This window comes from Gasterosteus aculeatus, chromosome X (assembly GCF_964276395.1).
Source record: "Gasterosteus aculeatus chromosome X, fGasAcu3.hap1.1, whole genome shotgun sequence".
In the NCBI taxonomy this organism is placed as follows: domain Eukaryota; kingdom Metazoa; phylum Chordata; class Actinopteri; order Perciformes; family Gasterosteidae; genus Gasterosteus; species Gasterosteus aculeatus.
Window position 1 is genome coordinate 8,487,410 of NC_135698.1, and position 72,089 is coordinate 8,559,498.

Sequence of the window (72,089 nt, forward strand, 5' to 3'; positions counted from 1 at the left end):
CTGTGGTGAGCACCCTTTTTTTAGAAATTCACACTAAAAAATGGACTGCTCCGTCACTAACACGGTCCAGAGGACAAACGAGACTTGCACCGGGTGGAAATGGCGATGAATGTCTTTACCTGATCAGGTGGCGTCATTGAATTCCAAGCAAACCGGTTGGTTCCAGCACAAAGTGCTCATGTGTGTCTCTCTCGGCGAGGTATCCGAAGGCACACTGAGGTATCCTATTGTTCATACATTAGCTAATGTCATTATCTTTTCTGTGAAGACGAGGGCTAATCTCATGTTATAGGATTTGCAGCCACCAAGACTGATCTCATTGGGCAAACGTTTGGCACGGTGACAAAAGAGCAGGAGGAACATCCAAGTTCTGATAGTAGTATTGACGTGCAGCCACCTGACCCCATGCGAGTGGTTGGAATAGAACAAATGCAGGAGTGGACATTTTTGAAATGCAAAAATGTCCACTCCTGCATTTTGTTCTATACTTGACGCTTGAGTTGGACTTGTGAATAACATTTGACACGCAAGTGGTTGTTTTTTTGTCATTAGACAAATGTAAACGCTTCATTTTAAAGGGGAACCCTTGCAGAAGGAGAAAAAAAATGCCTTTTGTAAAAATAACTGGCAAGTTGGTCCGGACTCTCGACTTGGCAGATTCCCACAGTGAATTAGCAGAAGTTAAATGGTTTAATTAGGATCCACACAAAATGCTCTCCAACCCTTAAACACTATTAAACTAGAGTTTGGCAAAGAATTATCACTGCTGAAGTTCATATTGATGACTTATCTTTGCCGGAGTTAATTAACTGCCGTGACCGCGAGTACTCGACTGCAGCCGGGCCCTCGAGCGGTGTAATAGATCACATATGATCAATTCATTCAAAACGCTGTGCTTTGATTGCCTTGATCTAGTCTATTGTATTAATACATTCACTCAACTCTACGGAAAAAAACGTTTTTTCACGATTTGTAATTCGCGCTTGGTCACGTTGGCTGTAAGCAGGCGATAAACCCAAACAAAGTAGAACAGGCAGCATCTCTGTAACGTACTATTCGTCACCTGCTAGTTCGATACGCATAATCAGAGTCAATTTTAAGAATCTGTTACAGTCTAATGGTTTGATTTTAACCCTTCTCGACACTGTGGGAAAAAGAAAAGTCACTATAGTTGGGAAAAGTTCCTTAAACCAGACTTGAGATGCGTATCTTTCTTGGAAATCCTTTGACGGGCCCAGCTATTATGTTTATCTCTCCCCTGAGCTTCTTTTGAATTCATTAGTCCCATAATGCCCGTTTGGCATATTTGTTAACGTGTCCGCTCTCACAGCTGTCCATGTTGAGTAGCCGTTTCATCTTTGACAGCTACCTGCCATAATGACCCTGTAATAAAGTGTCATTATCTTTCCACCCAGTCTAGTGTACCGTGCACAAAGCCATGGGAGGACTCCAGGCCCCATCTAATTCATTTCTTTTGGGTATAAATGTCAAAGTCCTTTTGTTAGGATTACAGACATTCCCGCATTAGGGCCGGACCGTATGGAACGCTGGGAGTGGAATAGAGCGTTTGATTTCAGATAATGTAGAACAAGACAAATGCCACTAGACTGGATGGGTATCTTGTCTAAACTTGGCTGCAGACTTGATTCTGAGGCTGTGTCAGGGAGGCGGTGTGGATTACACAGTCCGTTATTACAATTTGTCAGGTTTTTTGTCACTGACGACTGGAACTTATCTCTTCAACCTTTTATATTCCACCTCATTGTGCTATCCAGGGCTATCTGTGGTTCTAATCTGCCTCGTCACTTGTGGGTTCTGTTGAAAGTTTTGAATGGATTTAGATTCCATTAAAAACTTTAATCACAAACAATTGTCTTCGTTTTTGAGTACATGAATGGATGTTACTTTGAGTCTTTGGTTCACGCCTCATAAAACCAATTCATGATTTAAAACACAAGATCGGTATTTTAGAAAGTGGCCGCTTGTTGTCGCTTGGCCCGGGACGTTGTGATTCACTGAAAACACATTGCATTCCCTTGAAAAGTACAGTGTGTAGATTGTGATGATCATTGCTCTGCCGAACATGTTTAATAACGTGTTCAGTAATTGGCATATTGATTGCTAATGTCATCATGCTTTAGTAGCAAAGCAGTCATGTGGCAGCTTCAACAATTCAAGGGCCCCTTTGTCCATTCATCAGCACCCCTGATTGGGCCCATGTCATGGTTAGCTGCAGGCCCAGCAGATAAAGATCAGTGGATGATTGGGCACACACATTCTTAACATGGCTGACCCGTGACATCTCGGGGGCAGGCGGGGAGCCTGTCATTATGCGTACAATGCACGCTTTCTCCCATCTTATCTTTGAGATGACATTGAGAGTTTTTGCATTAACTCATTAACGAAAAGCCTCGTCGTTAACGGCGTCACGGAGGCACGGTGCGGCGGCGGTGCCACTGCAACGCCACTGCGAGCAGGAATGCGACCGCGGCTCTGTGTGCACGGCGGCACGCTGACAGCATGAGAGCGTGGCGGCGCCTCGTCGCTTCTCTTGTTGTTGTATACATTGTATAGTGTCTGATTAGTATTGATAACCGTAAATTTGTCCATTAGTTACTACTAATAGACCCTTAATCCTAAGTAGCACAAAGATTTATTTGAAGGTATCTGAGTCCACACATCTCCCCAAAATGTGTTGTATTTTGTGCAATTTAGGTTCAGACTGTTAAAGCTTATTATGCTTCAAAATCCTCACATGCCAGTAAGAGGTCTTGACAACTTGATATCAATTTTAAGGCCGTGTCACTCCATGCATGCCCTAACTATAAATTCCTAACTGATGTGTGTGCTCACAATCACGTGCACACGGATGGGAGTGCTTATGTGCAGCTCATGTGTTAATGCTGTCATTTCCACAGATCAGTCACAGCAGCCTTTTCTCTGTTGTTTATGGTTATGTCACCACAATTACAAGAGAGAGGGGGTTAGAAATAAAGTGTCTGTGAAAGATTGATAGTTTTGGTCTTCAGTTCAATTGTAAATTAGAATAGCAAGTCCCTCTGGGATACAAGGGCTCTATTTATGATTAAGAAAGAGCCTCCATAATAGAGTGGTGGTCGAAAAGTTTGCTCCCTCTCACAAACAGGCAATTAGCTTGATGAAATGGCTGGGGCTTTTTTTTGCAGCCTGGTTATGTGAACCCATATTATTATAGGCTGCAGTATAGTTTATGGTTATATTTTCACCTTGAGCTGCAAACAATATTCTGTTTGATTAAACTGGATATTTTTTCACGTGTTAATGCACAGACACCACCTTTTTATCTGTATAGTTGAATTTGGGCAAAGCCAGCTCAGAAGTAAACAAAGGTATTGATATCATGTGATCAAGGTGTCACATCATTGCAAGGGGCACTTAAAAATGGGCATATAAAGGATGTTTTTTCTATATTCATTTATTCAATCTGCTGTAATTAATGATAATGTGTGTAAATACTGACTGTATGGATCTGTTTAAATGGTCGGTTCAGACAAATATTATAACATGGTTATGCTCCTAATCCCCCCTGTTCAAAGTTTTTTTGGTCACACCCTCTATTAAGAGTCTAAGATTCTAAGAAAATCTGGATAAGAAATGGAGCCAAAAGTTTGGTTAACACGAGCAGTCTAATGACCTGAACATCCATCAATCTCCCTGTGAAATAAGACATGGAAATATTATTACCTTGACCATTATAGTTAATAGCTTTATGGATGAAAAATGATCAGACTGCAGATTATTGAAGCTATAGAATATCTTTGGTTGTACTGGAATGACCGAGCTAGTCAGTATGTGCCTGTGTGTGTGTGTGTGTGTGTGTGTGTGTGTGTGTGTGTGTGTGTGTGTGTGTGTGTGTGTGTGTGTGTGTGTGTGTGTGTGTGTGTCTCTCTCTCTACTGTACATGCAGTATGCATAGTACGGTGTGGAGTTGTCTCAGGGGTTCTTACGTCTGGCAAGTGGGTACAAAAATCACACAGGCACATAACATCTGCCAGCCACATTGTGGTAAGCAATGCACTAACGCACAGTATCTCTTCACGTTCTTCCTTAAAGATGTCATATAGAGGATTCAGCACAGCATCTGCTTGCTGTAGTCAACTGTGTGGTTTACCTGAGCAGAGACTTTGAGCTTCTCTATGCTTTGTTGACATTTAGTACAGGTTTGTGCATGTGAGCATGCCACTCTGCACTGCAGGGATGGCAGGACGGTTTAGCACCGCTACTTCTCGTTTTTACCCTAATTTGGACTGCTAGCGCTGGGATTCTGTTGAGAGCTGCTTAAAGGGAAATGCGGTGGATTGCGCCTTGTTGAGGAGGCAAATCACCCCAAAGAATAAATCCCTATCAAAACACAAGAAAGTCATAAGAATTAGAACGTGATTTTAAACTAAGAGAGGACTGAGATGTGGATCGCAATCCTCTACCACATCAGTACCAGTGCACTGCGGCCCCGAGCCTTCATGGGCACCGACTGAAAGCTTGTGTTGTTATTTTTCCCTTCTGAGAGTTTTCATTTTCAAGGCAGAAGAGGCTTCTCAACTTCAGACAACACAACCATGTGTGGCCACCCTCTTTTTCATGATTTTTGCCAAAGGCCACATAGTCCTTTGCCAGCTGTTGTCAAGGAATGACACCAGTTTATAACACGTGTGTTTTTAGTACAAAGACGGTGGTGATTATCCAATAGACTTGTTTCTTGCTGGGTTATACGCCCAGCTAATAAGTTCCTTGTTGGTCTTTGTTTGCTTTAATGCCTCCCAGTTTATTTATACCAGATGCTACGGCTGTACAGATAGCGCTTCACAGCCCCGATGGCTGTTTACAACTCTATGACGCCCGTCGATTGACTCACAGATGTAATTCTTTCAATGTGACTCAACCGAGTGCATTCAGCCACAAGTATTTTATGTGGGTTCACATTTCTAATTGCCGTCAATGTCCTGTCTTCTAACACGTTTTACTATTTGTTTTAATTTGTGCATAAGTATAGACTATTGTGCAGGGTCATAATGCAGAGTATTGTGATTATTCCACTTGTTTATGAAGATGGTTACACAGTATAAGAATTGTGTGTTTAGGAAAAAGTGTTGCTGCACTTATGGGACACGTCACTTGAAAATAAATACATGAAACACATAAAGGTTGTGTGTACTTGTACACCTTACTGATCCCAGTAGTCAATTACAGGACTCATGAACTGGAACATTACAAACAAATACTGTTTAGTCCTTACGTTGTATTTGAGAGCACATTAAGTCATGTCTTTCTCTAACCTCTGAGCACTATCACATGTCGGCAAATCCCCTCTGAGTTTATTGCCAGTGAAACAAGTCCAAGATTTGGATCTGATGACATCATCCTGCGAGTATTGACTCTTGTTGTGAGCTCCAGAACCTGCTCGTGTGTGTGTCCCTGAGATGAGAAGGTAACCGGAGTCCCGTGTATATGTGATTCCTGTTTTCTTTTTGATTGACTGTCTCCTTGAGGTCATCTTCGCACCAAGATGTCTTCTGTTTTTCATTCTTACCGAGTCCCACTCGTATTGTATTCCCTCCATTGGCTCAAATGACCATTTCTTTTGGATTTGCGTGAATATTTGCTATTATACATCATGAATGATCCATTCGCCTGTGCTAAAACATTACCTGTGGAAGGGGAGACGTAGTTCGAATTGTCCATATTCACAGACTGCTTTTGTTCATAATCATACAGCTGCAACACTTTCACAGAAAAATTAATTATCATGTTAAAGATGTCAGCATGATCGGTTTCTCAGCGCGGAGTCTTCATGCAGGGAACGGGTAAGTGGGACTAAGATATATTCTGTTGCTGTGGTCGTTTCAGCTAGTTTTATATTTCAGTAAACTTGGGTGCAATACTATTTGTGTCTAGAATCTAGAATGGAAGAAACTATCATGGTAAAACTGGAATGATTCATTCCTGAAATTGAAGTGCTCAACAATAGTATAATAATAATATGAGGTCTTGAAACATTATTGGTCATTGAAAATTCCCATTTTAATTAAACACAAAATATAATTAGATTTTAAGTTTATCCAACATTGTGCAAGTGTTTTCTCCTAATTGTGCGTTTGTTTAAATAGAAGTTTGATGTAGTTGGTAAATCTAACGATATTATCACTGTAAAAAAAAGTGTGGATGATATTTGAACCAATGAATGGTTACGGCTTATATTTAAGAAAATAAACCAAAGAATTCAACATTAAATGACTGCAACAGAGAGCCGAGGCTGAAATAAGCCGCCCCTGCTTCCGTTTGTGTAATTCTTACAGATCCCACACTGCTCCCACATTACACCTTGAGTTACAGTAATTCAATACACCGTCTGCTGCCTTTGGGGCCACATGTGAACCGTGTCTGGCTCCGGACTGAATGCTGCCACAGCTTTCTCTCTCTTGTGTCTTCAAAACTTTCTCACTGTCTGAGTACATGGAGGGAGAAGAAGGTGTGCGGCGAGTGGACTGCCCACTCTCCCTCTTTAAGAGAGAAAAGGGCGGGTAGGTCACCCTCAAAGAGACATGTCTCTCAAGGGCCCGGGTCCGACTGCCGTCTCGTATGCTGCCAGTCGCCGTGCAGCTCCACTGGGACAGATGGAGTTTAAAGCTGCTTTGCCAAAGGGTACTTCAGCGGTAGTTCCTGAGGGTCAGAGAGCCCTTATCACACAATTCCTCCGCCCAGACTTTCCCAGCGAGTCCTTGGAGTTAAACCATTGACCTTCTGGTCATTGCCGCTGCAGTGGCGCTGCCTCAAGTAATCATCACGTGTGCTCCATCAACGCAGCCTAAACAACGCATCATTTATCATTTCTCATCTCTCCGCTCTACTGTTTTGATCACTTCAACAGCCGCGATTTAAACAACTAGCATTTACAAATACATTAAGAGCATGCTGGCAGTCAGCCTAGAGAGTGATCATTGAGACAAATTGATCCCTATCTGTTTAAATTGGCACTATAATCTATCATTGGCAAATCAAACAGTGAGCTATCTGGGATCTATTGCCTTTTTAGATAGTGTCCCCTGGGGCACACAGACGGAGTGAGAGTGATCCTCGCCACTGAATGAACTCTATACGTCTCATCTAAGACACATATGTCTGCTAAGACTGAAGCATTAACAGGTGAATACACACATTTCTTATCTCACTGTACACACTGTGCCTCTGTACATGTGCATGCATACAATTAAATAATACACACACACGCCATATTTACAAAAAGAGGGTTTTAATTGTGATAATGGAATGCAATTTTCTGTAATTACGTACTCTGAAAACAGACACAAATATAATTTAAAGGACAAGTCATACAAAAGTCAGGATTCAACCACAAAGAAGGAAAGTCAAATCGAAAGAATCAATGTGCTTTAAGATTACAGCAGCGTGAAGGGAACAAAATCATTTTATGCCCACATAATTGTCAAATATGTTGTGTTAATTTAAGTGTTAGAATATTGTGATATGAGAAGATTCCCCTTATGTTTTATTCATTCTTTTAGTTCTACAGAAACAGTTTGAAACATTAATGATGTCAGGTAACATGGTTATGAAGCCAAACGTACACGCACACATTTTAGTTATTGGACCAGTTTTTTTCTTTGCCTTCAAACAGCAGCGCAATGAGATGCTGCAGAGAGAGAGAAAGTAGAAAGCCTTTGGCACCGATTGATCATTTGCAATGCAGCAGATTAAACTACTGAAATATGGGACAAAAACAACATCGATCGACTAATCTTTATCAATCAGAAAAAAAAACAATTTGTGACGGTTAAAGAGTCTTGAATATGGAAAATTCTTCTCTAGAAAACAACTAAAACATTTCCCTTTTATTGAAATAGTCTTGTCTGCTATCATTCTTTTTTCCCCCCTAATAGTTCATGTTAATTGAGTCACCAAAAAAGCTTTCTCCTCATACGTTTCTTTTTTAAGTGGGGAGAATGTAGTTTCTCTGCCGATTCCACATTAATATAATTCAATCAGCCTCTTGAAGCTGATTAGCCTGGTTAACATTTGCTACCGCGCGGGCTCGGAGGGGTTAATCAGGCTGGGAACTTAGGAGACCTCCGGGTCAATATCCCCCTATCTCCATGAAGAACTTGGTGAAGCCGGAGAGGAGATTAAATTACTTTTACGGTCATGACGTTTCACACCAATGCCAGAAGGATTTCTTGCAGCGAACCCTCACTATTTTTTTGCTGTTTGCAAATCCTCTATTTCAAATCGTTTGTTTAACGCTCGGGTGAATACGCAGGTCGCTGCCACTTTTTACCCCCCTATTTTCACCTGTGCGCGCGCGCGCGCGTTGCCGTGCGAAAAGAAATTACCAGTAGCAGTAGTACACGTGTCGCTTTCAACCTGATACACGCGCGAAAGCATTTTAAATCTCAACTATTATCTACTCACTATCGATTCATTTAACTGCACTTATCCCAATCAGCACATCTCACACTTCTGTGTTCCAGAGCGTGTGCTTTGTTTTTCTAGCAATAATAAAGTGATTTAGTCCTTTCTCCCGGCCGGAGCATGGGGAATCGTTAAAGATCCACCTATGTGTGTGTGTGTGATCAGTAAATATTTAGTGCAGACGACATCCTCTGTCTGGTCTCAATCGATACCGGTCCCGTTGGGCAGCCTATTGTTGTGTTCATGCAAGCTCGCTGAGCATGTCGTGCTTTTATCCTCGGCTCGAAGGGAGAACAACCACTAATCACACGGAGGAAACTTTTAAAACCGGCAAATCAAAACTGCAGCACAATAGGTTTGGATGTCGTTTAGTAGCAAATCAATTGTGCTGGATGGGGAAATGTTTGAGATGGAAAAATGTCCTCAATTTTTCAACGCAGTGCAGATTTACGAGAGGTTAATTGAGGCTATTATCATTTTATTAAAAAGGCGTTCTTGTTATCTGCATAATGTTATTGCTTTCAAATGCAGCTGTAAAAATAGCCGATATTATTGTTTATTTGGTCGCGTGTGTCTTTATTAAATGTCATGCAGTGATTTTTATTTCTTTATTTCTTTATTAAAGCCAATTAGTCCTAATAGTAAGGATAGTAAAGATAATATCACAATATAGTCAGTGCTGTTTTACAGTCTCCATTTAAGCATATGATTTTTAATTTTTTTTTTTGCAATGAATTCAAATTCGGGCAGTTTTTAATTACAGCTCTAATCACAGGTCTTATTGCATCTTTACTTCCAATCTGCAATATAATTAGTAATATGCAGAATCTCCCAATGCCTGCTCCCCACACTTAAAGACAGGTGTCTGATCTGCCCCCCCTCTCTCCCCCCCCCCCCCCCCCCCCCCCCCCCCCCTCCCCTCCCTCTCTCTTCAGAGCCCACACAAAGCAGCGGCGCACAGGCGCGTTTTGGGCACATCACTGTAGGAGAGAAAAGGCGCACAGGATCTCTCTGCTTTGCTGCTAAAGCCTACGTATCATTTCCAGAGGCAGTCAAATGATCCGCTGCTCGGAAGACACCGCAATTTATATTCCGAATTCATCGATCAACACATGACGTGAATCAGTTGTGTGTGTTCCGGCTATCCAAAGTTTTTGCATGATCAGACATTTGCCAAATTCTCCAATAAACAGCGTGTTTTTTTTGTGTTTGATCCCGTCTATTGGAGAGGAAGCTTTGCCAGTTTCATTCTCAGCACTGTGTCGAAAAAGAGAAGACAAAATATATTCTGAAAGCGAGAGAAGATGCATCCCGCTACGGACCAAGCAACGTATGCATTTGGTAGGTCTGTTACTATAAGGATACAGCCTCCTGCCTCTCTGTCACTATCAAATAACGTGATTAATGGATATTTGCAAAGTTTTGGGGTTTAATGTGATCCTCTTAGAAATGAACACTTGGATGATAACCGAAAACGACCGTTCTCAATGCGCATAGAAACACCGAAGCCCATATTTGCGCTAATATATTCATGCTCTTTCTGCAGCAGTATGTCTCTTTATTTCTATGGATACTCCTGCCCGCTTTGTAGAATGACAATTTTAACACAGAGCACAGAAATAGTCCTTTCATTTTCCGATTCATCCTAATAAAGTGTGCAAAATGTATACTTACCATTGGAAGAGCGCTGGATCCGCGGTGAACGAATACCCTTTTCGGAGTGTTTTTATTTACAGGCTCTTCAATTTCTCACGAGTCCTATAAATAAAATCGACAAAATAGTCATTCAGACGACCTAGAATCGCCTCGTTTGCTTTCAGAATAAAGAAACAATTGGTCTAAAATACCGCCGCCGAAACTGCCTTAAGTGGCAAAAAGTAAATCCAACTTTGCCACTTCTCGAAGCTTTGCCGTCCAGGTTATGTAAAAGAGAATTTAAGCAAACAGTCATCAGTTTAACATGGTGCTCGTTAGTTTGGTTCGATGCGGCAAAAGAGACTGAAGCGGTTTCAGTGTCGGATGGCTTCTCTAAGTTGAATCTCATTTGAAGCAAAGCCTTCATACGCTAGGGGGCACCCATATACTGTAAAACATCCTAGGACAATGCGCGCTGCTGCTGCTGCTGCTGCTGCTCTCTCCGTGGACACGGACACGGTTCAGTCTGGAAGTTCATCTGCGTGTCTCCGTGAGGTTTTACCTGCAGTTCAACTAGAAAAGCCGCAGGCTGTTAAGTAAACCGTTTATTTTCTGAAGTTTAAAAAGCCTTCAAAACATTATTAACCGTGTGGCCAGAAACTCTGAGAAGCCACTGACCTTGTGGCATCCCTCAATGTGTTTGTCATCATCCCAAACTGTAGTTTTGAGGCGACATCAGACAGGCGATGTAAAGCATCTAAATGACCACACCAGCCTTTATAGTGTTGTTTACCAGGAAGTGGCTTAACTTTCATCCTGCCCTTAATGCGAAGGCCATGGCCTTTGACCTCAGGGGACACTTTAAAACGTAGTCCCTATTTAGCGCTGAAGTCATTTCACGTTTTGAACACATAAAGGAAAAAAGCTCTGACTTTTCAGACCCAGATATGGCCTTTGTGACCTGGTGTGTTAGGGATGTTTGCGGCGGTGGATTAGCTGGCTGCAGCGGGCGACCAGATGATGTCAGTAGCCTATCATAACATTTTTACAAGAGGTGTGGATGCTGATGAATGCTACGCGGCGTGAATAAAAGTGCTAATAGGTATATTACCCTGTACAAATATAGGGACTTACACATTCAGTTGACATGGCATTTTTTGTGTGTGACCATTTTAAGAATGTGGCTTTGATTTAGGCTACGCGTGCATTGACCAAGTGAGTCTCTCTTCTAAATTATAGTTTATAGTATATATAGAAGTAGATAATGTTCAAAATCTTTATTTAGAGTATCAAACAGTCGGAGTGCCTAGTTTTATCTATTTTTCTTCTGATGTGTTTTTTTTCTCTGTCTGTGTCTCCGTCTTTGTGTCCACTTGCTTAAAGGATAAAGATTATGGCAAAATAGAGAGACAGTTGTACAGTGGCTAATGAGCACAGATCATGTTCCTAAAGCTGCACTTGTGTGTTAAGGGACAAAATATTTGGATATTTCATCTTGCGGAAACGAATAGACTAACGATGCGAGACACTGAATTTAGATTTTGTGTTTTTCGTAATGCACTTGCCAAGGCTTTACCGGTAATGTCAGTATATTCTACAATGTGGGCTATTTGAGTGACTGGAAAGGATTCCTCTTCCCGAAACTCGTCTCCTTTTAGGACCAAGCGGCCCTCTCGACCTCCATGCTCGCTCTGGCAAGGTACCAAGTAGCACAAGTGCCGACTAGCCAATGGGGTTCAGGGGGAGGTCCCTGAGCTCTGACCAGTCAAACACACTCTCCTTCCTTATATGGCAGCCGATCTCCATGGTAACGTGTGCTAAGTTGCAGCAGTCGTGTCAAAGTTCACTATATAGAGAGCTCAGTGAGCTGATCAGAGAGAAAGCATTCTGCCAGCCCGGCTCCTACCAATAGCAAATCACTTCCTAACCTCCGCCTTTTTAACATATTTGATCACGTTCATTCTTTACTGCTTTTTCCTCTTATTTTTCAATGCACGGAGGAGGTTTGTAGGCTGCGATCTTTGTTTTTTTGTGTGCTTTTTGTTCTTTAGCGCTTTCGCATATTTTGGGGAGAGTTGCCTTCATATTCCCGGCTCTCTTAAAACATTGGCTTCTGCTGCACGCTTGCTGGCGCTACCTCACAGGAAGAAAAAGGAAGAAGACGCGATTTTTTTTTTTTTTTTTTTTTTACCCAGTTGGTGATTTTCTTCAAGACTTACTGCGCTGGAACTTGATCGTAGCTGCTCCAGCGTGCTCCGCCAATTTGCTTTTGCGCTGCTGCAGGCACGGTCGCTCCAACCCTGCTCCATCGTCCACTGAACAGTCCATGCTACCTCGGCTGATTATTTTAATATCTAGCCTACATTTCCCATTGATGGGTGTGCTGGATGGCTGACTGTAAGCGCCCCTGGACTTGGCCTTCAAGCGCAAGGCAGCGACTCAGCTCGCCATCGCATCAGTTTTGAAAACGCAATTCGCATCGTCGTCTCTCAACAGCAATAAATCGACAGTTTTCGGAAAGGTTCCGAGTGGATTCAACGTAGGCTAGATTTGACATTTCGGTTGTGTCCGCCTGTTAGTCCCAGTTTTTTTTTTTTTACCGCGTTTCATTGAGACATTCACCGCGACACCAAAACGGCAGACAAAAAGTTTCTTTACGTTGACTGATAGATATGGCAATGGTAGTGTGGAGAGGCTCCCAGGACGATGTGGCTGACACCCAAGGCGCCCTTTCCTCGCAGACCCAAGGAGGACTATCTCTTCCCACCCCTCAACCGGGCCAGTTGAATCTGACATCCTCTCAGGTGGCCCCCCCGACCCCTCAGACTCCGGTCCAGGGACCCCCGAACAACACGCAGTCCACGCCGACGAACCAGACGACGCAGCAGTCCGAGAAGCAGCCGCAGCACATCGAGTGCGTGGTCTGCGGGGACAAATCCAGCGGCAAACACTACGGCCAGTTCACTTGCGAGGGGTGCAAGAGCTTCTTCAAGCGGAGCGTACGGCGGAACCTCACGTACACATGCCGCGCCAACAGGAATTGTCCGATCGACCAGCACCACCGTAATCAGTGCCAGTACTGCCGCCTCAAAAAATGCCTCAAAGTCGGCATGAGACGGGAAGGTATTGGGACTTTTTGTTTTCTTTATACATTTTATGCGTGCGTGCGCGCGTGTGTGTGTGCTTTTGCAGGCTTCTAGTGCGTGAACCCGTGTTGTGTCGCCGCCGTGTAAGCGTGTTCTCTCTCCCGCGATCGGCTCCCTCCCCCGGCTCTTGCGGCGGGCGGCAGCCCGCAATGGAGCCGCGCCGCGCCGCGGTGGAGAGACGGGGCTCGTCGCCTCTTCCTCTCCGCCGCTGTGGTTAAAGTGTCCGGCTCAAGCGACTGCATAGTTCTCTCCGTCTCTCTATAAAAGAACCGACCCCTTGTCGAATATATTCAGATAACAGCCACGGGAACATAGATCCGTCCGCACTGAACGATACAACGTAGCCTCCTGCGCTGTTATGGCGAGGGATCGAATTAAGGGATCGCGTGATCGGGCTACGTCTCCTGATCCATCCCGGATGCCTCGTTCGCTCTCTCTAGAAGCGGGATACCAGCGTGAATTGTGCCCACATGGTCTCGAGAATTGATTTGAATATTAGTCGAAAATAGGCCTGTGTGTATGATAAAACGAGATGAATTGCTAAGTAGGTTAAGGGTTAAACATGCAAGGTCTCCCTTGCCCTCTTTGTGTTCCTTCGCGGCCAGCTCATGTTGCTGTTGCCGAAAAGCATCAAAATAAAGCCAGACATATGGGCGACGTATGTTAAATTGTTTGAGGCGCATCGACATTGTTTCATTACATGATGTACCTCTCAGCCTATGCAATTTTTTATATATAATATGTGTGTGTGTGTGTGTTCTGCTGTTATCCAGTAAACATGATGTGTGTCATTTATTTATCTCAAGAGGGGAGCGCGCTTGATTCCGTTTTTTTCTGCACAGTTTAAAATGCATAATATTTGACTGCGTGTCTCTATCCCCACTAGGATATTGTGTGATGATTTGTAGAATTCAGGCTTCAATATCTGTAGTTTCTCTTTTTACTGCAGCCGTGCAAAGGGGACGGGTGCCACCCACACAGCCACACCATGGTCAGTTCGCCTTGACAAATGGAGACCCACTGCACTGCCATTCCTACTTATCCGGATATATCTCTCTCCTGTTGAGAGCGGAGCCCTACCCGACGTCCCGGTACGGCAGCCAGTGCATGCAGCCCAACAACATAATGGGCATCGAGAACATTTGTGAACTAGCGGCCAGGATGCTCTTCAGCGCCGTGGAGTGGGCCAGGAATATTCCCTTCTTCCCAGACCTTCAGATCACCGACCAGGTGGCTCTGCTGAGGTTGACGTGGAGTGAGTTATTTGTGCTCAACGCCGCGCAGTGCTCCATGCCCCTGCACGTGGCTCCCCTCCTGGCGGCGGCTGGCCTTCACGCCTCCCCCATGTCCGCGGACAGAGTGGTGGCCTTCATGGACCACATTAGGATCTTCCAAGAACAAGTGGAAAAGCTCAAAGCTTTGCACGTTGACTCTGCTGAATATAGCTGCTTAAAGGCAATTGTGCTCTTCACCACAGGTAAGACAATGGACGTGCACACTCCCAAGTTGTGCGTGTGTGTGTGTGTGTTTCTTTGAAAATGCTCACTGACACCAGGTAAATTAACGCTGACATAAATGTATCTCGTCTTAGATGAACAACCCGCTTAAATGTCCCAATATAAATTACATTTATGGTCAAGAGCTTTTAGAAAAGATTTTAGCCATGAAATTATAAAAGATGCTTGGATTAATTAACTGATCACACAAACACAGACATACACACCCGGGGCTAAATTGACAATACTAAGTATGGGCATTAAAAAAAAAAATACAACCAAACAACAGGAGATTGACTGAAACCTCAGAATATAACCTCGAGGTAAACACAACAATAATAACCTTAAGCATTATAACATCTAATTATTAACACACTTTTTTCAAGAATCCAATAGTTCGCAGATGAATTGCTGCACTTTGGGCTTCTTTCCCCCCACCACGTATCTATGTGTGTATACCCCACGTCTTGTTTGTGGGGAATGACAGATATAAATGATGTCAGACTCAGAGGGGGAGGGGAATTGAAAAAGAAAGACAAGCCTAATGTCCCATTTGCACACAGTAAAAGCAGAGCGCACGTTTCAACGCTCTCGTGTCATTCAAGGGACAGACATGTCCGAGGAAAAAAAACGCACCACGACCCCAATGCCCACATCGTAATTGCCCATATGTCAGAATCTAACCGTATTATGGGATGTCGAGCAGTGACAGGAGGGGCGGCTTTCGTTTTTATTTGCAGAAATATTCTCCTCGCCTCGTACGATTCAAGGCGTCTCTGGACCTGCTCCAAAACTAGGTCATGACCCAAACTTCCTCGCTATTTTGTTACATCAGCTCCACCATTTAAGGGTGTAAAAAAAAAAAAAAAAAAAGAAATCCGCGTGTAAGAGATTTACAAGGTTTGCACCGTATATGTGAATGCATGTCTTTGAGATGAAATCGTACCTGCACGCCATCAGCCTCTGTATTTCATTTGGCTCTAGCAGACAACTATTGTTCTCGAGATGGTGCGTTAGCCTATTCAGAGGAGGGAGAAGAAAAATCCCATTTCAGGTCATAGAATAGTATCATGAACGCCTTTAATGGTGTAATCTGCCTCTTCCACACCTGAGTACCGCAGGTTGAGCGTGGGCTGTGCGTTGTAGCTTGAAAGACGCGCCTTTGCTACCTTGGTGGTTTGCTTGTTGTCGTGCATCAACTTTAAGAACTTAACCAATGCGCGCGCAAGCCGCTCTGGCACACAATCAGCTGCTGCCTACATTGCAGCAGCAAAGACAGTGATTATGCCTCTCTGGCGGTGTAGTGTGACGGCGACTCCGTAGGCTATGGGCCCTTTTTTTTCCAAGCTAAATCTCTGCTCACTAAAAGGTCAGTAGGTCTCCCCCCGCACCCCCCTCTCCCTCTCCCTCCCCCTCCCCTCTCCCTCGCTATGCCTCTGACTGTGCAAGACAGGCCCATCCGAAACACAAGTCTTTTGCTATGAATATGCTTAATTATTTAGTTCACCTTTAATTGACTTCACATAGCGGCGATAAAAAAGAAGAGGAACGCTAGATTAGGAGGGGCTGAACACCCCTCGGAATTTCCCCGCCTCTGGTCGGGTATGGAAAAAAGTTCTGGTCTTATTTTATCTTTAAAATGATTTGCAATTAAAATGTGGCATAGTTGTTTAATAGAGTTCCCGTCAAATTAAAAAGCTCTTTTTTTATTTGTGGTCTAGTCCTTGTTCGCCTCGCGCCATATTACAAAATAATTATCATACACTGAAAAATACGTGCACTATAGTTATTCATAAAAACAAGTCTCGAGACTAGTAAACTCCACTTCAACACATAATAGGATAATAATAATTTCCTAAAATAATTGCTTTTCTCCCCGAAATGTGACTGATTATCAATTTCCGCCATATCACCACGGTGGGGTAAAAAACTCCTAGTGAGAGAAACACTTTAGGTTACACTTTATTAATGTTTATTTGCTTTGCCCCCCCCCTCTCTCTGCCCCGCCCCCCCCCCTCCAGATGCTTGCGGCCTCTCAGATGTGGCCCATGTGGAAAGTTTGCAGGAGAAGTCCCAGTGCGCCCTGGAGGAATATGTCCGGAGCCAGTACCCCAACCAGCCAACACGGTTTGGGAAGTTGTTACTCCGCTTGCCTTCCCTCCGCACAGTCTCCTCCTCGGTCATAGAACAATTATTTTTCGTCCGATTGGTAGGTAAAACCCCAATTGAAACTCTCATCAGGGATATGTTGCTTTCGGGGAGCAGTTTTAACTGGCCTTACATGTCAATTCAGTAAACCAAGAAGGAGCCGAACAAACAAAAGGTGGGGTTTGGGGAGGTTGGGGGGGATTGGGGTGGGGGGGACTGCGAGACTACAATGATTATAGCTGCTTTTGTGGAAGGAATAAAAAAAAAAAACCCGGCTGTTTAACGGGGCTGGCTTTCATGAAGAAAGACTTTGACGTAAATGACTGTGAATTCCCCCCCTACTCCAAAAAAAAATTGAGACATCCACTGAACTTTCAAAATGGCAGATACAAGCTCCCAGTGTTCATGCAGAACAACCTGCTTCGATTCATTTTTTTTTTAATGAAAGAAGAAAATGATTAAAAAAAAGGAAAAGGGATTCTGTTGATTCTTATGAGGAAAAAAAAGTATTAAGTGCATTTAAAATGAGAATTTGGGTTAAAAAAAAACTAACAGGCGAAAGGGAAAATATGAAACGTGAATTTTGTTTTCTCAAATGACTTGTCCTGTGTCCATGTATAGCTGTGTTTTGTACTTTCTTTGTTCCTCCTTTCTGGTTGCAAACCAGCATATGTGATTTATGTAGTACAGGTGGTGTTATTTTCTAAGACAATGATTTATTTTGAAAAGGTGTAAAAAAAAAAATTAAAAAGAAAAAAAAGTTCTAGAAAGAATTAAAACCACAGCAATAGGAGTTTAGGCTTATAATCTCGGTTTAATGCTGCAAGCGCACTTATATTCTTAGGATGACCAATACCATCTGGGAAAAGGGAGTTTTTTGGGAGTTCATGTTTGACTTTATGAACATGCAGTAACTATTTTGCTCTTTTATTAATATGAAGTCACAGATCAACTTTGTTTTCCAAATTATTTGCTGAAAAAGTCTTCCCCCACTTCATCCAACTTTGGATATTTTGCATTAGTTCACCAATTGGACACAATACAAACCAATCCTACAAGTTGCCTATCATGCTGTTTTAAAGGTATTAGAGAAAAGTTGCTTTAAATGCATTATATGTGCATTTAAGGGCAATTGCAGTGACTCAAACTGCACTTAAAGCAAAAGTAACTTGTTAAAAGAAATTGAACAGGTCAAAGGGTCATACAAGTTTGAAGCCTAGCCAGAGTAGTGTTTAATAGCAGTATTATTAAAGCGTCCCTGAAATGTCACCCTTTATTCACTTCAAGCATTAAGTGCCTGACAAGCATGATGTGATTCCTCATCAAAACGCTGTTCAAGTAAGCCGACAACATTTTGCGGTAACACAATTGGAATTGAAACTTCAGTGGTGTATTTCCCTTGAAAAACACCGAGAGAGGCAGTATTCTTGTAAATATAGGTCAATCCATTTCAACGAGTTTTTCCTTTATACAAAGTATATGTGATTAAGAAAAATCTGTGGTTGCCATTTTCTTTTCTCAGTAATACAACGTCTTCAAAATTGAGTGGCAGACTTAGCTAGTAGCACTGAAAGTTATGTTTTTAATGTATATACATATTACTACAAATGTTTTCTTTTTCATGTATATTTAGACTGTGAATGCATGGCCACAGGTCGCTAACCTATTTTACCTTTGATATATAAATGTAAATGTTTTCTCTCTCTTTTTTGACTGTATAGATATAATCTGTGCATTCAGTACACTAGCCCTTGTATTTAAAGCAACAAAAAAGAAAAGAAACGAAGTTCATTGTTAGACTACAGACTTAAAACAGGGTGAGCAGGTTTGGGAAAAGGAGTCGATATTTTAACTTTAGTGTTATTGCTCCTTTGGTCTTTGACAGGTGCCGTGGTGTGCTTGAGCGTGTGTGCGCGCGCGCGCCCGCGCGTGTGTGAGAACGTGTGCGTGTGTGTATTCGGAAGCTAGCATTTTTGTCTTTGTTTTGAGGCTTTTCTTCAACACACACAGGAACATCATGTTGTGGTTGAATTAAAAGGGATCAATGATTGAACACTGATCTTCGGCTGTTCATAGCCACAAATGGACCAGAGAATGATACATGATTGTAATTATGAACAGTTTAAACTGACCCACGTTTTTATATAAATATATAAAAATATATGACTGCAGGGTATTGATAACGTATAGATACTTTTTTATGATTTTGATTATTATTATTAATTGCAAGTGATATATGTGAGTGTGTGTGAAAGTTTATAGTTGAACACAATTCTTGTTTGTTTGTGTTAGCTTATTGTAAACAAGCATTCTGCTGTAAATTTGTTCTTGGTATTAAATTATAATTTATGAATTTGAAAACACACGTTTTTCATGTTTTTTTACTTCCCCAAACGCACGCGTGAAAATGTCATTGTATGTGCGTGTGGTGTGTGTGGTCGGTTGGGGGGGTCGGGTGAGGAGGGGGGGGGAGTCAATTTGCTGTGGCAGGATGTGACCCTTTTGCCCCATGAAAGTGATTAATGAATTTCAAAATAATTAATCAATCAGCCAACATTCCCGCTCAACGACTTCACGTTTTGCTTCAAGGTTAAGATTATTTTCTGTAAAAATGCCGATCAGTAATTGACTAGACTGAGGACGATAATGGAGTGAAGGTGGACGTCAGTATAACTTCACAAATAGGATTCAACAGTTGTAATAAGGCGCCCTGCCTCCACTGATGATGACATTTCATAGCGCCTTTACGCGGGACGCGGCGCTCGGAGAAAACACCCAAACTTCACCGCCATTTACGCAGGAACCTTTAACTTTCGGACGCGATTATCTGCATTAATTCACAATGCATATAGATCTTATCAACCAACTACAATAAGTGGTATTCAAAAAGTTTAAATTCTATCTTGAAAAATTAAAATAGCGTTATATTGACAATGGTCTTTGCAACCTACTTAAAAAAAAAAGTCAACTGCACCCCTGAGCGTTGATGGCCGTTACGCACAGTTTACGTTTATAAAAGATGGAATATCCAAGAATTGAACGTGATGAGTTTAAATGTAAATAATTATGTTTAGATGGCAAACACCTTTGGCCTATCATTAATTCTTAGTAGTATTGGCTCGGTTGAGAGTTCTGGGCCTGTAATAGAATTAGCCTCATTGTACAGGCTTAATCAGAATGGGACGGTTCCTGCTGCTGTGTGAGCGTTTGTTTCCGTGTGTGAGTGCGTGGTCCTGTTGCTGTTGATGATGATTATTATGATGTGATGCTGATGGGTCTCTAATCCTCGGCTTCTTGCTGAAAGCCTCATTTATCCACACCGTGCTGCTCTCACTGCTCGTCCAACCAAACCGCTTCTGAGGTGTTTCACACTTTGGGGCCAAAGTGAGCCCCCACACAGTTAAAGCTATAGGGCTCCCACTTAGGATTCCATTGGAACACATGTTTACAGTAAAAAATAACAAATAATAAACACGCACATCACCATCCTTCTATATGTAATAATAAGTGGAGCTTCAGAATGGGGTTTGGATGGATCCGCACACCGACCGTGCTGATTTTAGTTGACAGCGCGTGATGTAAATGCGCGACTCTATAATTTGTACCTCTGCTCCTATATTAGCTTTTTACTAAAAAAGACTAATGAGGTGTAACACGTTGCGACGTCACCTTTATTTGGCGTGACGTGAGAACTTTTTGACATACGGGCTGGTAGCCGAAGTGTTTGGACTGATGCTGGGAACTTATTCAGCGCTCTCGGGCGGTTAGTGGCGCTATTTGTTTAATAAGATAAGAATATGGTTTGCGGTCTCGCTCGTCGCTCTGTCTCTTTCACTCATTCACTCACAGAAACACACACACATGCACACACACTCGCGCGCGTGCATGGCTGCACAGTCGTGCGACGAATATGCGCATTGTTTGCACGTTGGCACTATCGCTATATGACAAATTAGCCCGATACAGCACGCGCGTTATTGTGTTTGACGCACAGCAGCTTATTTACACTGCATACTAGTTCATTTTAGCGCGCTGGTTTAAACGTAAAGCAAAATATTATTTATATTGTTTTTAATAATACACATTTTCCAACTGCGTTTACAATTGTGATACAATTTCAATCAACCGAAAAAAAGGATTTTCTTTCATTTTCATTTTTTCTTTATTACCAAGGTTGTTGAATTTTTTTCTGACCATTCTTCCACTTTCCCCTTTTCCTTTCCAATAAATTGCCTTTTATTTCTACTTGGTGCACAACGCTTCCAGCATTCTGCCGATAAATGTAAGAAAATTGTGCCATCTACCCGCTAACCCTGGAACTGTAGCTCCGGTACCTCGGAGACCTCGGCTCACTTTAACACAAAAGGAAAAGCGACCGGCGCTTTTACACACAAGCGCCTCGTCGCACAGGCTCACCAAGCAGCTGCCGTCTGCTATTAGGCTGTAACTTTACAAGTAATGTGTGTTTTAAGCACCTGTCAGCCACCGTGTTTCCCCACCGCGTCTGTCTGTGGGAGCGGAGCCGGAAAAGGGCCACAGCTCCGCTCTTGTGGGAAGTCGTGGTTTTTTAACGTGATCGGAGGCAGCGGGGGGGTTAAAGTAAAAGTCCACAATTTATTTGGGAGGCTTGCAATAAAGTAAAAATAACAAAAAAATTGCCTAAACCTAAATTCATGCTCGTGTAATGGGGCCAAAGGCTATAATTTATAACGCTGACCAAAAAAAAAACACATGATCATGTTGTTGACAACATTCGGTGCCTTTTTGGTCCGTTGTGGGGAATATTAAGGCACTAAAATCGAATTCTCTTATATGAAAACCAGAGATCAGTATACAGCCACTTTAAAACGAGGATGTTAAAGCACCGAACGTGCCCCATTTAACAGAACATTTGCTCTTCGAGTAGTTTTCATTATAGCGAGAAAAGAGAAATTGAGAAAAATGCAGAAAGGGGCACCAATCAACACCAACAAGGCAAAGTTCAGTTGAAAAAAAAAAATGAAAGAAAAAGAAAGAAAAAACACCGAGAGACTTTGAGAAGTGGGCAGTGCTTTGTGATGATATAAAAAGGGGAGATAAAGACGACTGCAGATGATGTAGTGCGATAGTGGGAATATGCCCCATGTTGAATCCCCCCCCCCCCCCGCCCCCCATTTTTTGAGAAGGCTATTTCGGCTTTTCTTTTAACCCAAACGCGCTCCCGGGGAGCCCATCGCAACACCAGTAGAGCAGCCGGCATTTCCTCTGATAACTTGAATATCGAATGCCAAAGGATCCCAAACGTAAGTTACCGTTCGGCCACTGAAGACACACGAAGTTAAAACGTGTATTTATAGTGAGTTCTCCGGAGTAACGGGCCCGATATTCTCAGGGCTTTAAAGCGTGCAGTTTGATTAGTCTTAATAAACACGATCACACATCCAGATGGGAGGGGGGGCGGAGGGGGTGGGGGGGGGGGGGGGGGGGGGGGGGGGGGACAGCAGAGGCGAACGGTGAGCCGGGAGGAGGATTAGAAGAGACCTCAAACACTCCTGGATAGCAGACTCCAGCCCCTCAGCCTCCCCAACGCGTTGTTTCGCCAGGGCTCCTTCATAGGTATTGGTCGATAAATGGGTCTACATCTGGTATCGATTTGTTACTTGGGGTACACAGATGCTTTATTAAGACCCCCATTAGGCGCACCGCGGTGCTGGTCGGTCTTCCGGGGATCTTAATTATTGATACAGGCTCGTCACTCTCAAGTTTTCAGAACGACCCTGAATGTGACCACAATTTAGCATTTATACACATAGTTGAGTTAGAGATGACGTTCCAGGGGCCTTACAGTGTGTGTGTGTGTGTGTGTGTGTGTGTGTGTGTGTGTGTGTGTGTGTGTGTGTGTGTGTCACTAAGAAATGGCTGATTGAGACATCCTAATTGACGTCAACCGAGCAGGTCTGTTTACTCCTCATCCCCATATATGCACATGAACGTGCACGCTGCATGTCTGCCTGCGCGTGCGCAGCTCGAGCCCCTCGATGATGACGCTTGATGATGATGATGTTTTGCACATTGGACATTAGCTTATATGTAAAATGCCGCATGCATTGCACTAATAAGTAACTGTTAATTACATGTCGGCATTACTTTGCGCATGTATGTCACGCTTCATGCGGTCACTCCACGCACGGCTCTGCCCGCACGCGCCGCCGAAGGAGACGTCGTCTATTTTCCTTCCTGTAAATTCTCTGCCGCTCTGTGTGTGAGCGCGTGCTTGCGCGTTAGCGTGTACGCGGGTGTGTGTTTCTCCCGACACTTCACACACCCGTTGTGCAAAGCCCCCCCAAACGGTGGAATTCATTTGGCGTATTTCTGTTGGATGCTGGTGGGACGGGCTGAAGTTAATAAAACGAAACAAAACACGCACACCCGACGCGTTATCTCTCGTTCAGTCTTAATTATCACCATCATCACTGTTATCATCCTCATCTTCATCACCATCATGTTCATTTCCAACCCTAAACACGTTGTTCCCACATCCCACAGGTGAGGAAAATACGAATAAAATGAATTCTAACTGTTCCTGTGAAATAAATTAATAGAAAACTAACATGGAGTTTTATCGGGACTGCTTGTTTTCTTGTGTTCTTCGTCTCCTTAGCGCACAACATCGGTCATTTAAATGGCGCGCCGGCGTGTCGGGAGAACACCGAGCGAGCATCTCCAATGAAAACACGTATCTGCATACAGTCAAAGCTTGAGCATTATTATTATGTTGTTTATTTGACCTGCTGATGAAGTTTCATTTTATATTTGCTTTGGTCTGTTGCGGATTTTAATATATGTTGCAGGGTATAAAAGCAATAATAAAGTTTATTTTTCTCCTCAGATTCAACCCATTTAGTTTACAAGGGATCTGCAGATCCGGCAATGATTGATTTTGTTACTCCTTTCTGTTTACCCCTGAAATCTACAAATTGTAAGCCTCTTTTTTTTCTGTAGAAACATCCTCCAAAATATAGTGAACTGTTTATGTTTCTCTCCGTGAGCCCCCCCCCCCCCCCCCCCCATATCTCATCTCAAGAACAACCCGCAGAGATGCGCGCTGCGGCCCCTGGACGTCCGCGCGATACACGCTTTTGTCACGAGGACCCACGTGTGACATTCTCAGTGGCTTGATGGGATTTAGTTTCCTACACAGCAGCCGAGAAGCTCCAGGATCAACCAAATGTATACATCCTGTAAATGCGCAACACGCAAACCAACAAGGACCCGCACGAGAAATTAATTTACTTCTCTGATTTCCAGAGGACCCCGTTTAACTCCCTCGGTGACCCGCGAGCGTCCCGGGACCTCAGATTGGGAACTCGTCCATGCCCTGTTGCCCATGTGATCATTTGGTTGAATCAGATTACAGTGAGATGACTGTAGTTCTCAAGTTGCTGAGGACCCCCCCCCCCCCCCCACTCCCTTCCTCTCACTGACCCCCGCAGGTCCCTAGACCCGCTCCGGGACCCCCCCCCCCCCCCTACCCCCCTCCGCACTAATGAACAGCGATAACACATATAGCTGGTGGCCGTCAAAAGACAGCAGCATGCAGGCTGTTGTCATAGCTGACTACGCACACAGAAATCGGTCAACCTTATGAGAGGACACATCTTCACGGAGGGTCTCGGTGGAAAAGGGGGGGGGGGGGCAGAAATATCTGACCGCAGCAGCGAGATGGCGCTATTCTGCACGTTTAACCTCCGCTGTGCTCCGTTGCCCCGAATGACTATTACGAGTTAGTTATCTCTAACGGGGGTTTTCGTTGTTGTTGTTGTTTTTTCTGTGAAATTGGTCAATGAAAAATGTTGAAACATAATAGAAATGTGCAATGGCAGCTGGGGGTTGGACTAAATGTACTCATAGTCTTAAGTGTCTTAATACATCTGAAGAAGATCTCTTTAATATATTTACTTGTCATAAATAATTGACAAATGTGTTCTGGTAGGAAAAATAACAGCTGAAACGCAACTGTGAGAACGTTTATTTATTTTTTTTATCGAATATGTGTAAGGACATTATTTATATCGTAACCGAAGAGTAAGGGAGCGTTTCTATCTGACCTTTTCCTCCACTGAGACATGCCGGGGTTTTTTCACAGCCTCTTTTACGCGTTAAAACAAAAATCATATTCTGGACTTGCCAGTTTATTATATTCGCTTAAGACCTCTTTAGGAGGACATATTGTTTCTGTTTTCATCGGTGAACCCGCTGTCTCTGTTGGGAAGGATAACACCACCGGCTTGTTAACGACGGATATTCGCTCATAAAACAAAATGTAATATCACAAAGTTGTCATTATAAATTCTGATATCAATTCCCAAACTGCAATAATAATAGTAATGTTATATTACTAATATTTTTTAGGCACTTCTGATGTATTTTTTATTTCGTTTTTAATTCACTCTTGGTCATCCGAAGTCTTCAAAATCAGTAAAGACGATAATGATAATATTTGATAATATTTTATTTTTTGACCAGGATTTATAAAATTACGGATGCTAAAATAAATATCCCTCAAGAGATTTCTTCAAACAGTTTTCATAAAACATATTTGATAATAACCTTTTCAGGTCTAGTTACTATAGCAACTGTAATATATACCCACACATTTTACGACCGTTTTTGGGGTATGTCTAACAATATAAAGTTAAATCAAATTGAATATCATCACGTATTAATCGTCTCAATTTCCTTTAAATTGTTTCTTTTTTTTAAAAATAGAACTTGTGACAGCCACGTCCTGATGCTCACAAGTTACAGACTCCGTGATCAAGCTCCCCGGAGCCTCTGAACCTCAACAATGTAAACAAGTTGGAAATAATCTTCTTTACTTTTTTTTACTGGAATGAAAATGCAATCTCCCAAACTGAGATTAAGCAGACGAGTTCTTTCTCTCTCTTCTTCTTCCCCCCCCCCCCCCCCCCCCCCGTTCCTTGTCATCGGTGGGGCTGGACTTTGGTGGACAATAATGCAGCAATTGTTGATGCTTTGTGACCCATAAAATTTGAGGGTGGCTATTCTGGCTTTGGTATGTAATTATGCAAAACACTTTGCATAAAGACTTGCCATCCGATCTAATGATAGAGTCTGCAGTCTCGTTTCCAGAGAGGGAGGCACCAGCAAAGCCTGCAACACCGAGTGATGGAGGAAAAAACTACCATGATAAAACCAGACAAACTGCACATAAGAACACGTCCTATTGTCCAGGTAATTCTGTTGTGGTGTGCATGTATAATCTAACATGACAGGGAGGTGTCCTTAAATGGAACTGCTACTTACATTATGTATTTGTTTAGCTGATATTCTGTTTTCATGTTATCACATATGTAAATTTTGATATTTCCCACCCGAACCGTTTCTTTTTCCCTACAAGGTGTTTCTGAGGATAAAAATCGTTTTGGTTTTGACTCTGGGCAGAAAAAAACTAAACAAGAAGAAGAAATGCAAACACGAGGAGGAAGTCAAATCCATTTTGCCTCATGTGTCTGCGGTGAGGAGCAGATAAGCCAGAGGACAGGTTAATCGGTGGTACGGAAGAAGCACATTTAATGGAGCACACTATTGTGTCCATGGCTCATAAGCATCCTGTATCTATGTTTACTCTTTGTCTACTTAAGCAAAAAAGTCAGATTTCTACGCAATTAATAAAAGCAGTATACATACGTGTTGTTTGTTAAAAGTCTACAAACTGCATGCCTTTCAGGTGTGCACTGTGCGGCACATTCTGTGTGTATATGCACATAATAAACACTTGTGCTGCCTGACAGAGGTGTGAATCTGAGAGCTTTTCTAAGCTTTTCTACCAAATGAAGTGCCAGCAGAGAGAGAAATAAAGAGATCTGCAGCTGTCAGGGGTCAGTCAGGCAGAGATTGCTTCTAGAGATCTTTTGAAAAAATCACACGTTTGAAGGCTTAGTGCTTTGCTGTCTTCGCATTTCAAGCTCAGATCAGTGGAATCAGAAAAAAAAAAAGAGGGGAGAACATGGGTTGGAGGATTGTGATGTTGGGATGGACACGGGACGAGTCATTTCACCTGATCCTTCAGAGGAAGGAGGAGAGCCCAAGTTTTTGTTCTTACATTAAAACATGTATCACATAAGCAACAGTCTCCAATTCATCTCTCCCTCCCTCTGTGTGTGTGTGTGTGTGTGTGTTGTGTTGTACAAAACCTACTACACTCCTCTAATTTCCTGTGTGTGCGTCGACAGAAAGAAGGAGTGAAGGAAAACAATTCTGAAGTGTTTCATGACTCTCCAAAGGATTCAGTTTGTTGTTGTTGTTAAACAACCTTTATAGTTACAATTTTAAGCCTTTCTTCAACACCGAACACTCGGGTGCTGTTTAGGCACAAGGAGACATAAATAGGGATTTAAATGAGGACTGTTATACCCTTATTATTAATAATCTTCCAAATGCAACTCCCCCCTTTAGCTGTCACTCTGCTGTGGTTTTGTGCCAAAACGAAAACGGAACGTCTTGCTGTATTTTGTGGTGATCACTCACGGTTCTTATTTCAATCGTCTGTTATACTTGTATGATTCCATAGATTAAGACGTTGCTTTTTTACACTCCAGTTTACAGTGTTGAAGTCAAGCAGGGAAGGAAAGTACATGAGTGGTAAGTTATTACAAGGAAGAGGTCCGCTGTCTGATGATGACTAAACTGTAACCAAAGAAAGGAAAGACAATTAAAAATCCACATTTTCATTCAAGGAAGGAATTACATAAAGGAAGACATGGAAAGGTTATGGTTTTTAACTAACTATATTCACACTAACCCACTGGTACCTTCCTCTCTTTCCCTTTCACACAGACACACACAGAACAACTCAAGCTGTTTCAGCCAATCACAGCTTAGGTCAAAAAACAAGCGTTGGAAGTTTCTTTTCATTTGGGATTTTTTATAAAAACTGTTGTAAAACATACATTTCATGTGGTTAAATAAGATTAGATGTTTTTTCCCACATAATCTTCGCCATTATCATCCTGGAAAGTTCCACTGGTTCTTTTAAAAAACTTTTAAATCTAGAAAATAAATAAATGAGTATGATTCTCATCAGGTTGTCTGACTTCTTCTAGATTTGAATGAATAACAACCTTTTCTTAAACACAACACCCTCTTTAATGTCAGGAGAGACAACAGTTTGCACTTTGATCCCTGACTCGTCTGACAGTGGCCCCTCAGTGGGGTCTAACGTTATTTGACAGCCAAGGTTTCAGTGTATTTAGAGGCTGTTGAAGAATTTTTAAACGGAGTAATAAATTAAATCTGTTGAAGTTGAAATAAGAGCGAAGCAAACTAAAGAGAAACGGTTACGCTCAAACAGATAAGGCTCAAAGGTTAAATAAGCATATTATGACAGATTTTTTGAATGATCATTTTGACTTTGTGTCTGTCAGATAATAATAAAAAAAATCTTTTCTTCAAGGAGCTTTTACCTTGAAATCCTCTTGTTTTCAATCACAAGTGAGTTCTGGAGAAACATATCGTGTTAATGTGAACTGTAACTTCTGAGGAAATATCGTAACAGCTTCTCTTTTTTCATACATGTCATGTGATTTCTTTCACCTGCTTCTTAGCGTGGAGCCAAAATATGCAAATCCCATCAGATTCATAACACTCAGTGCCTTTCAGTCGTTCATGTGCTTCTGCTGTGGTGTATTATTATTTTCAAGGGTTCTCAGCAGGACATAAAAGGATCATAAGTTATTCTTCCACCTGACAAAAATATTTCATCCTCCCTCCGTTTCAAAGATGGACTCAAGTAAAAGTGATAATGACGTGATTTATTACCGTCTGAATGGATGACGGCGAGCTGATTGCTCACGACCGGGATTCATGCAATGCTGCATATGAAACTAAATATAAATTGACAGAGAATTTTTTCGATGAAGTCAAAAAATCTTTCATGTGACAGCATAACGCGCTCATTAAATCATCCGCAGAACAGGTGATACAAACATTTTCATTCAAACGACCACAAAGAAAGAAAAACACGGGACTTAAAGTGGTAAACGAGAGCTGAATGCTGTCGGAGAGAAAAGACCCTCGGTGAACTCTGAGGCTTTTGTTTTTCCTGTTTGTAGCATTATTTAAAGTTTTCCGACTCACTTTGTCCTTCTAGTCATTTGCATTTCTAGTTCATAATGTAGATTTGGTGTGGGTGTTCAGCCTCTTCCTGTCATGGATTAGCGATGTGCTCTTTTCCTTGTAAAGGATTTTAATTTTCTCATACGCTGGCCTGCGTTGGTTCGCTCCAACAGAAAGACGTCTGATGGTCCCGGTGTCAAAGAGCTCTGATCTGGGCCGTGACAGCTTAGTCGAATCGGCCTGTTCAACATGCCGGTTTGACTGTCACTTTCAATTTTCACATGACCCCTTGGTCCTAGAATGGGGGATAAGTGGCAGAAAGTACGACTGAAAGCTCAAATTATTGGTCTGACAGCTTCACTCATCTGAAAGTAATGCAAAATGCAGTTCATATTTATACTCTGACCCTTTGCTCAAACAGGGAATATACTGTATCTGCATGTTATGTTTTGAGACAAAGGCCATATTGGAGGGGGGGGGGGGGGGGGGTCTGCATTATAATTCGTCAAAATGCACATTCGTTTCCTTCTAATTATTCAGCAGATGTTACTCAAAGATAAAGTGCGCAACTCCCTTTTACAGTTGCTTTGCAATAAATATGTTAACTAAATGCCGTTTAGATAGAACAACATATGGATTGTTTTTGGTGCAGAATGTAAAACTGTTTTTGCTTCAAAGAAAACACAGTTTGTGTTGCAGTTCGTGCACAGCTGGTCATATCGTCAATGTCCTCCCCGGGATGTTTTATCTGAGCCGTATTTATGCACATGTAGGCCATAAAAGATCAGCGGCTGGTGGACGTGGTCATTATCAGACATAGTGCTAGACAGAGGGAGGGGTTCATTGTTCACTCTGCGCTGCCGGCCCACTGACTGAATAAGGTGTGTTCATTGTTCATTCTCTCGCTGTAGAAGCCACAGTCTCCAGTTTATCCGCCAGGGTTGTTACAGTAGCTCTGAAACATGATGCGTCGACCATCACATTTTGTCATTTGCTTAAAAAAAAACCTGAAATATTTGCAATTACCTTCCACAAGGAAAACATCCACATAGCAGTTTAACCAAAGGACTGTAAATGAATGACGGTGTTTGGTTTTAAGAAAAAAGAACTACTCCGATGGCGTTAAATATGTCAAACAACTCCCAAAAGGGTAATCAACTTGGACATGATGGACGCGGTTTATTTTATTCCTTTATTCGGCAACGCTGTTGCTACAATATGAGCCAATTGTCATAATTCAGTGACATCTGTGTGTGCGTCTGTCATAACTCCAGCAGCAAACATGCAGAGTTGGTTGACGGAGCACGAAAGGTTGTTGCTGTGGTTCCATTTCCCTGTATAATCCACACTTCTTGTCCCCTGCCTGCCCTCCTAATCCCTTGGCATGTGTTGGTGACATCACATGGCTGCTGGCTCCAAGTTCTCGTCCCCCTGCAACTGTCATTAACTCTGTGAACAAATGAATAATGACTGGGAGACTCGCCGGCTCCCACCACTGACCCTGGGTATTATTAGAGTGACCTCTCTTTGGCTTGACCAAAAAACCTTTCTGATATCATTGCTGGGAGTACACTAGGAATGATGGCCTGTCTGCCTGCCGGGGGGGGGGGGGGGGTGGGGGGGGGGGGGGGGGCATTACACATGGGAAGTGGGGGTGATGCCGTCCCGACCGCCGGTGTAAACCTACACTTTGCTCCCACTGCTGTTTCATGAATACTTAATTAGAGAACAGAGCCTGGAAAACACGACGCACAAGTTGCCTGACCCCTCTCTTTACCAACAATGCACAATATTTGGATTTAGCAGGGGCGACATGGTCAGATGACATGTCTCACTGTAAGGGAGAGCCATTTGGGAATCTTGTCGCAGTCAGCTGTGTGATATCATCTGTGTAGAGAGAGAGAGGAGAGAGGATCAGTCAGGTGTGGCTGTGGAAGGAAGCATCTCCATATGTCACAGGGAAGCTTCTCACAAGAACATGCTGGAAATCACATGCTGATAGTGATCATCGCCTGCAGACACATGAGTGTGATTTATTGTGAGCTGCAGTGGGGGGAAGCAACTAAGTACATTTACTCAGCTACTTCAGCACAATTTTGACGTACTGGTATTTCATTTCATTTACTCTAAACATGAGTGTTAAAAGGACTTGCAAATGTACATTTTAAACAACATGGGGTTGTGCTTTACCACCTAAACATGCTAAATCAACGTATCAGTAATTGTGATCCAATGTTATAATTTGATGAATAAACTAATATACAAGTCCATTTATCACAATAAGTCATTTGGTTTTTGGTTTAAGTTTATGTACAATTTGCAGATAAGACTGTGTCGTGTGCGTGTCTGTATGAATCTATTCTTTTATCTAAACACCGGTGGGAACTGTAGGAAGAATAATTTGATTCTGCATAAACAAAGTTTACAAAACCTAGTTTTATAGCTGAAACTAAGTCAATTTAAGAACTTTGTGGAACGGCAATACTTCTACTTTTCAGAGGGATTTACTTGAATTCTACGACTATGCAGCTGTAGTAGACTTCACAGACTTTTCTCTTTTATAAAAATTATCTCATTAGATTGAATGCAGCATTACAAATAAAAACAATATTTAATAATGTGAGTAAAATAATTAAGTTCTATAATTATTACAAGGGGCCTTTTCTGAAATGTGAACAGCATTTCTACTTCAACCAAAGTATGATCTGAATACTTTTTACACCGCTGCTAACTTTGCATGGGAAAATGATTTCGCAACTGGTGAAGAGGAGCCTCGTGCTCTTTTGAAAAGTAAATTACAAAGATCAACGGCCAATAGGAAACGAGCTTTGTAATTTCAAAGCATAATGTAAACATCTGGCCATAGTTTGAATCCATCTTTTGGGGGATCTTCAAATTATGCAATGAGGTCAACAGATTATCGAGCAGAATAAAAACTCAGATCAGATCGTTCATCTGTCGGTCAGTAATGGCGATCTCGTGAAAGCTTTAGCTGTTGGTGGACGGAATACATAGCCGAGATGAAGGAAAGGTAGAGACGGGCTGATGTAATCAGTGCTGCCACATCGAGGGCTCTCCATCATTACAATCGGTGGATTGCAATAAAAGTTTCCAGAATTGCACTGAACGAGCCAATCTAAAGCAATAGACAATCACAGCCCCTGATCTCAGTCCCAATTGAGACACATCCCAGCTGAACGTCTCAGAAAATTAGACCCACTTGGTGTGTTCATGATCCCGAGATGGACAGATAGAGGCAGGTGCGCTCCCTCTGCCTCCCTCTGCCTCTCTCTCTCTCCCCCTCTCTCTCGTGCATCAATCAATAGGATTCACCAAAGGTGCGCTATTGGCAGCAATCTATTCTGTTATTTTACACGGATTTGCAGGGGCCTGAGGGATCAAATTAAATCGCAATTAAAGGGTGACAATTAGTCATTTGGTTATGATGAAGTCACTAAAAGCGTGCGACAGAACCGGACGACCCCTGGCAGCGAGAAACAGCAACGAGGGGAGAAAACCCCCCGCGTGCGCGATCGGGATGTCGGACACGGAGCGGCAGCGCGCGCGATGCGCACAGAGAGGGGAAGTTCCGCGTCGGCACAGACAGTTTATTTTGTCTTCTTCTTCTTTTTTTTTTAAATACACCAATTAATATATTGAGACGCGGGTGAGAGCAAATTCCGTCGATTTTTCCCAGTGGATGATGAACTATTTAAAATGTAAATAGAACAAAAAACAAATGTATTTAGATGCCTCTTCGTCCTTTGGCTCTCAGTCGGTAACTCGTCATTAAAATAAAAATACCGACCTGTCACAATTTGTATCAACAGTGCATGTGGTCACCATGCAACAGCCCTTAGTCCGGGTGAATGAGCTTCATGCCGTTTATTTATTTATTTATCTTTTATTATTTTATAACAGCACAGAAATCACATTTATATTTCTGCAACCTGAATCGAACACGTCTCTGCCCGACATAAAAAAAACATTATATTTTCATATTTAAATGTGTAAATATAATTTGATAATAATAATAATAATACTATGAAATAAATTAGAAATATTTAGAAATAATTTAGATTTAATATAAACTATTGCAGTGCCGGGAGCCGGTTAAACGGTGCGTGGATGTGGAAAGCTGAAATGTGCACAGGCGGTGAAACGCGGCGCGCTGTAAAACACAAAGCGGCGGGTTTAATGTCCGCGCGGCACCTGTCGTGACTTCGACGCGGAGAGGAAGAGCACGACGACACGTGTGACTATAAAAGGACGAGGAAGATGTAAAGGAGTGGGCGATACATGTGTACGGATTTCACCTCTCACGGAAAGTTCAAATGTGCTGGGCAAAGACCACATGTGACCACATGTGACCAAGATGATGGAAATCATCAGCAGAGCGATAATTGCAGTATAGTCTGTGGCTGAATGCCTTTGCCAAAAAAACAACAACAGTAATTGCAGCGCATTCCTTCTTTTGACCAAGAAAGCGTCGCGCTTGGAGTACGGAGGCAGTTGTGATGGATACTATTGTCCAAAAGGTGACCCTCTATTAACATCTCTTGGCAGCATCTGGATGCTGTCAACACGGAAGAGGACAAAAGTCATTTTCTCAAAACGTCATTTCTAAACGCCCTCACCCCACCCACCAATAAATGGGCGGAGGCCAGCCCGGAAGACCAATCCCTTCCTTCATCGTGCTCCACACCACCACCTCCACCATCCTCCCCTTTGTTTTGCAGGTGTCTCCAATTACCTGCTAATTTGCCTCTAATCTTGGCACAATTCTTAATAAACATGTTTATCCACCTCCTTAAACCAAAAGTCGCTCGCAAATATGAGCGAAAAGCAGCGTTCTTCTCTGCTGAGCGTTTACTGATGCCGGTGTAAAAGTACTGTCACCCATGAGGAAAGCGAGGAGTGCCTCTCGGTGATGGAGGCAGGTTGTCGGGTGGTATTTCATTATGAATTTTCTTGGTGAAAGATGAGTGCCAAAGACCAGTCAATTCAACACAGACACCAAGAGGGGAAGAGTGTTGCTAAGAGACGGGGATGCTGCACAACTTCCATCAGGAGCTTGACTCTGACCTTATGCAAATTGGCTTCTGCCAAATCTTTTGTGTGAAAGCAACCGCGATGTGACTAATACCTGGCCTAAAAAAAAAAAAGGCTTTAATATCTAGATTTGGCTCGGAATAAAAAATAAAAAAAAGCACTTTGGAAATTGTAACAGTGCAACAAATCAAGACCCCAGAACACTTGTTAGGGTTTTAATTGAAATAAAGGGACGACTGAATGTCTAAATTAAGTGTACAAATGAAATGCTGCTTTAAACCTTTAAGTGATTTTGTCTCACTGTGAAAGTGTTTCTAGAAATAATGCTTCACAAACTGTAGTGATATTTAGGACCTGACACATTTAAACAAAATGCCACAGGCTATGAAAATTACACCTGCACCTCCAATTTAATCAAGAGAATGTGCTCCATCTCGGACAGTTTTTTTTAAATACATTGTCTTTGGCCACTATGGTAGAATCTATTTGTTAAAGCAGAAGCTTGACATTTTGCAGCGATGCATGGATTATTCACATGTGAGACATCAACACGGTGCCATTTTCTTGACCTGTATGTCATTTAACACAAGCATGATAATGATGGTTGGGGGGTCAGAGGAGGTACGGTGGCTGCAGAGGGCAGATAGGTTGCGACCTGTGAAAGGGTCTGTATCAGGTTGTGGCAGGTTATGTGAAGTGGACGCTGATAATGGCCTTTTAGACATGCCAGGTTTGATCCTTTCACCGCGGAGGAGGGAGAGTTAATCAATACCGTGAGTAGATCAGTGATATGAGGTTACTGTACGAGCAACTAGCAGGCAGCCGGGCAACAACATCGGCACGCTAGTTAATTGGTCGGACATTTGGCAACATCAACGCGAGAAAGAGAAAATACACAGTTATCAATAGGAAAATGTCAAGAGCACTTGTGTCGCAGGGCGTTAAAAAATCAAATCAATTGTATATTGATTCTACATTATTGGCTCTTTATGCAAAGAAGCATCTGGAAATTTAGATCACAGCACGCCCTTCACAGATTAACTTGTGGGTGCAATAAAGACGTCTTCAAGCCATGGGCATAAAATAGCCCTTTTAATCAAAGCTAAGTGAAATATAGATCCCTTTATTCCTGCGGTTCCTCGTATTATACACATGAAGAGAGAGAGAGAGAGAGAGAGAGAAGAGAGCGAGGGCGAGAAGAGAGAGCAATACGCTCCCATGTTCAAAGCCAACCTTGTCAATAGTACTCACAGTGGGCTCGGGGAGCGTAATAGCACTTCCCTGATTCTACATTGATATCATATAATCCAGTGTGCCCTGTTTCAGTATCATATTTATCTAACCTGCTGGGGGACAGGGTAAGGGGGACAGTGTCCCTGCTGCTAGGAGCAGACACATTACACACTGCCTTGTGTATTCTTATTGATTACTCCCACCCCACAGCCCAGGGACCATAATTTAACTCAGCAGGCACTACAGTTAATACTGGAATTCAAACATTCCATCCACACTTCAAGAGACAAAAACAATTGACACTTTAAAAATGCGCAGGGCCTCTCTAAATGGGATCTGAAGGGAGAGGATCTCCATTTTCTGGTCGGCGCTTTTTTCCCTCTACTTCAGTCTCCTTCTGCTTGTGTGGATACCGTGTTGTTTCAGAGCAGAACTGTGGAGGAAGAATTACAATATGTTCAGCAATTTGACGATTTTAAGGACAAGAACAAATTTGTTTACCAGAATATTTGTTACCTCATGTATGAGGAACTAATAAAAAGGTTCAGAGAAAATGTGCCATTAAGTTTTTCACATCATTGACTCAAATTTCTACTGAACTGTTGTATCATCTAATGAAAATACCCTAAACATCCCACCCCTGTGCAAATGTTGTTTTTAACTGGTTCGACAATGTCACCAGAGGGGCTTCAGATCAACTCATTATTTTAAATTCAACAACCAAACAGCCTGATCCGGATGTGCGGGTCAGTTAGCGTTGGATCCTCTGACATTCATGAAGCCATGTTAAGTGTGCTAACAGCAGGAGACATTTAAAAAAAGAAATGATCATGTTCATCATTTTTCATCATTTTTTCAGTATATTTGTTCCCAATGACATGAGAGTGAACATTTTAAGTGTAATTTATTACATTTGGAATATGCGTGAGACTTTAAGTGGGATTACATACAAATACATTTAAAATGTCAATCACGTCTACAGGTATAATCCTAACAATTCAGCTAATGAAGCTAAGTATTAAGTGTATATGTTGATTCAGAGAGCTATCAAGTTATATTCCTTTAATGGATAAATGTGAAGACCACAGTCCCATGCTTTTTCTTAAAGCTGAAATGAGCATCAGTGGGGATTAATATGCATTAATTAAATTGACTTTGTTTCCTTTAATGAGAAGGAAAGGATTTGATGTTAATGCCGTTGATCTCACAGAAGCTGCAATCCACCTAATTAACCGGTATTTCTGCAAAACACTAAAAATAATCAATAAAAAAAATATATTTTATCAGTTCTATGAGCTATGAGACACTCAGATATTCAGATAATTAAAACACATCACATGCTAGCCTACCTTAAATTGACAGAAAAAAAAGAGCTCTTTAGTTTTTAGAAACACGATTATTTTTCTCGGTGGAATAATGAAAACACGCCTGTTTTATCTCAGCTTTTCGTCATAGTGTGTCAGCGCTCACTGTTGTATCTGTGTGCTGTGCAGAGATAGAGGGTCTGTGGAGGGTCAGGGAGCAGACTCCAGAGATCCATCCATCTCAATCGGGGGCTACAGCTGACACCTTACAAAGAGGTACAATTAATAAGGGCATTATCCAGCAGTAGGCAACAATAGAGTCCTAACGCAGAGACACCAACCTCGGGAGGCCCGCAGAGGAGGGAAGGGGAGTGTGTATGTTTATGGGTGGGGGGAAGGGTGAAACAAAGTGCTTCAAAGCGGTGACGCATTACAACCAATGTCTTCAGAACAAGAATCACAATCTGTTATATTTGAGCTTTTTGACGGAGGGTGCGAGCTGTTTCGTCTGCTAAGCGGTTCACTTCCAGTAACTCATCCTGCACTCTTTAGGCAGGAAAACAAAAATCTTGAATCCCCAAAATGAGATTAATTTAAATAATATTTTCATTAGAAGTGCCGCAAATTACAAATTTAAAAGGTTGAAGAGCCGAGTAAAACAAAGCTTTGTAAAAACATTCCCTCGTTGCTCTTTGCTTGATGACAGTCGCTCAGTTTACAGAGGCGTCAAACGGAGGAAAGCTGATATATCAATTCAGCATGAAGGAAAGTGTCCTGTTGGTGCAGGTTGAGTGCAGCAGGGTTCACAGGACAGAATGGTGCAGACGTCGCTGCACTGACATTTACAGCAATCCAAGAGTTGTTTGTGGTCACTGGACTGGAGACAAACACTGGACCCAAAGGTCGGAGGTTGGCGCTAAATTTCATCCACGGTGGAGGTCCCTCTGTTGGAAAAGACAAACAGAGAAAAGCAGCCGAGGTGTGAAGTGCTCCTCCTGTCGGGAAAATCAATCAATCACAGTCCAGACCAAAGGGAATACAGAACAGAACCACTGTTGGCGTAAAATTGTTTAAAAAAAGGACAACTGCAGATACGAAATGAACTGATACGAGAAAATATTCCGGTAACACGTTCTTTAATAATGCACCCTAATCACTTCTAAGTCTGTTTTTATACACGCTGTCAAGAGCGATCGTTTTATATTATACCGCTCTTTCCGTGGGGGAAAGGATGTGCTTGGTTATGGATTAACGCAGTGATCAATAACAAGATAGGAGTCCAGCTCTTTAAGCGGAGGAAAATTAATTCGAAATGCAGTCAAACTCTTATCGACCCAGAACCAGGGGGTTGCTTTCATCGCAGGTAGTAATCCGCCAATATTATGATGAGTGGCTAATCTCTCATTTTAAATATGACTTTCACCGCTCATAATAGAAGTTAAGACTGGCCATGCGTTTGTTGTCCGCGGCGTCGGGTCTCTGATGGTTCTTTGTCAGCGGCTGGAAGCTCCACTCGACTGGTTTGAGTGATTGTCTTCACCTCAGAGTTTGAGTCAGGTAAAGATTTCTGGTAAAATCAGGATTCGGCATTCCTTAAATGAAAAAAAAAAACAGTGTAAAAGGAAGTGTTCTTATTTAATGCAGTTCCTGAAAAAAGCAGCTAATGGAGCCACTTACATGACATGACGCACAGTAAAGGTTTGTTAAGCATTCAAGAACATCATTTGGAAATAATTTAATATAATAATAATCACTAAAGGTAAGATTACTTCTTCCTCACCTAGAAATCCAATTAGCACAGATTTAATTGAATTAGGTATGCGTATGTATTTGCATCCTTTGCTCAGACCCTGGACACGTGATAAATGTTTGTAACATCTCATTTTGGTTCAAACATCCTTTGCTCTTATTATCACTTAATAATAATGAAAACAAAAGCAAAAACTGAAATCTCTGTCTTACCTACACATTGTTTTACATCATTTAGAAGATCATCCTCCACATCTGATTGTGGTCATGTTAATAGTATCAAGATGTCTTCATGTATAAAGACATTATTCACTGTGTATTGAGGCCAGTTGACTCAACAATCAATCGTCCTTTTCCAGTCAACCAATCAAAGGATGTTAGTAAATGACCCGAGGCAGCGCTTCCTCTTGGTCATCTCCAGACAAACATTATGCACAAACCTTAAAACGGCGTTGTGCAAGTTTCAATCAGAGGCAACACAAAGCAGGTTAATTGCTGATCAACACAGGCTGACTTTAATGAGACCCTGTTGCCCGTGGCCATGCCCAGTTCAGCTCGCATGCTACTTTCTGGTGAAGGCTCCACTTTCTTTGATCTTGTTTGCTTTCTCCACTGCTGGGACTGTCATTGTTGGTTTTTAATTACTTCACCACTAAATGGTACGGATGAAAGATAGGTTTCTGTAATTAATACAATTTCCATAAATTTGAATCCCTAACCAGTCTCATTAGCTCGTGCATTTTGTCTTGACTGAAGTCCCCATGTCATCTTTTTTTCAGCTCTAACTATACAGAATAATATTACTTAGGGCAGAAAATCACTTCATATGTACCATATTTTCTGATAATCAACTTTCCCTGTAATCAAATGCAGCACATACTGTAGTGCAACTCCAATGACGGAGGTCAACCCTGAAGAACATTTCAATTGTTGTATTAAATCATCATAAAAGTCATAATTCCAATCAATTAGTCGTTTCACAGGCATGTGGACTTTATTCAAGCTCAAATATGTAATCAAACTGTTGAAGAATCCATCTTTGATCATGTGTAATCAGGACCGGGGCTGTGTGATACGTCCCTGGGCCACTGACTAAATGAGTTGCAATGCTGCTGGCACTTACTGGGCTGGATGGTAGTCAGCTTGGCAGTGGGAGAGCTGTGGGGCATTCACAATGCAAGAAATAGACGGTTAGGCAGAGCGGTGCGTTGAGGAGGACACACCTGTTGTTTTGATTACTTCAAATATATATATATATGCTTTGGAAAGAATTGACACTGACTTCTGATCAGGTATTTGGTTTTAATATAATACTGACAGATGAAGTCGTTTTTATTCCTCATTAAGACAAAAATCATTTTTTCTTTTTTTTTTCAAATTTAACATTACATTTCCAGCACAACTCTTGAAGATGAAATTGAGAATGCTACACAACTCAATTTCTTATTCAGAAGTTCAATAATATTAATAATTCATCAGGTTACAGCGCGAAGAAATCACTACTAAGAAGACATTTCTTTTTGTTTACCTACAGAGTAAGAATGAAGCTACTCTCAATTACAGCAGACCAGGTCAGTCTTTGTGACAGAGCTCTATAATCTTGTCGGGAGCAGCCTATCATTACCCGGCTGTGTGGTAATAGCCTGACATGGATGCTATGGGGAGCAATTGATTCCACACATCAATCAGTAGGGAAACTCATCCTAACGATTGCAACGAAGGGGCTTGTTTGTCCTCAACATCAAGATGTACGCTAACGTGGAAGCAGAGCACAATACCTGAAGCTGGATGAAGGGGTAGTTACCCAAGAAATTCATTAGTCTACTCCTACTTTGTCTTCCCTGTGATAATTTCAGGCACGTTTAAGACCTGCAAATGTATACCGACGCTCTCCAGCTCAGATGAAATGGTGAAAAGTAATTGCCACTCTACAAACGGGTTCACCCGATTGAACTCTGTTCTCCATTCAGACCATCAGTCCTGCATATCAAATCCAGCATTTCTATTGCGACGTTGGATTTAGCTGTCCTCGTTGGTGAACGATGTCATGGAGATTTTTTTGTTACTGCGAAAAATTAAAAAATGAAAGAGATGAACGCGTTTCTTGATTTTAAATTAGTTTCACTGGCATTTTAAATGTACAATAATAATTGTTTTTCTGTAACCAGAGTGACTCTCTTACATCACAGCTTCTCTGCCATGTCTCCATCCGTGGACATCTGTGCCCCTTAGTATAAAAGACGCAGCTGGATGCTGAGAATATACTATCCTCCACTCTAAAAGGGAAGGGTCCCACCTGATTAAGGAGGGCAGGGGAAAGACTTTGGCAGGCCAATGGGAGAGGTCAAGGATAGACCAGCCAGTTTCACTCCCCCACCACATCACTTTTGTGTGACAGCACCACCCTAAGGTTGGAGTTCACTGAGACTTTTCATGAACAGAGCGCTTAACGTCAAACACAAGATTAAAGCGGGGGTGTCGCATCTTGGCAGGACCAAATGAAAATATCAACTGCTAAGCCTGCCTCTGAAAAGCCAGGGGACAGGTATCTAATATTAGAGAGTAAGCCTAGTTAGCAAAGGCGGCGCGCTGCTTTCCACGTTCTCAGTGGTGGTCAAAAGGCCAGGATGGCTCTGGAATTGCTTTATTGGGGAAATATATTACAGTAGAGGCTGCAGAACTGCCTTATTAAGAAGGCAGAGAAGAGATGCCCTTATGACATATAGCAAGAACCGAGGACATTTCCATTTCACTGAATAAAATACAATATATTTATATATATATATATATAATATTTATACAAATAAAAAATGTCTTCTTTTGATACTCAAGTCACTCCAATAAAAGGTTTGGTTGAACAAACATTTACACTGATGAGAAAGAAAGATCATTTGATTGTAATAAAATCAGTGTGAAGCATCAAAATAAGTTAAAGTAAAAACCAAACCATATTTTGGGTCTTTAAGATGAACAAATATTGCTGCATTCAAAGAAACCTCATTTTTGAACATTCGACCAGCAATGCAAGATCTCACAATATATCAAGTAAATGAGGGACACACATTTTAGAGAGAAGCCATTTTGTACGACGCAAATGACTTGTTTTCTTCCCTCACAGTGTAGCAACAGAAGCTGGTGCTTCAGCTCTTTAAGTGGCTTGGAAGCATAAAAGAGGCTTATCTGCCCCCCCCCCACCTCATTTCTTCAGCCACACATCAGATGACCAGAGGAAAGCTAAAAAGAAAGAAAGACCATCTATCTATCTATATCTATATATCTATTTCTATCTGTTGATACCAGGATTTCATCATGCCAGGAAGTTCAACTGAATTTAAAACAAATAAACAAGTTTTCAGTTCCTAAAGGACAAAATTCTTCAAATTCTTTTACATAGTTTAATTTTTTTTTCCTGCTTTTTAATGTATTTAAATGAATAAAATCATATCGTAAACAATCACAACTCGAGGAATGTATAACTAAAACGACTCAAGAGTTTCTTTAAGGAAATTTAGAAGAAAGTCACTCACACCGCTGCTTTTTTAGTTTGACATTGTAGGTAAATAAATGGCTTAACGGTATTTCTCCATATGATCCTTTGCAACGGCTAGTTTTTTTTTCTGTAGCATAGCACAATTTATAATCAGAAACTCTAGTAAGACATGAAGCTGATCTCGAAGGCTTTTCTATAATCCCTCCCCTGGAAGTGGTCTTTACTGGAAGGCCAGTTTGTGATGGGCTCACCCAGTAGCACAATGTTGCGTTGGGATACAGCATTCAGCTTAAGCCAACTTATCAACTACATTCAAAGCACATCCATTGAGCTATGTGGGGAGACTTTTTGCAGATCTATTAAAAATACTCTTATCTGTATTTAGCATATGCTGTGTATGTCAGTGCTGGCAGCTTTAGTCGGATTTACACTCAAAACACCTCGAGCTATTCTTCAGCTGAAACTACTGATAACATTCTGAAACTTCTGCAGACAAGCAGGTTTTACAAATAGATAAATTCATTCAACACACTGTAATATCATTTGCTTTACTTGTTGTCGTTTTTGGTGCATGGTTTTATATGCAATTTTGGCCCTATTTCTTCAGTTATTGTTTCTTTTATTTCCGTTTAGAAATAATTTCCATGAATAATAGCTGATTTCAATATTTAGCGGACGTATTTTGTTTCTTGCTTGATGGCAGAGAATAAAAAGACGTGCACTCATCACACACACATCAAACAACGTGTCATGGTGTTGCCACAGAGGATCATTGTGTCGGGTCATTTGTGCTGGTGCAAGTTGTTGAAGAGAAATGATTATCTATGACATATTTTTCAATTTATTTTCATTTTTGTTTGAAAGAAAACCAACAAACAAGAGTGTTAGAATAAGAGATTTGTTGTTGCTAGTTAACAAGAACTTTTGGAGTCCAGCAGCAAATAACGTGAATAAATGCACGCGTGAGGGTTTCAGAGTATTTCAGTGGTCCTTCAGAGGAAACGCTGGAGCTGCAGAAAGGCTCAGAATCTGCCTTTCTTTCAGTTTTCTTTCTTACCACAGACAAGCCGTGTTTGTTCTGCGTCGTAATTACTAATAGACTGAGTCAAGCTCATATTAACTCAAACTAAAAATGTAATTACTTCGAATTTCTAAAACACGCACATTTATTTTTGGGGCTTTCTGGGTGTTTATTGAGTAATTTAAAGGAAGATTTCATTTTCACCACAACAAATGTGTCGACAACTGAAAACGTTTGTACGGCTTAGTGGCCTGCTACTTTTGTTGTAGTTTTGAAATATTTTTGTTACTTGAAATATTGATCTATTTACATTTTCTTCCATTGAGGAGAGAAGCTCTATTTAAGTCTGCTCTCTGGGCTGTGGAGGTCTGGCCTTTGAAGCGATTGAGAAAGAGCACCGTTATTCATGCTGCAGTCAGTGCTTAGAACTGAGACTCCAAAAACAGCAGTATGCTCTCATACCTGTTGAGAACACTTTCATCCTTAATGGGCTCATTAGCCACATTGTTAATTGAGTGCTATTCAGGCCAACTTCAAAGCTAATAATAATTGTTTACTTACTTCCTTACTTCACCTAAATAGCCCAGAACTGTGGCATAATGCTGCTCTCTTAGAAGGTTTGTGTTTAAAAGGGAACTATGATTCTGAATGGACTGAAATGCTAACAATAAAAAAAAAAAACACTCTCATCACTATAACTCTGGGAATGCACTGCTGCAACTTCCCTTTCCCTAAAACGTCAGTGTACAATAATCAAATAAATGTCCAGAATTGCAACATTTTACACTTATGACCTCTATACTTTTCAAATAAATCTTCTAGGTATTAAAATATATTATTTGTTACTAAATCATATTAAATATATCCTGACAAATTAATTCAATGTTATAAAGCATTTTAAAAATGCATGTCCAATATAGTAACATATTCTAATACTACAACAAAATGATAAATAAATAATAAATAACAAAAGTAATAGTAATAATAATAACATTTAAATCCATTTATATTTATATGTAAAGACAAGTCATCTTATTTTCTGAGTTCTTGTCCTGTAAGTTTTCTCCTCCCACACGCTGCTGCCACATTAGTGGATAATGGGATCCGAAAATGGAAGCTAACTCAGTGGAATTAAATTTATCAGCATGTGCTCAGAGGTAATAAGCTGTCAGTTATAAAATGAAGATTTGTATTTAGATATATGATAGGAAGAAAAATGAATAGGCAAAATAAATGAAGCTGCTTTACAACTAAATTACTTATTTGGAGCCAACAGACCTCGAAGAGAATCATGATGATGACAATGATTATTGGAGATAATATTTCCCCTATGGAGGTGAAGATAGCAAAAATGAAATAATTATGTAACGTCAGCCCACAAAGAGTTAACAGAAGGGAATATTTGCAGAAATGTTTTGATAGAAGGGAACACACCTTGAGGCATTATCACACCTTTTAATGTAGGAAATTCAATTAGGACTGAGGGGGGATGTTACCCCAAGATAAGATCAAATTCGGACATTATAAGTGCTAACTGACACATGGCGCATTAACGCTTGTATACAGAAATATTATAAATCACAAACATCTACACTAACTTTAACCATCCTGCAATCAGATCATCATATTGTGCTGATCATTTAAATTGTGTAAATAAAATCTATGGATAAAAAGTTTTGTTTGTAGTGTTTTAAATACAGAGGAGAAGCTGCATATCCATTTCAAACTGAAAATCTCCTCATAGCAGGATTTCTATTTTTAAAAAGGGCTGAGCTGATGAAAGCTGGTCTAAGTTACACCAAAGCTTGGGGCTAAGGCAGCTGAATTTCAATTGATTAGGTACCCGTGCATGATGAAAGTTTTCTTAAATGACACCATAGTCAAAACATTTCAAAGGAAACAATCCCTGCTCTATGCCAGGATACTGCGAATGTGCCAGAATCCACATGAGAGAATTAGATGAGAGGAAAGTGAATACAACTGGGCAAAACAGAAGCAAATTCAAACACATAAGATCTGACAGTAAATGACAGCAACTGTCTTATTATTGCTTATTTTTCCTCTGGTTCCCCAATAACTAATTTGTAGTTTGTGTAATATGTCACTTTATTATTTTCAAATGACTTGACGGCTGTGAGTTATTAATATTTACCTGTGTTGTGTATTAATGAAATAATTCCTGCAGGAATAAAGACTTTTGGAGCACTCTGGATAAGAGTTATATGTGTGTTGACAAAATAAAACATACATGATGGGCAAAATAAAAAATAGTCTCTATAAAAATAAATATACTTGAAGTTGTAGAATTTAAGGCTACGATACAAAACCGAATGCAAAACCTTTTTTTCGACGGTACAAAATTGATATAGTCGTAAAGCTGCAGTATAGGTTTTAATATATATATGTATCACTTATTGAGAGGGAAAGAGATGATAGATACGTGATTTCATCTGGGAAGCTTGGCGTAAACAAGCGTATTAAAAATGCTGTGTCTATGGGGCTCATGTCTGCCGCCTGTCAATTCATTAAAAAAAGGAAAGGTACTGCTATCAAATGCTTGGGATCAGCAATAGTGGCGGCATATCGCTGAGATGAGGTATGTCTTCCATGGGGGGGCAACTTGAGGGCCTTTTGTGAATTTATAGAGCACGATAAAATCAGCTTCATATTTCTCCACGAAATCGGCTGATGAAAGCAGCCGGAGAGAGAATTACATGGCAAGAGTTTTGTCACCAGACCCATAGGCTTTATAGGCTGGGAATTGAAAAGGTAATGAGAAAAGCCACGCTGCCGGTTGGCTGTGTTTAATAAGTCATCATGCCTCTATCTATTGTTAGTCGCACAGACCCCACCAAGATTGTGTTTTTACCACACTTAATGCTGTGCAGCCAGCAGGCATCTCAATGGATATAATATAACCGGCACAGTGGAGGAAGGGTAGCAGCTTACAGCACAGACGCAGTCACACAGAGTCGTGTGATAACAGTGAACAAAGAACAAAGTCCAAAAAAATGAGACTGTTCTCCAGTTACCTCTCCTCTGAAAGTAAAGGTGATCGCAATTAAGATAAATGGCTTTACCAAAAAAAAATTGGGGTACATGGTAATTATGTGCAGAACTTAGGAGTAAAATAGTCCCTCCCTGCACATTTCCGGTAATGTGTTTGTGCGTGCTGCAAACAGCAGCATTCAGGCAGTGGGCAGCTTGATAAAGAGTGACGTGAACGCTGCGGTCCTCATGAAACACAGGATGATACGTGGCCACTTTTTCTCCTTTAAAAAAAAAAAAAACTCTTAATCTAACATCCCATCAAATGAATTCTCGCCTTCCCGATGAGCTCTTTATTCTTCTCGCCGAATTTGCGTCTTTAAGTAGCCTCGGCACATAGGCGAAGAAGAAAAGAAAAAACAGCCTGAAGGAAAATTTAAATGTCAGCTGATGATGAACGGTTGAACAGATTTTCTGGCAAGAAGTAAAGCTTTGTAACGACACTTGACACGCATTTGATGAAAGGGAGAATAGAACATAAAAAATTAAAAAACTGTTTTTTACTGTTTGTTTAATTACTGTATGACAAATATAATGGGATGTATCTCCTATTGTGACAGTCCACAGCTATCTTTTGTCTTTATGTCATTGCCTCTGGCTATGCATGAAAACAACACGGTTACGACAATCAAACCGCTCGGTTTGTTGTACAATGGAAGACTTCTATCTACTAACACAAGCGGAGCTGTTTCATGAGACAAGCTTGTCACATACTCTGATCAACAAGAGTCAGTCAGAGATTTCTGGACAGTGTGGAGAATTTAACATGGAAATTGGCTTTGAACCCCATCTTCACAGGTCGGCAAATCTTTGGGCAAAGCTCTGTTACTGCTGACAGGGAAAATGAACCATCAATTCCTTATAATGTGGCCTGATTATTATCCTTCTTACCCCCCTCGAATTCAAAAGTTCTGCACCCTATGAAACGAGGGAAGGCCTAATATCTTTTTTTTTTTTTCAAATGACAGCCAAATAAAAGCACCACCAACACAGCAATTCCAAAGTAAGTAAAATCTATCAACAAACCACTTATCAAGCAGTGATTTTACCAAACATGTGAAGAACCATCATATCCATCTGATAATAACTATACAACTCTGAGATAAAACCGTATGTTAAAAATATCCAACTATAAAATCCTGGACACATTGAAATTATATTGAAAAAAAAATCTCCTACCTGTGTAGAAATGTTGACAGCAAAACAAATTAAGAAAACATAAAAAAGAAAGATGTATTTATACTGAAATAGAACTCTGCCTGTGATTCATGATACAAACCAGAGCAAGTTTGAATGTGTGAAGTGTGTGCAGAAACTTCGGGGAAGGGATCTGTCAGTGTCCGATCTGGGATGTCTTTATTTGACGGGATTGGTTTTGTTAGGTTTCCTGAGTCAGTCCAGTCCGCCGGTGTCCCTTTCACCCCTAAAAGCAGCTGGGCCCTGACCCTTGCAGCAGTGGTCCTCAAAGCTGAGCTCTTTTCAGCTCAGGCGTATAGGGAACCTCCCTGTTCCCTCCCACCAGCAACATCCCTTTCAGCTGCAGAGATAACTTTATTCATCTTGTGCATCATTGTATCCATTTGAATGCAGAAACTATGCAGACACTCGAGTGAATTGAACTAGCGTGCGTGCATGTTTTGAGGACAGGAAAGAAGGGGAGGTGTGATGTCTTAATTTCTTAATTTTTGACAGAAAACGCATGCACGCTTTCACATTGAAAACCACCTTATGCATTTTTTGATTTCAGTGAGTAAGTATGACGTTTGAGGAAAAGGTGTTATGATTACATGTTGGGGATTCAAATATTGTAATCAGACCAGAGAAATTCAATACATTTTGACAATTACACCCAGGTCTGCAGAAAACAAATTGGCACATTTCTGTTGTAAATTTACTAGAAAGTGCTAAACAGCTCTTTAAAAAAAAATTCTAAATTTCCTGCTCCTTTTTTTCTGATTTAGCGATGGGCAGCTGGCGGGGACAGTTGAGCTTATTTTCACCTGCCTGACACCAAAACAGCACCGGGACCACCCTGCTCTTCTCTCATCATTCATATTCAAGCCAGGGCCTCTTGACAAGTCTGCTGATCTCACTCAATGTTTTGTGATTCGGACAATACGTTTTCACTGTGTGGGCAAAAATGCTGAGGCCATCACACTTTTTGAAGCCGGTCTTGTGAGGCTCAACTGAGGCAGAAGCTCTGAATTATTCCTTCTACACGAGAATGATGCTCGTCAGTCGATCCGTCTGATCCCAGATAAGTCTGCTGTCAGAATATGGGATCCTGTGATTCTATGCTACTATGGACAGAAACGTATCACTACACTACGGCAGGAGAAGCAGTGCGAATGTGCATGACATGTTTTAATCACACAACCTACGTTTGCGTTGCGTTGTGCTTTAGGTTTTCATGTATTAATTGGACATTTTGATTCCTTCTAAAGCTGTTTGTTTTCATCTTGTTATGGATAGAATGTCGGCGAAAACACCAATAGATGGAAGTTCACTATAGCCTATATTTTTGGGAATTTGCTATGAAATGATGCAAAGTTGGGCAGAAACATCGGACATTTAAAAAAATATATTATGCAGTGGTAGCAATGCTAAAATTTCAAAATAGAGAGTGATATTGGGTTTAACATTACTTGTTGTAGATACGTGACATAGTCCGTAAACTATTTAATCACTTACGGGATTTACTTCTCTTTTAAATTAATAAATAAATACAGGAAACTTGCATCACAACAACTAATGAAATATGTAAAACTTCGGTCCCAAACCTCACCTTTAGAGTACTGTCTTTTCTACTAAACAACGATTCACAAAAATAGGATTCTTCATAAAGAGCGTAAATATTTGCAATGTGGCCATTGGTGAAAAATCCCTTTTTTCTGGATTTTGATATCTAAAAGAGAGAGGCTTATACATTAGCGCTGTAGTTGCAAAACACTGTTGATATTCAAATGATTATTGTGCAAAATCTGGGATAAGCTTCTGTGTGAGAGCTCTTCTAAGTGCCTACAACTATTGCTAATTCCCCTCACCATTGTAGGCCTAACAAAGGCCTTAATCCCATTTCACTTTTGCGGAAGGCTGGGGCTATTTTCCCTCTCATAAACCAACAACACTCCCCCTAGCCAGAGCTGAGAGGTTCTGAGAAAGGGGCCAGTGTGTGTATACTTCAAGGCTTTTTTGTCCAACTTGGCTAGTGCTCTGCATAAACTTTTAAGTGGTCCCAGTAGGCCTCAAACACCTTTTGGCAGAAAAAATAAGCTACCACAAACTGTAAAAAAGGAAACCAAACACTCTCTTAACCTGGACAACACAAAAGAAAATGTATGAAGTCTTTTATAACTTAGATTGGGTCCGGACTGCAAAGAGTTAACATGTTTTTTTCATGTACTAGCAAAGGAACTTTCATTCTTCTGAGAGCAGCTCTCTTTCTCTGCATTGCAAATCCTTTAATACATTATTTATAACATGGTGGTCCACCGTCAAAGCAAGTGAAGTCGGACAGGAGTTCTGTTCTTGGACTTTGTACTTTAGCTTTAGGTTGCAGCGGGAAATAAAAACCACTTCGCTGACTTTGACGTAATATTTTCCTTTGTTATTCAACCCACTTCTATTGTACCTTTCAAATGTATAGTTTAATTAAAACAAGTCATTTCGGGAATTTTGCTCATACAATTATAATAGCTTCAAAGAATCCCAACTACAAATGTGAATCCTCTGAATACATGTTTTAAATGATAAAAATAAGTAATTGAATTATGATGTAATAACTCTGGCATAAGGGATGAATGTTAAAACAATCCATGCTCAAAGATTTTCTCTACATGTTGCAATTCATTTTCTAACAAACTGTATGAAGAGGATATGTTACATTAGCTCCCTGGAACAGGCAGCAACGCCACCAGCCCAGTTGTTCAGTGAGTAAGTGATGGCTTTATTCAGCTGCGGTGTCACGCGGTGCATGTGAACCAGCATGCAGAGCAGCATGTGGCCTGTGTTGCCTCATGTTAGGTGTGTTGTTAGAGGGTCCACCCCCTTGCACAAAACGGTGCAGCACGGCAAACACAAATCAGTCAAGAATTTTCCTTCCCGGCCAGACAAACCATCCTCTTTTAATCTCAATCAATTAGACACCCATGAAATGCAAACAAATCACAAAGCTGTCAGTGGACACAATACAGTGTAAAGAACCTGCAAATTACAAGCGGTGTGGACAAGCTGCAGCCGTTCTTACAAAGCTACCGAGTTAAATCGTCTAAAGAGCTTCACATCACCCATATCATTTTTGTGCCTTTGACTAAGTGTAATATTAATAGTGTAAAAGAGGATCTCTTTACTAAGATACCCACCGGAATGTAACATGTTTAGCTTAATATCCACCGGGATCCACTGAGGTGAGTGTAGTTTTCGCATACTAGACTCAACCATGGAAAAGTGATACCTCTGTGCTTGATTCTAATGGTTTGAAACATCCCAAGGTAGCCACATTTATCTCTGGCAAACCTGTCCTAATGACATTTGCCTTGCTCAAGTTGACAGAAAAAAGAAAATCTATTTTAAAGTATTATTGAATCTTTGCACACAGGGAGTCATGTATCACATTCTACCAACTCACTCTTTCTGCACAGAGAACCACATGATGCTTTCACAGGGGGAGGTTGGCTTTCTAGTGAGTGGCTTTAAAATGAAAGAACAAGATAAAACTAAACTGCTAAATACTGGGACATTCACAGAGATATTCATAGTAGTGCCATACAATATAGAAACTAGAAGTTCCACGCCAAATTGCAAATTTGGAAACATGTCATTTGTATACAAGAGCATTCTTCCAACAGCTATATATTTCTATGTGTAATAAAGCTTTAAAGCAAAAATTCGAAAATTTGAGTATTTTAAGAAGAAGAGAATAGATGATTGGAGTCAATATGAGATGGCAAATATTCTGATTCAAATCCAAAGTGTATTTAAGACGCCAACATCCGATTTGATGTATATTATAAACAATGAACACGGTGATGAAATGAGGTTACCAGAAAGTGACCATTATTATGTGTTTACATTGGGAACCCTTAACCACATGCTTTATTTGCCAATAACATTGTCTGTCTATGACCTACACCAAGAAGATTTGGTTACTGAAAAAAACCCAAACCATCCTGATTTGTCATAAGCAGCTTTTACAGAAATAATTTGAAAAACTTTGGCAGTGAACAACTGCTGTCACGGAACGGAACGTGGATTTTTGACAAATCGTCCGGTATCAGCGATCTGTCTGGTGAGTGGGTTGTGTGAAAATGCCCTTTGCAACCAACATGTTGTGAGTTTCCCCACAGAAAATGTCCTGGCGGGGAAATCTGGCAGTAGAAATCGTCCGCTGGGTCCCCAGTGTTCCTATTCACTTTACCAACATCTATTCAGCTCAACACTGTCTGTCGTTGCAAAAAAACAAACCTAACTCTACACATTCATTCATCTGGCTGTGAATGTAATGATCACAAACAAACTTAACTACGGAGAAACACTGTTTAAGCTGTTGATAAAATTGAACACATCTTCAGGTGGCTTGGGTTCTGATCTGCAGTGAGCTACTTCTGATCCTCTTCTGGCTGAAAAATACTTCTTCACAAATGTGTTTTATGAGATCCAAAGTACATTTATGACAATCGTCTTGAAAGTTAGAAATGACTAATCCTTACTTATTCTCACCAAACTGTCACAATTGTATTGTATAATTATGTTGTATAAATGATGTTATTAATTAGGTAACGGCACACTAGTTTAATGATGCCAATATGTCAAAATATTTGTCTTTAATCTAGCGATATGATTTTCTGTCCAAGAATGTTATAATATCAGAAAATCTTATCATACAATATAATAGAAACTGAAGGTGTGGGCGGTGAATGACAAAATCTAAATATTACAACTACTATATGGTTTTAGTTGCTACAAAGCTATTAACCAAACAAAGGTGAAACACATAGTTGTAATCTTTCATACATTTCATACATTTATCTAAAATTCAGCAAATGCTCTAATTAAAAAATGAGAAGAAGGAAAAAAGCCTCCTAGTAGATGAACTTAGGTTGTGGGTTTAAGCCTGCCACTTGCCAAATTGTTCACTTGGTATTCTCCTCCTGTGACGCTATCACAGGAGATTCCATTGGCCAGTTGTGGTAAGGACAGTAGAAGACAATAATTCTAGATGCATTAAATGCCAAAAGATGAGCACCAAGCCCCATTTTAAAAGAGCAATAATACTTCTCACTATAGTCAATGTGTTGTTTTCTCACATTTCAAAAGACCTGGTGGGGCCCCTGTTGAAGTTCACCAGGGGATATCAGTATATTGTTTTGATTCCAGACTATGCAACAAGGTACCCTGAGGCGATCCCCCCTGAGGAGCAGGAGCACAAAAACGATTGCTCAGGAGCTACTTCACTTGTTTGAGTTTTGAGTTGTAATCCCCAAGGAGATGCTTAAGGAGATGCTGACAGACCAGGTCACCCCTTTCATGTCAAAGGTACTGAAAGACCTCTGTTGGCTCTTCAACATGAAACAGCTTCGCACCTCTGTCCACCATCCTCAAACTGATGGGATAGTTGAGCATTTCAACATCTTGAACCCATTGCTGAAGAAGGTGGTTGATAAAGATGTTCGTAACTGGGACCAGCTTCTGCCCTCTGTGTTTGTTCTCAATGAAAGAGGTGCCTCAAGTATCCACTGGTTTCTGGCTTCTTTGAGCCGTATTGGCGACAGCGCAGAAATATCTTCGACATTGCAAAAGAACCTTTCGGAGGACCAACAAAGTCCTGATCAGGGCCTGGTGGAGCATGTGGAGACAATGCATGCTAATTTGAAGGACATGTCACCAATAGTGAAGGAGCACATGGCTCAAGCCTAAGAAGCACAAAGTCAAGTGTTTAACCTTGTGAGTTCCAACCGGGGGACAAAAGGCTGATATGAACCCACCTTCCAAATCTGTGACGTTTACCCACTGTAAAAGTGTTTCCCGAGATACGGCCCTGTATGGTGTTTACCTTGATGTGTTCCCCTCTTCTCAAGACAGCGGCATTCTGGAAGTAGCATGTTGTCCCCGGTTATCAAAAGCGCAGCTATAAATAATAAACGAGATATTGGCAGGTACCCCTGGCGGACACCTCAAACGAGAAGACCCCATTGGGGCTGTATCTTGACACTGTGCGTGCTCTTCGTCTGCAAGGAGCCCAAGCCGCGTCCCGCACACTGATGGACAAGGTCCTGAAGCCACATCACGATGGTGCAGTTGCGTACCTAGAAGATGTGGTAATTCCCAGTAACTGCTGTGACAGCCACCACCTTTTACAGATTATTATAAAATATTAGCAGGACTACTAATGATTGGTATTATGAATTGTTTGAGAATTAGGGCAAAGGCACACAAAAAATGGATTTAAAAAAAGATCATCTTAGCCTTTGTGGTATTGTATTGAAATGAATATGCCCCAATAAATTGTGCAATTATATTTAATCAGTTGGCCCCAGTAACGTGTTTGTCTTAACTGGTGTGATAAATTGTAACATCCAGGTGGTCATTAAATAAAACCTCTTATCGGTTGTTCACTTGTGGAGAAATTAAGCAGTAGTTTGGTAAAGAACATTTTCACCTCAGAGTTTAATTAATATTAAAGAAGTGGCAAAACAATAGCCCCACTGCATTTGCAGTCTTAACCCCACGTGCCCTCATTTGGAGTGCCTGGCATATCTCCATGCTGCACCAGTCTAATCTATGGCATGTCAACGTGACCAGGTGAAAAGTGGCATTAATTCTATATTGTGTGTCGAGAGCAGCAGAGACAGGTAGAGCATGTCATGGGAGTAAGCGTGTGACCTGACAGGGATTGGCAGGCAGGGTGTTAATTGGATAGGTGCGCCAGCCCATTTGTGTTGGCCGTCCCACCAGAGAAGACATTGTACAGAGTTCTTGACTCCCAAGACAAGCTGCTGTGCTCTTCGCAGACATGCTCTGAATATAGCCGAGGACATTATTTGTTTTCCTGAAGAGCCACGTGACTTTCCACAGACACAAAGACAGAGAGAGGGGAAAGACAATGCCTCTCATGATGATGCCTCTCTAGTCTAAAATGGAGGTGATTTGGACTGGTAAGAATTCACTGTGTTTGTAATACCGGATCAGCAAGACAACATTTTACATGCAGTGAGTACTCGACCCAAGTTGAATCAAAAGTTAGAACAATAAGTCCAAATGTTCTAACGGTACTGATTTGGGATCAGTTGGATCTGACGTACATGAGACCCTACGAGACCCTACGAGACCCTTCAAGAAGGGTTTCCATGGCTGTGGCGGGATTGACAAAAGCAGAAGTGGGTAATCTGGATTTCTTTGTTGTTTTAACCTAAATATGACACAGTCAACTTGTACTGTGCTGAATATGACCTGCATATGACATTTCTGTAGTTAGGGTGCGGCAAAATGTTTAAAAGGTGATCACTATCTTCAGTCAAATGTGTCTGGTCTTCTGTCAACAAACTTAAAGCTTAGGCCAAACTCCCTGATCGCAGTGGCTTTGCAACCACAACTGGAGCACAAAGGATTTCTAGGAGTCCCGGAAAAACGGTGTCTGACAATAATTGAGTTTGATTCACATTTGCACATGTTGCAACCGTATGTCAAACCAGTCCCTGCAATCTTTGCATTCAACTAACGCATACTGTAAGTACTTTTTGTTGGAGAAAATTATTTGTTTCCATTCTGCTCTTTGATGGGAAAACTTGTTTTCATTTATTTACCATGATTCATATTGACTGATAATGCCATATTACTATGGAAACTATTTGGTGAATCTTAATTGTAAATTTAAGATTGAGGTATGCGGTAGGTATGATAAAGCCACAGAATAAAGACTTGTCATAAAGTTCAAATAGTGGTTGTGCTATCTCATAACAATCTTACTTCCTTAACTACCAGTGGACTCATCTGCCAAAATTGTGCTCTAATTCCATTAAACAATGTTGTGAATGTTGGATGAAAACAGTTCACCTCTTTTTCAAACGAGATGAACTGTGTAAAGAAAGTGACTTTAAGAATATTTGAAGTAGCTTTGAAAGAATCTTATACATAGATTGCTATAGGAATGAGTTGTAAAACCAGGAAAGAAGTTACTTCTCTAACTTCCCATCCCATCGAATATGGTTAGTGGTAAACATAAATTAAACATCGCATAAGCTAGTCTGCACTTATATTGTCAATATTTTGCTTACTTATTGGTGTAGTTAACATTATCCGCACCTGCACTTTATAAGCAAGCTTTTTATAGACCTCTATCCATGTCTTTTGTTGGAAACATTGTACTTTGCTTTGCTTCTCTCATTGTGCCTTATTGCATGTTTTACATTTCTTGTTCATGGTCATTTTTATCTTCTTATTTTGTTTTTAGTAAAACACTTTGCACTTTGTTTTAAAAAGTACTTTACATTTTTATTTACTTAATTAATGACTTCACAATATTTTCCTCATCTAAGTTTCTTAGCTATCTTAGTATAAGATTAGAAATCAAAATAGAGCCTTATAAAGGAATTACGTATATTTAGGGAGTGAAATCATTGCTCACTAAATGTTTAAGCAAATACAGAATGAGAAAACAGGTAAAGAGTGTTTATTTTGAATATAAAACACTGTGACTGCATTACAGCTGTGCTTTGTGTGTACAAATGCAAAATTGCAGATTTCTATGCAATGTGAACCAGGGCTTCCATCTTTTATTTGAATATGAATGTTTTTCTAATACAGCAAAGGGTGTGGACAACCTTCAATTTAACCTTAGCCATTGTGTTCGATGCAGAATAGCCTTTCCATTGTTAAAGATGCTGCATCTTATTTTTAATACGAAAAAGGATTAAATTAAACCTCATGCAATCTAAATGAAATGGGGATTTTTGGATGCATTCAAACCAAATGTGTCTGGAAAAGATAATTCCACCTAATAGAGGCATTTAAAGAAGTTGGCTGATTCCTCTGCTACAACTTGGATTATATCACGTGTTTTCTTTTTTCTTTTCACTTTTTGACGTCAAGAGGGAAACTCAACATTAACATGAAAGTTACCACAGCTTTTAAATCAATATTTTCATTTATTGGTAAGGGGGACAGAAAAAAATAGCAGGAGTATCACATACAGCACACCGGGTCAGGAAATCGAACCGTGCAGGCGATATGGCCTGTTAGGTCATTCCATGATTCTATAACATTCACGTACATATACACTAAATAGAGATGTATTTATTTGATCTGAGAGGTATATGCTGAGACATTTTAACGTTAAATATTATTATTATTACTTACATAATAAAACTGCATGATAATATTATTATACATATCATTTAATCTCATTTAGCTCTCTTCCCATTCCTTTACCTGTTACTATATAGATTTCCTTCAGTTCGAGGTCGGGGCTGGTGTGAGCTGTCAGATTTGCGGGTGATATCTCAATTAAGCAAAATAGGAAAATCTATTGTTTATGGGGGTGTGAAAGGGTATTTCCAAGCCGCAGGCTTTAAAATGGGAACAAGAATGTGTTCGGTCAGCCTGAACAGCGCAGGAGGATTTTGGGGAGGACTCCTCCTTTGTGACACATGCAGCATAGACATAATGAATTATATTATAATTACAAAGCACAGTCTGTAGAAGTGGACAATATAGATATGTGGCCAGGGGGTGGAGTGTGCTGCTCCATAGAGACTGGCCCACTCCAGACTGCATTTCTATTCAGATCACTCTAACTTAGACAAATCTCAATATGAATGAATGGGGCTTTGTTCGGAAAATAAAAAAACGTTTGAACATGGACGCATCATCTTCTCTTAAGACCGAGGGCACATGAGCAATTTTACAAGTATGAAACAGACACCAAGCTGTCAATGTTTTACTTTATTGACTGTCAAAAGTGACTCAGTATGTATCCATTTAAAATGAATCTAAAATACTAAACAAAAAGAATAGGCTTGTAAGACAAATATTCAAACACTAAATGTTTGTAGGCAGATGTTTTTCGCAGCAGATAACAGAGGTTTATCTGGAAGAGGGTGTTGTGTGTGTGGTGATGGTGGAGCCAGGGCATATTGTGGAGGGATTGGGAAAAGCAAAGAAGCAGAGCGGAGAGAAGCTGGCAGTGACTGAGAAGATGAGGATTTGACGGCAAGGTGACAAAGAGTTCAAACAAAATGAGGCTTGTAGATTAGCAGCACTCCCCTCGGTGACAGGTGTCATCTCTTGGGGCAGTCTGTCACTCTGCCTGCTGCCACTCTTTATATAATATGAGGAGGGACACAGAGAGATAGGAGGAAAGGCAGCAAACCCTCACACCTCACAAGGCAACGCTTCGCCCTCTTTACCTGCCAGTAACCAAGATTAAAGCCCTGGTGCGGGAAGCGGGGGGGGGGGACAAAAGTCAAACAAATATTTATCTACCTTGCTGGTTTTTTTTGAACAATTTCCTAATAACCAGAAACTTCACAATGAAAGTTAAAATCACTTAGCAAGCGGCATTTCCACACATTAGGGAAACACTGAAGTCAATTATTACTGGTGGACAGTGCAGTTTAAGGGGATGTCATTCAGTCATATCAAATCTCTTTACATCTCTATGCCCGTATGTCACATTATCCCATCAATGTCTCTTGCCATTGTTGGAAATCAGTGAGATTGAATGTTTAGTGCTAGTTTTAGAATTTTGTATGCCAGCATGACAGTGTATTTCATGGTATTTAATTAGCTTAATTAACAAAAACCATTTGATTTATTGTATCCATGAACAGTAATCTACTATATATCTACATATATTTGGATAAAGACTACATCAACCCCAATATCGAGATGTGTGTATGCATAGAGAAAGATAACCCGGCGAGAGAGAGTGAGAGAGACTGCTTTGTAAAGAGCTGGTGAATTTTGCCCAGACCCTTAACAAGTCTGTGATACAGGAAGGTATTAACTAAAGCTCGGAGGGAGCCAGCTCACATCATCTTGCTGACATGCAGGCTGAGACCTGCTGCTCTCTGCCCAGGACTCCAGCCATCTGCTCCACAGATTGCACTGAAACACACACAGCAAGTGCTGCTGCCTCCCCTCTGGGTGAAAGAGTCACCAGAGGGTCAGCGACTTCTCCAGGACTTCATCCCTCCTATGTTTTCACTGCTCTTACTTGCTTATGCTGATCGGGGTCACCAAGCAACAGGGCCGATAATCTCTTCGTTTTCACAGATTTACGTGCCGAGGATCTACAGTAAGTCTAGCGGGCAGCGAGGGAGACTGCAGGAAGAGAGCGAACAAGAAAATAAGTAAATAGCAGAGGAACTGTTGATGTTTGCTTTTGACAGATGAGGGGTGCAAGAAGAAAAATAAGCAGAGTGACAACATTCTTACAACCACAGCGGTAGGAAAGGGGTCCCTGAGATTACATGGACAAAGAAAAGACTAACACACACAGGCCAATACACATTACGGTTTTAAAATATTCATTGCACAGGTTGGAAGGGATAGAAGGTTATGTGAGTATTTGGCGTCCACCCGAATGAAGAACTCTCTCTGAATAACAATCAGGTTGCAGAGCATCAGACGTATGATGAAAACAAAGATCAGTGGTAGCTGGTTATAGCTACATAGGGCATGTTTCTGTAGCCCAAATAGAAATGCTTTGACCCAACAACAAAATAGAGCTTACAAATGTAATATTTTGGAATTCTCCTTTAATTTATCTTTTTTCTTTTTTTTTTTTAGCTTAAATTAATTTCCTGAAAGAACAATTTCACACACTTGCAGCATGACGACATCTGTGGCCTGCGCATTGAAAAACAAGTCGTACGCCTCGCAGTGCCTCTCCGGTCTGTGAACCAGTGTCCGTTGGGGAAATCAACCACCCTGGGCACAGTTGTGCTGGAGTGAGTAATGAGGCGGGTTTTCCACGATGGCTGATAGAGGCTCCCATTAACAGCCATGCTTCAGGGTATTCTCTGTGTCCGTGTTGTGGAATGGAAATGAGATCTGATAGAAGCATGTATAATTTGTTGTCATATCAAAGTGACACTTATTAGCTTTATTTCCCGACCGTTTTTTACATCTACATTACCTCCGGGTAAATATTTCAGTAGAAATGTGTGCCTTTAAGTATAGAAGTAGTCAGAATAACTTGAATTTATTGAAATTATGTAGCAACTGGTTAAAGAGACGTGTGCCTTCTGTTGCCGTGCTTTGAAACTGAATACAATGAATACAACTCTATATCAAAATAGATTTTCTCAAAGCTCGTATTCAAAGTCCCAGTGGCTCTAAAAGAATAGTTTGCTTATTTTCATCCTTCATCCTTCTTACTCTCACGCGTGTCTTTTCCTTTCATCTCTGAGGTGGATAATCTTATTAGGAATATCATCCTCCATTATGTAAAAGTTTTGTTGATGTATTCATCAGTCTGCATTCGCACACGTACACGTTTGCTTGTGCAGAAAGACACACAAGCGAACACACACATTTTTCCATTAATGTCCCAGCTATCCTGAAGTGGATTATTTTAAATTTGTCCAACAACCCTCTTCATATCTTTGTGACTTTGAATTTGGGATATTGGGAGATGGACCCCTATCAGAGCAGAATTCCTCCAACAGAGGACTGAGCATTGGAGGGATATATTTTACCATCGCATCTATAGATGTGCAGCATTATAACTCATGAGTGGCACCTCATTTCACACAGCCTAATGGCTTGACACTGAGATCACACTGGGGATCCAGGCTGGGGAGCTTCCCTTCATTTTTTTGGTCCAAGTTTTATGAGACACACGGATTAGGGTTGATTGAAAGTCACAGTGGGCTGCTGAACAGCACCGCAGTGCGAATGCAGCTTTGAACCTTCCTCATTGATAACTTAATTACATTAATGATACACAGTCTGCTAATGTTATATAGCTTTGATTTATATTTTTCCTCTCTCTTTTTAAAAAATCCTGGAGGCTCAATTTGATGTGCTGCACAAAAATCTGACAAGTCAGAGATAAGTTGCGTTTTGGGGCATTATAGCCCCCCACCCTCAGACTGCAGCAGCTGTGTGATATTTAACTGATTTAGATAGAGCAAAGCAGTCTCTGAGGCCCGGTCTACTCTCCAGTGAACTTATCTTACCCGGCTGGCTGTGACAGACAGCGTGGCCCTCCAGCTTAGTTGTCATACAACGGCGACCAGTCAGAGCTCGTCAGGTTGCATGATTGTATAATTGTGTTGTGACACCTTGAACCTGCCGTAGGTACAGAGCCGTGCTCATTTTCTGATAGCACACCACGGGCCGTCAGAATCACAGCTATGATGGGTGTAATTTGTGGCTCCGACTGCAGAGTGAAAAGAGTGGGTCATCAGCAGGATAAATACAAATTAAAATTGATGCAGGTCTCATTTCTGCTTGACCAGTTTGTGTTGGGAAGCTGCAGAGAGCTCGGAATGGTGCACTTGCCATTTGTGCCATTTGGTCTTCCATTTCAATGCAGGGCCCGAAGGCAAAAACTCCAAATAAAATGTACCATCCCAAAGATGTGCATGGCCACCGTCGCTTTTATAGCACACAAACTCAAAAGTTATGCCTCCATGATCCTATTAAGTTTGTAACCTGAGTTCAAGTCAAAGCGGTTGACAACAAATAATATTCAGGAAAACAGAAAATAAAAGAGCAGAAGCGAAGAGGCAGATTTTTGATATTTTTCCAATATAAGTTAAAAGATTGGACATCGGACACATAGTGTGAATAGATAGTGACTCAACATATGAGTGACAGCTTCAATTTTATTTCTGTACAAGCCGTTTGTTGCTGTCTCTTTGCTGTGTGTCGGTGTATGTGCGCCAAAGTGTGTCCTGGTGTGTGTGTTTGTGTCGCACGTCCAGCTGACGACCTCTTTCCAGCTGAAAGAGGCATCTTTCTGAACTCCTGTCACAGCTTCTCTGACTACGAGTTCAAGAGCTCTTCATTACAGCCTCTGCGCATCTGAGGGAAAGAGAAACAATGCTCGGAGCTCAATGCACATAACCTTTCCATTCAATCAGCAGTTCAAACTGTCTCCCACTACTGCAAATCATTCTGTTTCTAGCTAGTCAAGTGCACCACTGAGTCAAAAAGCCTCCTATCAAAAATGGATGAAAAATTCTTTCACAGTTCTGACCAACAGACAGGAAACTAAATGATCATCTGGGAACAAAGCTGCCATTTCTAAATGATCGTAAGACAATATTGAAATTCTGATTGAAAATGGTAATCACAACATTTCAACCAGCATGCCTGTGCATTGCTGATCACGGTCTGTGAAATATGTATATTTATGAAAATAAATGATAAATCTAGCCAGTGCAACGCCGACGTCAAACAAAGGCTCTTCAGTGATATTTTATACAAATCCACTGATATAATAATTATACTATTCCCGGTCTTTAGTGGAGGTTGATTGTTCTTGCTGTGAGCTAACACACTTAATTGTAGTATGCAAATGAGAGCAATTACAAAGCTTTTAGGTGAAGAGATGACAGCTGAGGTTGGTTTTATTGGAGGCCTCACTGAAACAGTTGTCATGGAAACCACATAGAATAACACAACTGTCAAGCGGATACAATCTCATGATATGTCCAAAAATTGCCTCTGCTTTACTTTTCGTTTCATGAAATGATCCACATGAAAAAAGGAGATTATTTGATTATTTCCAAAAATGTCAATTAGTGTGGTACAAAGGAAAATAGGTTACGTTTGAATCAAGAAAATGTTGGAATGGATTCAAATTTCCAAACAAAAGTCTTGGGAATTAAAAATGTACTTGCACACAGTCCTAAATTCTTTGAATTTTTTGTCGAGCTCATGTTGTCCTAGGTTAATTATTTGGCCGAAGATATTTGTATTATACTCATTCACCACAGACGTGTGTATTTTGTGAAGTCTATGGCTTAATTAAACATTCAGTTATCCTTTTCATATGTGAACAGGATAACACACAATAAGTTCTACGTGTCAAATTTATCGCTGGTTAGCATCCCAACTGTGAATAAATGAGACTTTTATACAAGAACAGAAAAAAATTTTTTGGCATTGCCCACTAACCTTTTCAGATGACTGATGCAGCTCTAATAATGCCATTGATGATGGTCGCTACTTTTCATCATGGTCTTTTTTTTCATGGATTATTCTGTTGAGAAAAATTATTGCTTGTTTGATCATTTTTAAAGGATATACTTACTTATACTACAATAATGTTTTCATAAACTTTGGATTTTATCAGACCAACATTAGAAATTCACTGGTCTTTGTTTTTCCCAAATTACAGCAAATGACACAATCACTGTTGTTGGCATGCAAAATGAAAGGTTGTGGTCTAAATTTGGTCAATTTTTTTCCAACAACAATCTATATTAAAATTACTCTTGTCCACGGTTTCATGAATTAAATATGAGTACTGTTTAAAAATGAGATGTTATAGAGGTAAATGACAAGAGGCAGAATGTAATTGAGCTGGCGGCAACGTGGGCCTACTGAACTATTACCTTACTCGGTCATGTGACGGGCTTTGCACCAATGGAAGAAGTTCTTTTCACCACAAAGCCAGGGCAGCTGGGAAAATTGATTTCTCATCCGAGCTGTATTTGATAGCTTTTGAAATCAAAAATTGAAATTAACTAACCTACGCCCCATCATTACAAAAGAGTAAATTAAGGCGTGCAGCAGCAGTTCCTCCGAGCTCTAGAAAGCCTGTGAAGCACAGAGAGGAGCAGGCTCTTCTCAGCCCGGGACTCACACACTTCAGCTCAGTATTATGTTAAAGCATTAAATAAAACATGGGCTGCTGTCTTCTAATGATTTCTAATGTAAACTGCCTACCTACTGCTAATTTTAATTGATATTTTATGGTACATTTAACAGCAAAATAAACAAATATAATATATACAGAAAGGGTAAATGTTGTGTGAAGTTAGTAAACTTTGTAGATTCAGTAGCTTAGGCAGCTTCTCCAAATAAGTCTTGGTCAATAAAATAAATTGTTATCAAATATAGATTTTTGTTAAATAAATTCTAAATCTATATTTAGTTGTACTCGAAGGAAATATTTTTCTTCATTACACGTACTAGCCCCACTATTTGCCTCGATAAAATACTCTCGAGTGACTAATTTAAAAGGAATTATTAGAACAATGCAAATACTGTGGGAGTGAGTGAAAGTGGACAAGACGGGAAGCGAAACAAGGTAGCTGGTTGCGTTGACAAAAGACATGCCCAAACAGATGTTCCTGCAGGTGGACATGAAGATCAATAGGCAGTGGAGAGCAGCGAGATAGTTACCTGAGCTGAGCTAGAACTTGCAGCAGATGCTAAACAGACTGATGCCCCGGAAGGCTGATCAATGGACAGGAGGCAGATGGAGGAGAACACGGAGGAGTGCCGGGAGGCGCCGTTAGCAGAGTGAAACATAAAATAATGGGAGTCACATTTGATATGTAGATGGGCGCCTGTCCACAACGTTAACCCATCAACACAAAAAATAATAGGCTTCAACTTTGGGGGGAAACTTAAACTTTAGCCCAAATTCCGCTGCCTTCACATGCCCTGCTAATTACTGCTGAAAATACCTCGTCAAAGTCAGGATCCTGTGAAGCTGATTATTTGTACCGTATCATGATTCCAAACAGGTAGGTTAGGGATCCGCGATGACCATTATCAGGCATTAGAAAGAACAGATTCAGCAGTTTCCTCTGGGCGAGAAAACTTGCCTAATTAGCGGTGGTAAGAGGCAGGTTCAGGCTGCGATCTGACAGACTATCACCTTTACCTCCCATTAGTGAATTAAATACACACTGAAAATCCCAGAGCACATCTTGGCCCTCGCTACCAGGTATAACTAGTTACCAAGCTCACGTCAGGAGACAAAAAAAGGCCCTTCTGCAAAGTTTTTTATAAAAATATTTTCATATTTATTCCCCCAAAAATATCGTTTTAAATATTTATTCGACAGCTTGAGCGCATACAGGTAATCAAGTGCACGACAGACACAAGGCGCATCGTGCGGTGCACTAGATGTACAGTCAGAAGCAACACATCCCTCAGTCCTGTCCCCCCCCCCACATACCGTACACCTGCAAACACACACATGCACACGCACGCACACATCTTCCGACATCCAGCGTCCCAGTGGCCTCGCTGTCCGAGAAGCAACTTGAACCAGGGCGATAACCTGGTAGACTTTATCTTGTCTTCCCTGGGTCTCGGTGAAGCCTGAAGAAGACACTTCAACTGCACAGCATCCCCCCCAGAGCCCTAACCTTCCCCTCGCCTCTCCTCGCCACCACCGGCTCCTGAAAGCTGTCAGCGGCCTGTTGCTTATTGATGTTTCTGCATGTTTTATGTCTCCCCGAGATATGACGGCCCTGACACAGTGCTGATTTCAATCAGCCGGCACGACACACCGCAGAGAATGACAGCTGGGTAAAGTGAGCAGGGCGAAGGAAAAAAAAAAAGAAAAAGAAAAAAGGAAAGAATCGGTGGGGATGTCATTGGCTCAGATCGGCTCCGGCCTTGGATTCTCCTCCCTCCTAATGAAAATGTTTCATTCACATCTCTCATCTCATGCCCTTCCTCGCTGATGAATTCAATAGAAGGAAAAAAAAAAGGAGAAACGAATAGTGAGGGAAAGAAATTCAGCTTTTGTCGGATTGGAGAGGCAAGAAGAGAGGATGACCCCTGAGCCAAAGGTTTTGACACTGCATCAATCCCTTTAGGGGTGAGGCCTGCTGGACCAGCTCTGGCTGAAGATTACTTCAGCACATCTGAGGGATGGCTGCTCTATCTATTTCACACATTCTATGCAGAGGAGACCTTGTATGCTTTGGATCCTGAGCTGCCCAGTAAATTAGGTCTGAGATCATTCCATGGAATGAGGGGAGCTATCCGGGGCAATTCAGCTCCACGCCATTGACTGAGAGCTTACCGAATCCCTGAAAAAAAAAAGGGAGACACATCTAGTCCCTTTTCCCTTTATGATACCAAATAGAATGTACCGTGGGTAATCCCAATAAGGCTCTTTACTTGCAAATTCAAGTATATGCACACATGTACCGATAAGACGCTCCCACGCAGCTTTCTCACATACGTGTTGTTGACAAGCATGTCACTATCTATTCAGCCCCCTGCGCCTTTGTCCCCATCCGAAGTGATATATTTCACTCATCGCGTGGCGCGGAGCTAAATATGACGTGGAGGTAATTGTAAATTCTCATCAACATTTTAGAACGTTGGACGGACAAACTGTACATTTTATGTAATGTCGCAGATATTTTTCATTTTTAACGATAATAAAATATTTATTCCACATTTTTTTCCTCGTTTTGATAAATATTCTATATTCTCGCAATTCTTTGTATAAGTGATTGATATTAAGAACGCGTTGTGTTTTCGTGCCCCTGTTTTTCGAGAGTGTTATCTCAGACTTTAGCTTAATCTAAACTGGGCATTAAAGTAGAAAATAAATCTCCACGATCTCATAGTCTTGTCAAACTTGTGTTCGTCTGAATCTGATAATGTAAAATGTATTCATTATTTATCTTCTGCTTTCATTGAGAGATATAAAATTAATAGCTCCAGTCGGGGGGACTTTACCTTGAGTGTGCAGTCACATTTCACTTTCAGTGGGTTTTTTATGGAACACAATTACTGCGGCCATAATGAGATTCAAAACAAAGAGTAAATTAGCTGTCATTAAATTATTTCAATTTCCGCACCCTAATAGAAGATTGTGACAGGTGTCAGAGTTGCCGTTATGTTTGCCTTCGCAACATGTTATAATGGATAATTGATCCATCAAAAAACATCAAGCCAAGGCAATAACTCGCTTGAGACCAGCGTACAGAACATGCAGAAAATCGAATTTAACCCCGTGTTGACTGAGACACTCCCTTGCTCTGTCGATCAAGCACGTCTCCTCTTGACAGCTCTGTTCGCATGTTGTTAAATAATCTAAAGGGGGGGGAAAAAAAGAAACATGAAAGAAAAAGCAGTCTCGGAGGAACCGTCACGGAGAAAGGAGAATGCCATGGGGGGCGAGGAATGCCTTCAGTCGCGCCGCTTTTCACATTTTAATTTCGGTCTGTGGGACTGACTCGTGGTAGCGCCTGAGTGAGCGGGTCCTGGGAGTCAGGGCTCGGGCTGACCCCTGAGCATAGACGAGCCCGGGGAGATGTCAGCCGAGAGCTCCCGAGGATCACCGGGCTGCCAAGCGCTTTGAAAGCTGCTGCCAATTCAGCCTAAGTTTCATCTGAATAGTCGCCGCGGAGAAGGGGAGCGACAGCAATAAAAACAGGTTGCAAAAGGAAGAGAATTTGCTTTCAAAATGTATTTGGCCTTCGACCTTGCATCCGACCCCGTGGCCTCTGTCTTTGAAGCTGAGCATATTTTTTGAGAGACATTGAAAGAGGGGAGGGTTTCAGGGGTGGACGTGGGGCCTGTCAGTATAAATATATTAATAATCTGACAGCTTCATCTGCTTTTGAGGGCCGAGCTTGACAGCTTCACAATGCCCCGCGCGGTAGTCCTTCTCGTACACGTCTGGCTTTCCTGTCTGAACAACACAGAGAGTTTATTAAGACATCACACTCCTGTGAAGTATTGATTTTACACCAGTCTCTGTCACTTACTGTATCAGCCCAAGCAGGAGCTCCAAAATAAACTATGACAGCTGCATGTAACCTGCTGAATATGTTTGAGAGAACTGCTCAGTTCAGGTAAATGTTTTATTTTTTTTTATTTTGTTGTACATCTTTAATCTAGTATCACCTGACCAGGTTCCTTGATCAAACATAGATAAACAACAGGAAAGAAATAGATTTTTTTTTTCCCTATTTACAAGAAGATTCAAATTTTTTGACAGTAACGCAAAAAAAGGAGAAAGGCTTTAGAGGGGAGGTTGTTGCAATTAAGTTTCTGCAGTTCGGGGGGGGGGGAAGAGAAGCAAATTCTATCTGGAACAAAGGAGGGGGATGTGCATCTGCCTGTGGAAACGCGCCCCGCCTCTCAGACAGTGCGTCTGTCCGTGGAGGGAGACAGAGGGAGAGAGGGGTCAGAGGGAGCACAGGTAATTGAGGTGTCCCCTCCCCTCCCCTTTTTTTTTTTTTCCAGGGCTTCTCACCCCTTCCTTTCACCCCACCCCCACCCCCACCACCACCCCACCACCCTATCCACACAGCGGGCACAATTACGCTCCCCATCACCCCACCAGCTGGCCCCCGTGATCCCACACTTCTTACTAAACGCGACTCCGTCGGCCCTTTCCCTCTTAACCTCTCAGCACCCGCTCTCGGGGAATGGTGGCGACTGCACGCGAAACTGGGGCAAAAGAACTCTGCTTCCTTTAACACTTTGTACAAAAAAAAGGAATAAATAGAGAAGTTGAGTTAAATGCAGGTTGTGTTTTGATAATTGAACTGGCTTTTGTGGCATCTCTGAGAACATACAACGGCCCTGAAAAACGGTTTAACTGTGTAATATAATATTAAAACACAAAATAATGTCAAAGCCGCTGCTAAATGTAGTATTCGTTTTACACTTTAAACTGAACGACAATTTAAAGAATAAATTCTGCTTGCATTGAGGAATAGCTAATCCCAAATCAGTATACCAATAATTCAAATCAAAATGTAATAGCTATCAACACGCATGTTAATTGAGTGGCTGGAAATAGAATTCAACACCCGAGTGTCAGTCTGATCATATCTCTCGAAACCCGCTCAGTGTCTCTTGGTAGACAGTGTTTTCACTCCATCCCTCCCCATTAATGAGTGGAGGCTCTCCTGCGCTTTAATACCTGAAACAATACCATATGGTAAAATGTAAACAACATCTGCATATTCATGTCATAACTTCATCTGTTTAATTAGTTCCAGCAAAGCAGTTTACCCTCTGAGGCCCTGGCTGTCAGAGCAGTGACGGCGGAGCCGTGCCCTGCTGTCGCTGCTGACAGTCCTCCATTGTTCAGTCGACGCTCCTGCCCTGTCTGTTTAATACCAGGTGCATCTTTACAGGCCACGGATCAGGTGAAGGGAGGGAGCCCCTTTCACAATAAATCCAAACCTGACACACATCCCTCTTTAGCGAGGAGACCCAGCAATTAGTTTAGGATATTCCACTATATGTAAACACAGCTTTGTCGAAAGCCAAACTTTCAACAATTTTTTTTTAGTTTACACCACCCTATCAGTAAAGAGAATATGATATGTTTGGCTGAATCATGTCTGTAAAATGATCACCAAATCGTGTTTAATTTTTGTATTTTAATAGCTGATCAATACAGGAGTATTTAGTCTTTGATATCTGCTTCAGTGCTTTGTGTGTTTCATTTGACAATCACTATACCTATATGTTATGAAAACCAGTAGCGAAAAAATTCACAATGTTCAAATATCTTTTTTTTTTTGAAACAAAGAAAAAAACAGGGCAATGTGGTGTGAGAAGCCTGAGTGGGCATTCTCTAATTAAATTCTCCTTCATCAGAAGCTCGTTTGTGCACAAGCATTAATACTTTTGACCCCATGTAGCCTGAACACTAACATGCCCGAGGAAGGAAAAAGAGGAATGAAATGAAAGAGAAAAACATGAAGGAATATCTTATTAGGGGAGTCAGGCATGTTTTGGCCCTGGTTTCTTGATGGCTGCTCTTGGTGTCGCGACCTACTGGCGTCTAGCTAATACGACAGTGTACGCCATGCCATTGTTCTCAATCAATAACTAATTATCAAAGTACTGGCTCCGACTTGTATTGTCCTCTATGCTCGGAGCCCCTTGTTGTGGACTGAAAGACAGAAAGGGGGAAGAAAGGGGAAAGGAGGGTGGCTTTTGGCTGCACAGGGATGCTGCCGCCACAACATCCGCGGAAGCCTTTCAAGATACACTGTGGCGTCAGTTTGAATTACCGTCCTCTACTAATTGATATGAATTAGAACAGAAGAATTATTGTTGCTGCTGAATGTCATGACGATATCCTCAAAGTAATCACGGGAGACAAAAAGAGAACAGCACAAAACACACAAGCAGACCAAATAAGAAAAGACAAATTTAGCAGACTCCTGCAAGGGACTTTGCAAATGAGGCTTCAAACAATGGGGACGGAAAATTAGACCGCTACCAATCTGTATGTTTCATTATTTCAATCTCGTTTGCAAGTATGAACCACAATCTTAACTAAACAAAGAGGATTCCCTCTCCAAAAAAAAACAGCATTAAATTGTTATATTTGTTGGCCATATCTTAATCACCAGGTTCAAACGCACAAGGAACAATGACTATCACCTAGTCATTGTTCCTTGTTTCTTTACAAATGAGCTGACTGAAATAGAGGAACCCAGTCATTTGTAGTTGGCAACACGGGGCGGATTGTGTGCTGGTGCCTGACTGTCTCCGTGCTTTAATGGAGTGGGGAGTCCTGTCATCCCGCGTGGCAGCACAGTTCACTTCTCTCTGCAGTCCCCGTTGTTGGTGCTGCCGGCACCGGAATCGAGGGTCCAAAGCCCCCGGGAGCACAGGGGGTGGCTGGAGCCCCAATGGCAGGCGGGGGATCAGCGTGGTAAAAGTCCATCACTCAGGACAGTGAGTCTAATCCCACAGCAAGAGCATGGAGCAACTGGAGCGGCCCGTTCTGTTCAGCCAGCGTAATGATATCACTTGCACTGAATCTGATGTCTGACCTCATTACCAAAGTTTAATTGCGTCGCGAACAGACTTCCAGTCCCTTCTTCTCTCCGGCCTCTTTCAGTTTTTGATAGCGCTCCAAAAGAATTTCTCTGTTGAGTTTTTTTTTTCTGTTTAGAAAAATTAAAATGAATAATACTGAGTCTTGGCTATTTGTATATCAGATGAATATGAAATCCATAAAAATTCAAAGGTTTACAGACATGGGCATGTAATTCCCCAAAAATGAAGAGCGAGTAACTTAAGAAAAGAAAAGAAAAGAAGTACAGAAACAATTTAAACTTATCAAAAACTTAAATATGCAATGCTTTTCTAAAACTAGCTATTTATAGGAATACATTTGAAATAGAAGAATAGTAAAAAACCAGCAGTTCATTAACACCTTTTAAATATACCTGTACCGTATCACATTGTGTGAAAAGGGTTCACTAAATGCACAAATGATAATTGTGTTGCTCACACTAATTAGATAAACAATATATATATATATATATATATATATATATATATATATATATATATATATATATATACTGTATATATTTTGTACTTCAATCCATAGTTATAAGCAAGGAAGTTACAATTTTACCTCCAGACGTTTAAACTCATCAGATTTTCTCAGAGCCACATGCTCTGGATAACTACAAAGGATTGGAGATTCGTCTCAGGGGAAATGTTTCTTTTATATTTCTGCAGGCTGTTTTGATGCTTTGAACCCCCTCTCGCCCCAACTTGTTGTGAGCCAAGCGTCCTGAGAGCTAGCTGTAACCTGCCCTCTGCCATCAAGGAAAAAAACTATCTTTGATGCCATGATACCACATGAAATATGAATAATGAAAACAGACAAGCGTTGTGGTGTCAATAGGAAATAGGCTTGGGCTTTGAGAGGCAGATAGCGGCCCTGTTTTCTCCGCTTTCTCCCTCCCACACAGCTCAAGATTTAGTGTCATCTTAGTTTCCAACTCGGCGCCCAAGCTGCGGCCCGTAACCCGCACACCGTTAGGTAGCTGCTGGGTCATGGGGAATGGGCCTCAGCTGTTAATGGGGTTGCTCTTTGAAAACATCCTAACACAGGTAAACAGGGCACTCCATTGTCTGTTAAAAGCAATGCAACTTGGAGTAAAAGTATCATGGAGGGGAAAGGTTACCGTCAGAATCCAAGTGTATGTACGTGTGTGTGTGTGTGTGTGGGTGTACAGGTGCAGTGAAACGGATGCCGCGCTGTATTGAGAATGCCTCATTACCACCCTGCCCGTTTTCTTGCTCTCATATAGTGTAACAATGTGTCCTTGAAAACAGAACCCCAATTAATTCCTTGCATTGTGCATGGGGATAGATTTTCCAATATTCTCATCATGAAAGAGCAATTATAATTCCATGATTCATATGCACACTCCATTTGAAGCGGCCGTCCTCGCCCATTGTCAGTTGTCAGAGTAGAGGATAAACCATGAAAAGTCCTAATCCTGCTATGAGCAGCGGGCTTTAATGAGCAGCCTGTCTCGGGCAGAGCCATGTGATTCCCTGGCTGGGGCCAGACCAGTGCAACGCGGAGGTCAGCTCCTAATGGAGGGCTCCATGGATTCCCCTCTGGAGAAGGGCGGAGCCCACTTACGTTGACCTGTTAAGTCAAGTTGCTCTCCTCTGACCCTCCAGAAGATGCCTGGATGTGGGAGATTGTCGGGAAAGCTACAGCACAAACAGCCGAGCTGCCTGCAGGCAATGAGGCTCGGTAGAAATGAAAGAGGGGAAAAAACGCAGCTAAGAACAAGAGGCTGGAGCCTGTGAAAGATGTAAATTCAAAGGAAAAGCAGCAGAACTTTAACCTACCGGCTATTATGCAGCAAGTGAAACAGAGCTGCCGCTTGGAATTAGGGGACAATGGGGAGTTCAGGCCAGGGGCATTTAACCAATGGACATCTAGTGTATCAGATCCCAATCTTAATGACATCAGTGACCGGAGCTTTGCAGAAACTCTGATCTTCGGTGGCATAAAGAAAGGGTCAACGCCAGAGGGGATTAGTAAAATACATGAAGAAAAAGGAAAAATATGAAAAAAGAAAGGATAATGAAAAGAGGTTATGAAAAACCAGGGGTAATATTATTGCTGCACTTCACCGAGATGCAGAGAGGAGGAAAGAGCTGTGCAAATAGTCATGGGATTGCACAGTCAATAATACGTGCAATCTTCACAGACAGAAAGCTATAATCAACAAAGATCCATATTGAGGGTGAATGCCAGAGTTTTCAAAATGTCAGTGGAGTGTATTTGCAGAAGGGCAGGAATGACAGACGAAGAGCAGGGAGGTGAGTGGCAGAGACACGAGGACATGGCGGATTGTGTGCTGATGAGGACCTGGACACAGAGACCAGGCGGAGTGTAGCTCTGGTCCAGGAGGAGAGTACTCTGCCTCAGCCTGCTCCCTACAGACAAAAGCC

The 72,089-nt window shown here is 41.3% G+C and overlaps 1 protein-coding gene and 3 long non-coding RNA genes across 6 annotated transcripts; 2 read left to right on the top strand and 2 right to left on the bottom strand.

Moving 5' to 3' along the window:
- Nucleotides 1–7,556: 7,556 nt before the first annotated feature.
- Nucleotides 7,557–10,274, bottom strand: LOC120809171 (uncharacterized). Its single transcript, XR_005710072.2, has 2 exons — nucleotides 10,135–10,274; nucleotides 7,557–7,684 (listed from the first exon to the last, which is right to left on the bottom strand). It is a non-coding gene; the product is annotated as an uncharacterized LOC120809171 (long non-coding RNA).
- A 1,337-nt stretch (nucleotides 10,275–11,611) lies between these two features.
- Nucleotides 11,612–19,246, top strand: nr2f2 (nuclear receptor subfamily 2, group F, member 2). Of its 2 annotated transcripts, none has more exons than XM_040162809.2 (3): nucleotides 11,612–13,218; nucleotides 14,173–14,718; nucleotides 16,759–19,246. In XM_040162809.2, the coding sequence occupies exons 1-3, from the start codon at nucleotides 12,768–12,770 to the stop codon at nucleotides 17,031–17,033; spliced, it is 1,272 nt and encodes a 423-aa protein (XP_040018743.1). In that variant the 5' UTR covers nucleotides 11,612–12,767; the 3' UTR covers nucleotides 17,034–19,246. The 2 variants fall into 2 exon arrangements, with proteins under 2 accessions (XP_040018743.1, XP_040018744.1); XM_040162810.2 differs by having other exon boundaries at nucleotides 11,887–13,218; nucleotides 14,191–14,718.
- Nucleotides 19,247–25,839: 6,593 nt separating this feature from the next.
- On the top strand, nucleotides 25,840–26,571 carry LOC144383734 (uncharacterized). The gene is made up of 2 exons (XR_013451141.1): nucleotides 25,840–26,119; nucleotides 26,286–26,571. It is a non-coding gene; the product is annotated as an uncharacterized LOC144383734 (long non-coding RNA).
- A 9,603-nt stretch (nucleotides 26,572–36,174) lies between these two features.
- Nucleotides 36,175–47,232, bottom strand: LOC120809541 (uncharacterized). Of its 2 annotated transcripts, XR_005710111.2 has the most exons (3): nucleotides 47,079–47,232; nucleotides 39,464–39,498; nucleotides 36,175–38,183 (listed from the first exon to the last, which is right to left on the bottom strand). It is a non-coding gene; the product is annotated as an uncharacterized LOC120809541 (long non-coding RNA). The 2 variants fall into 2 exon arrangements; XR_013451140.1 differs by lacking the exon at nucleotides 39,464–39,498.
- Nucleotides 47,233–72,089: the final 24,857 nt, after the last annotated feature.

Excerpts from the sequence above, each read along its gene's own strand:
- nr2f2 (XM_040162809.2), top strand. The coding sequence starts at position 12,768 with ATGGCAATGGTAGTGTGGAGAGGCTCCCAGGACGATGTGGCTGACACC. Across the intron at positions 13,219-14,172 it reads AGTCGGCATGAGACGGGAAG|TTTCTCTTTTTACTGCAGCC; the intron begins GTATTGGGACTT and ends CAATATCTGTAG. Across the intron at positions 14,719-16,758 it reads AATTGTGCTCTTCACCACAG|ATGCTTGCGGCCTCTCAGAT; the intron begins GTAAGACAATGG and ends CCCCCCCTCCAG.